A 60,948-nucleotide genomic window follows, 5' to 3' on the forward strand; every position below is an offset into this window, starting at 1 on the left:
CTCCCCCACCCGAATTTTCCTCTGTTGATAATCATGGAACGTGGAGGTGTCCTGAGGGGGCTTCAATGGCCTAGGACAAAGGATGGAAGAGGGGTGCGGGCGGAGTCATCAAGGATGACCCGAATGTGGGCAAGCTGAGGAGTCCAGAAGGAGGCACCCCAGGTCTGGGGCAGCAGAATGCCTGGGTTTGGTATAGGGCTGACAGGTGTTGCCAGGGAAGCAAAGGGCAAGTCTGGGAGGCAGCGGGGGTTGGGTAGCTGACCACACTGAACAGGAGGTTTCTGGGGTGGAGTACACACAAGGGGATGGGTCACCGTTATCCTTCCCACAGTTCGCCAGCCAGGGTCAGTCACATGGATACCATACCAGCTGCCCACAGGCAAGAAGACGTCCCATGCATATGGTCAGGGCATTCCCTGCCTCCCTAGGAGCAGGACCGCTCCTTCCCCATTACCCCTGGAGAAAGGTTTGCCCTGATGGAGTTTTCCTGGCCCTCTCCCGTGCCTTGCTCTGGCTTCTGGATCAAGAGTAGGAGAGAGCTTCCTGCTCGTGCGGTCTTTGTGACTTCCACCATGGCGTACCGCGGCCAGGGCCAGAAGGTGCAGAAAGTGATGGTGCAGCCCATCAACCTCATTTTCAGATACTTGCAAAACAGGTCTCGGATTCAGGTCTGGCTGTATGAGCAAGTGAATATGCGGATAGAAGGTTGTATTATTGGCTTTGATGAATACATGAACCTCGTATTAGATGATGCAGAAGAGATTCACTCTAAAACAAAGTCAAGGAAACAATTGGGTCGGATCATGCTGAAAGGAGATAATATTACTCTGCTCCAAAGTGTTTCCAACTAGAGACCGTCAGGCGCTTGAGAAGTTGAAGAGGAAGTGCAGTGTTTTTAAAAGTGTCTTCTGTTGGGAGCATAGTCCAAAACATTTATTCCTGTTGTTTTAGTGGTCCTTATGTTATTATCAGGTGACAATAAATGCTGTGAGATTGTTTTTATTAAAAAAAAAAAGAGTAGGAGAGAGAGGAGGGACCGTTAGCCTCTGTGTTAGTTCAGACACCCTTGAACTCACCCAGGAGTGATGGTTAAGAGCCACAGCGGCAATCTAACCCTGCAGTGTGGCTTTGTTATCAGGATGATAAGAAGGTTGGAATCATGTTGGGGAGGTCCAAGCAGTTGTTCACTGTCCCAACACGCAGTCTGTACTCAGCAAACGTAATTGCGGCCAGGCCTAGTGGCATGCGCTTTTAATTACAGCACTGGGGGCAGAGGCAGGTGGGTCTCTGTGATTTCGAGGCCAGCCTGGTCTACATAGTTTAAGGCCAGCCGGAGCTACTCGAAGAGATCCTATTTCAAAAGTCTAAATAAATAAAATATAACATGTCAGAGGATGCCAGCTCCCTTTATTTCTCTTTTTTTTAATATTTATTTATTATGTATACAATATTCTGTCTACATGTATGCCTGCAGGCCAGAAGAGGGCACCAGACCTCATTACAGATGGTTGTGAGCCACCATGTGGTTGCTGGGAATTGAACTCAGGACCTTTGGAAGAGCAGGCAATGCTCTTAACCGCTGAGCCATCTCTCCAGCCCATTTTTTTTTTTGGTTTTTTGAGACAGGGTTTCTCTGTGGCTTTGGAGCCTGTCCTGGAACTAGCTCTTGTAGACCAGGCTGGTCTCGAACTCACAGAGATCCGCCTGCCTCTGCCTCCCGAGTGCTGGGATTAAAGGCGTGCGCCACCACCGCCCGGCTATTTCTCTTTTTTAATTATTTATTTTTTACTTCATGTGCATTGGTATTCTGCGAGGGTGTCAGATGCCCTGGAGGTAGAGTTACAGGCAGTTTAAGCTGGGAATTGAACTCAGGTCCTCTGGAGTAACTTCCAGTGCTCTTAACTGAGCCACCTCTCCAACCCCTCCCAGCTTGTATTTCTTACTCTGAATGTGGGGGACACAGATGAAAGAAACCACCTCTATAATCAATAGGGAAGGGCATTTATTAGTGAAACTGTCTCTCAGCCTGAGTGACGCTGGGACACCTAAGTAAGGACATTTCTGCCTGACGACAGTTTATGACAAGTGAGAATGTTAAATATATTGTTTTTTTTTAATTTTTTAAATATTTATTTATTTATTATGTATACAACATTCCTTCCATGCCTGCTTGCATGCCAGAAGAGGGCACCAGATCTCATTATAGATGGTTGTGAGCTACCATGTGGTTGCTGGGAATTGAACTCAGGACCTTTGGAAGAGCAGACAATGCTCTTAACCTCTGAGCCATCTCTCCAGCCCCTGTTAAATATATTGTTACTGTCAGGTCCCAAAGAAACCTGGGACAAAAGGCTGTGGTGCCCAGTAGCGTAGCAAAGTGCACGCTGGCTGCCAGGCTTGCTCAACACCTGTGGCTCCTCTCTGCCGCTCTCACCCGCCTCCCACCCTACACCTTCCCAGCTCAGGGGCTTCCCTTCCCGCAGCCTCTCTTTCCTATATAACCCTGTCATTTCTGTGACACGCTCTTTCCCCTCTTGGATCTCTCTTTGATCTCTTGTCTCCCTCTCTCTTTTTCTCTCGCTCCCCCCCCCCCCCTCACCTCTCATGACCTCGTTTAGTCTACTAGCCATATTTAGTCTACTTCTTTCTCTCCCTGCTCTGGGACTCTTTCGGAAGCCTCTGACTGTACACACCCTCATATCTACAGTAAACCCTCTCCTCAGCCATCACTTGGAGCAGGTATGTCCTCATTTTCACTCAGTTACATCTTTGGATTTTCCAGAGAAGCAGGGAATTCAGATGTGAATCTTGTGAGATTCTCTCACTGTGTTGCCCATACTGATCTCAAACTTGTAGACTCAAGTGGTCATCCTGCCTCAGTTTCCTGATCTGGCTGAGACTACCTGTGCAAACACTACACCTGGCTTTTTTGTTTTGTTTTGTTTTTGTTTTTCGAGACAGGGTTTCTCTGTAGCTTTGGGGCCTGTCCCAGAACTAGCTCTGGCTGGCCTCGAACTCACGGGGATCCACCTGCCTCTGCCTCCCAAATGCTGTAATTAAAGGTGTGTGCCACCACCGCCCGGCTTACACCTGACTTTTATGTACTGATTGTTAAATACAGCAATTAACAGCAATTAACGCAGCTAAAACAGAAAGCAAACAAACAAAAGCTCCGCTGGACTAATTAAACCTCCGCACCTCCAGCAGCTGCTCTCGGGTTTCTCCTTGCCCCAGGGCTGGGCCCAGTTATCTGAGCCTGTTCAACAAATTGAGCACACGCTACAGTTGTGGGCTCTGGGGACACAGCAGTAAACACAAAGGCAAAGCCCTGCCCAAGCAGAGTTGACATCAGCATGCACGTATGAGGACAGGTAGAAAGAGAAGCAAAGTTTAAGTTTCCTGTCACAGGATATGAGGAACAAGAGTTATGGGACCAAGGTGGGCAAGGGTCTGGTTGTGTGGGAGGAGTTAAGGGGAACTATAACCAGAGAAAGCTAGGGGAGTCTCTGGTCACACATGCACACACATGCACACGCATGCACACACACATGCACACACACTCACACACAAACACAGTCTGTTATGGGTCTGGATTTTTTCAGAGATTCACCAGTCTTTTATATTTGTTGTTGTTGAGGGTTTTGTTTTGTTTTGTGACAGGGTTTCTCTGTGTAACAGCCCTACCTGCCCTGGGACTTGCTTTGTAGACCAACCTGGCCTTGGTCTCAGAGAGAGCCGCCTGCCTCTGCTGGGATCAAAGGTGTGCGCCACAACCGCCCAGATGTTTGTGTTTTAAACAAATAAAAGACTTTAATAAAAATTACTGGCCAGGACCACAGCAGAGACTGGGAATTTTCTGCTTATGGTCCAGATCAGATAGTAGCACAGAGTTTATATGGGAAAACCCACAAAGTTGCAGCATTTTTGAGGGGTGGGGTCAGGGTTAGAACATAAGCTCACATCCTGCCTTTGTGTGAGCAGTGCCTAATTTTATAACACACCCCACAGATGCCTCAGTTATCTCCAGCAAGCAAGCAGTGGTGAGTTGCCAGGACCCATTGTCTTGCAAGAACAAGAGAGGCAGTTTCTTAATATCAGCTCGGCTTTTCTGGGAAGTCATCACCTCTGGGGCAGGACTGAAGTCCAGGCCCCTTTCCCCAACTAGCAGCTTACAAGCTGAAGCGGGTCTCTCGTGGATGCTGTAAGAACGGCAGTCTTGAAATGTTGAACATGTTATTCACCCATCACAAGTCAGTATTTATTCTTTGGTGTTTTAACACTGGGATCTCACTGTGGAGCCTAGATTGGCCTTAAATTACGGTGATCCTCCTGTCTCAGCACCCCACACAGGGCTTGGAGCTTTTTATTTATTTGGTTAGTTACAGTTTGAGCTGGGCCCTACCTACCGTGCAGCCCAGGCTGACCTTGAACTCAGCTCTTTATTCCCCTACCTCAGCCTTCTAAGGGCTGGAGACCACAGGTGTGTGTCACCCAGCCTGGCGACTATTAAGCTTCTTGAGGGGGTGGAAAGTTCAACTCCTCACACCTAGGCTGACTTACAGATGCGGTCTTACACATTTTATCTCACATCTCACGTACTGATTGCCTTGTCTATAAAACCGGGACGATTCAGTCCCCCCCCCCCCCCCCCCCCCCCCCCCCCCCCCCGGGACTGTGGTGGGGAAATTGTGAGACACAAACCTGGGACCTGGGAAGCCATTGTGTCGTTTTGAAACCAGGGTCTCACTAGCCCTGACTGGCCTGGAACTATGGGGACCAGGCAGACTACGAACTTGCTGATCTTCCTGATTCTGCCTCCTGAGCAATAGAATTCCAGGCATTCGAAACTACTTCTGGCTTCCTAGGTTTTTGGAAGGTTTGCCCAGCTGTGAATTGGGTACCTTACCCCGGGATGCAGAGAATTATGCTTGCCCACGTTGGCCAGGGAACCTACACAGCAGTTTCTGCTGCCACCCAGGGCCTCGGTTTCCTCCTATAAGGAGATAGAACTGGAAGGGGGGAGGGTAAGGGGGACCGGTAGGGGTAGAGGGTAGTGGGACAGAGGGTAGTGGAGGCACGGGGAGGAGGGGGGCGTGGAACCACGTAGCACAGGCTAGTCTTGCCTGGCCTTAAATTAAGGCTAGTTAGCGTCTGCTCTTATTGCTGGACCCGGCCTGCCCACCCAACCCTTGCTCCCACCTCCTAGTCACCAACTCAGGCACAGCAGCCCCAGCCCAGGGTGAGTCCAAACAAAGGCTGGTCTCAGGGGACCCGCCGCGGCCCAATCTGAGATCAGCTTAACTGGGCGGCTGTCAGAGCCTTTGGAGAGAGAGCACGGCCAGATATCCGGAGACCCTCGCCGGCCTCTGAGCTCCCCCAAAAGCTGATCTTGCGCGATCCCACTAGACACGGGGAGAGGGGTGTCATCAGTCACCTCCTTGCTTCCGTACCCCCTCCCCATTCTTTTCCCAGACTGTGGGAGGCAAAGGGTTAAATCCCATAGAGCTGATGTTCTGACTCCAGGCTAGAGGGGCCCGGGAAGCTGGGGTCACTTCCTGCTCCGTCCCAGTCACCCTGAACTGGTCCCCGGGTCCTCAGCCTGGAATCACCCCTTGAGAAGGACCCTAGAGTGCTCGGCATCCAGCCTGTCCCCCGAGGCAGGGCACTTAAGGGGTTAAGTCCCCTGGGGCTGGACTCTGTCTTCCGGCTTTTCCCAGACCCCAGAGCCGTGAGTTGGGGCCGCCTGGGTTCCCGGGGTGGCCTGGAGGCCCGGGACAGCCGCCGGGGAACAATAGGGCCAAGGAGGCGGCGACTGGTGCGGGGCGCAGGCCGGGCCCGGGGCGGCGGGGGCGGCGGCCGGGGGATGGTGGGAACTGCGCCAGGGCCGCCGTGGGGGAGGGGAGGCGTGCGCGCCCGGAGAGGGAGTCCGGCCGGGGACGGCGAGGCGGCGGCAGCTCGCCGGGAACCGGGAAGCCTGGGCGTCCGCGGCGGGGAGGGGACGCTGGCGGCTCGGCCGGGCTTTCGGGGACGGGGAGGGGGTCGGCGCTCCGGGCCAGGAGCGCTCAAGTCCGGGTCCGCCTGGGTGCGGGGGGCGGTGTCGAGGGCGGTCCTGCTGCCTCCTTGTCAGGGTCACCCTGGGCCGCGCGCACCTCCGCGGGAAGGCGGCTGCCTCGGGCCGTCCTTCCCGCCTCGGTCCTCGGGGGGCCCTCCCGGGCCGGAGGCTGGCGCTCTCGGGCCCGGGCTGCTTCCCAGTAGTTCTCACCTCCCTGTCTTTGCCACTTCTTGCATGTGGCCTTGTCATTAACCCTTTCCCTTCTAAGGTAGGCCCCTGAGCCTAAGTTTCTCAGGCAGTCCAAGTTCATCAGCTCCTACCTGTCCTCGGTCCGCTCAGCGGAGGACCTTTCTCCCCTCCGGGGAGGCGCCTCCTGTGGTCTCCATCTTCCTTCCCTAAAGACACAGACCGGAGGAGACTGTGGAGATGAAACTTATTTTCTTTCTTTCCTCTAACTTACGCTTCTGCTGCTGCTCCTTAGCAGTGGTCAGCAAGCTGTTTCTTCCTTCAGCTGCTTCACAGAGCAACTGCTCCGGGAGAGTTTTTGTCCCTGTGCACAGACTCCCCGGCTCCACTGTCACCCCAAGTCTAGGCCGGTCCAGGGCCGTTAAATGAGTAAATGTGAGTGCCCGCCTGTACTTTGCTCCGATGGCCCTGTTCTATCTCCTGGAAATCTTCGGAGATTTTGAGAGTGACAGATGATTCCTTTCCCAGGGCTCATGCTGGAGTTGCTTTTCTTTTCTGATGTCCCTTTACAAACTGATCGTTAAAGACATTGAACCAAATAGGTTTTTGGTGAGCAAAGGGTGTCTAGGTCATTCAGTCACTCAACAAAGATTTTCCTGGGCACCTTTCCTAAGCACGTGATGAAACACTGGCAGAAAGAACAGAGAAGAGGGATGGGTCCCCCGTGGGTCTTTGTGGAGAGCATTGCCTACCGCTCACACTCCGGCCAGTAGCCCACAAGTTTGAGTCCCTTATGACTGTCAAGGTCACTCGATGTTTTCAGATCTAGGGGCAAGCCAAGCAGAACACTGCATTTGCGGTTTTAGCTCTGTTACTTCCCAGTCTGGGCCTTGGAGATGTCTCCCCCGGTGTTGCCCTACTAATCTGTAAAATGAACAGGTGACTCCCGAGTCTCCATGGCAGTGAGAGAAATAATGACACCTGGCGGACATGGCACCCTGTCCTTCTAGTGTTCTCATACTTGCCCACCTCCTTCCCTCCGCCCCACCCCCTCTTTCATCTTGTTTGAGACAAGATCTCCCGTAGCTGAGACTGACCTTGAACTTCTGATTTTCCTGTTTCTTTCCCCCAAGTATGTCACCAAGCCAGGCACCCCTTTTGCTCTCTCTTTCCCGTCCCTGACTTCAGACCCCCCCTTCCCACCCTAGGCTCAGGTGTGCTCTTTGTGTGCACCTCTTTGTGTGCTCAGGTAATGGCAAAGTGCCCTAGTCTTTGTGAGTCTCTGTCCCTTCGGGGAAACTTTTATTTTTAACCCTTTAAAAAGTGCAAGCCTTGGTTGTTCTCTGTGGGGCTCATAAAGGAAAAGTTTATTGGTCTCAATTAGCAGTCCCATAAAGGAAGAAAATTGGAGTCTTAATGAGCTTTGTCTGATTTGCAAAATAACACGGTTCCAGGCCTCTGGGCATCGGATGTGTGGGGTGAAAGCACCCCCCCCCCCATGTTGGCTAGAGCTCCAGCCTTCCATCTAGGTACAGAGGGTTATGACTGATGAGTTTTTAATTGACTCTCTTTACATTCATTGAGTTGCTTCATTGCGATCTTAAGATCTACAGTGTTTGGAACCAGGCCTCTGGGGCCACGGGGCTCAGGGAGAGAGGGTGCCAGAAACATGAGTGGCAGGTCACTGAGCGTCACAGAAGTGGGAGCACAAAGAAAAGCAGATAGCCAGGTCGCAGTGTGTGTCCATCTCTTCCACCAGAGTCCCCGGAACCTTCGCAGTCGGGAGCTCTGGGATGGAGCCTGAGACGGTGCTGTGGGGCCCAGAGCTACAGGGTCCTGAAGAGAGCCGGAACAATGCTCACGGAGGTGAGGGGCACAAGGGACTGTGACCCTGGCTCAGGGAGGGGCCCAAACTCATAGGGGAGGGAAGAGAGACCAGACCCCAAGATCTGAAAGGAGCTGGGGCTGGAGACTCCCTTTCTGTCTGTAGGTGCTGAGAGCGGCAATGAAGAAGAGGGCCCTCAGCAGGAAAGTTCTGGGGAGGAGATAATCTTGGGAGATCCGGATCAGAGTCCAGAATCCAAGGACCCACCAGAGATGCCCCTGGAGAACCCCTCCCAGGATGCCTCAGCCCCTCAGGATTCCCCAGCCCCACAGGCTTCTTCCAACCTCTTTGACCACCAGACCCCTATGGACCCATCAGCCCCTGAGGTAGTCCCTTCCCCCTCCGAGTGGACCAAGGCCTGTGAAACCAATTGGCAATGGGGAACCCTCACCACCTGGAACAGCACCCCAGTAGTCGCTGCCAGCGAACCCAGCCTACGGGAGCTGGTGCAGGGCCGCCCTTCTGGGGCCGAGAAGCCATACATCTGCAACGAGTGTGGCAAGAGCTTTAGCCAGTGGTCCAAACTGCTCCGGCACCAGCGCATCCACACGGGGGAGCGGCCCAACACGTGCTCAGAGTGTGGCAAGAGCTTCACCCAGAGCTCGCACCTGGTGCAGCACCAGCGCACGCACACGGGCGAGAAGCCCTACAAGTGCCCCGACTGTGGCAAGTGCTTCAGCTGGAGCTCCAATCTGGTCCAGCACCAGCGCACGCACACGGGCGAGAAGCCCTACAAGTGCACGGAGTGCGAGAAAGCCTTCACACAAAGCACCAACCTCATCAAGCACCAGCGGTCCCACACGGGCGAGAAGCCCTACAAGTGCGGCGAATGCCGGCGCGCTTTCTACCGCAGCTCCGACCTCATCCAGCACCAGGCCACACACACAGGCGAAAAACCCTATAAGTGCCCCGAATGTGGCAAGCGCTTCGGTCAGAACCACAACCTGCTCAAGCACCAGAAGATCCACGCAGGGGAGAAGCCATATCGCTGCACCGAGTGCGGCAAGAGCTTCATCCAGAGCTCAGAGCTGACCCAGCACCAGCGCACTCACACAGGGGAGAAGCCCTACGAGTGCCTGGAGTGTGGCAAGAGCTTTGGTCACAGCTCCACGCTCATCAAGCACCAGCGGACACACCTACGCGAGGACCCCTTCAAGTGCCCCGTCTGTGGCAAGACCTTCACGCTGAGTGCCACGCTGCTGCGCCACCAGCGCACACACACAGGTGAGCGGCCCTACAAGTGCCCTGAGTGTGGCAAGAGCTTCAGCGTCAGCTCCAACCTCATCAACCACCAGCGCATCCACCGTGGGGAGCGGCCGTACATCTGCGCCGACTGCGGCAAAAGCTTCATCATGAGCTCCACTCTCATCCGCCACCAGCGGATCCACACGGGCGAGAAACCCTATAAGTGCTCTGACTGTGGCAAGAGCTTCATTCGCAGCTCGCACCTCATCCAGCACCGCCGCACGCACACGGGCGAGAAGCCCTACAAGTGTCCCGAGTGCGGCAAGAGCTTCAGCCAGAGCTCCAACCTTATTACGCACGTCCGCACACACATGGACGAGAACCTCTTCGTATGCTCGGACTGCGGCAAAGCCTTCCTGGAGGCTCAGGAGCTGGAGCAGCACCGCGTGATCCATGAGCGAGGCAAGACACCTGCCCGGAGAGCTCAGAGTGACAGCTTGCTAGGACTTGGGGATCCTGCCCTGATGACCCCGCCACCGGGAGCCAAACCCCACAAGTGTCTGGTCTGTGGCAAGGGCTTCAATGACGAGGGCATCTTCATGCAGCACCAGCGGGTTCATATCGGAGAAAACCCCTACAAAAATGCAGACGGTCTCATAGTACACCCGACCCTCAAGCCTCCGCAGTTCCGCTCCCCTAGGCTCCCCTTTGGGGGCAATTCACATCCAGGTGCTTCGGAGGGCAGAGCTGACCCTCCAGGACAGTCCTTGAAAGTGCCTGAGGGTCAGGAGGGCTTCAGCCAAAAGCTGGGTCAGCAATCCTCTAAGTGCTATGTGTGTCCCCACTGTGGAGAAAGCTTCCTCGACAGGGCGGTGCTCCTGCAGCATCAGCTCACCCATGGCAATGAAAAGCCCTTTCTCTTTCCCGAGTGTAGGATTAGCCTTGGGGAAGGGGCAGAGTCCAGTTCCTTCCTAAGTGGGAAGCCCTTCAAATGCCCGGAATGCAAAAAAAGCTTTGGCCTGAGCTCTGAGTTGCTACAGCACCAGAAAGTCCATGCGGGCGGGAAGTCCCAGAAGAGCTCAGAGCTGGGGAAAAGCTCCTCAGTGCTGTTGGAGCATCTCAGGAGCCCCTTGGGGGCCAGACCCTACAGCTGCTCTGATTGTGGGGCCTCCTTCCTCGACCGGCTAGCTCTTACCCGCCACCAGGAAACCCACACTCAAGAAAGGGCCCCCACTCCTGAGGACCCCCCTTCAGAGTCAGTCACCTTGTCCACAAACCAGGAAGACGAGGGAGAGGCCTCTACCCCCTCAAAGAGCAGCAACCACAGGGAAGAGGACAGTCCGAAAACTCTGTCAGAGGAAAAGCGTTATCTGTGCCCTGAGTGTGGCGATGGCTTTACAGAAGTCGCAACGCTCCTCCTCCACAGGAGCTGTCACCCAGGGGTCTCCCTGTGAAGAGGTCTGGAGACCAGGGACCTCTCTCTCCTGAGAAATTTTGGGGAAAGGAAACCAACCCCATCAGATCGTAGAGAAGTGGAGGGCCAAGAACCCTGGGAAGAGATAGTGCGTTTCCGTCAGCAGTGAGAAGCCTATGAGATTGCGGGTGGGGACCACTCATAAGCCGTAGAGAAAAACTGCTGGGTTAGAAGCCCTATACATATGTAGGAAAAAAGCCCTTTAAGTCTGTAGCAGAGAAACCCTATAAACCATAGTGGGTAAAAGCCCTGTTAATTGTAGGAAGAGGTTCTAACACGTCTCTAGACAAACCCATAAAACTGTATTAAAATCCTTCTCAGAATCTTCTAGGTGGGGGAGGTGTAGGGAATACAGTCAGCACTGACTTGGGAGGTGCCCTGGATGGCGGAGGAAACACCTGGACTCTTGTAGTATTCTCTCCCGGCAGCCTTGGACAGAGGCAGTGCTCAGCGGGGAAGAGCTAGGAAGGAAGAGAAGTGGGGAGGGAATGACTTCCAGACCCACAGGTGAGACCAGACATCCATTGCACTAGAGGTTCTTTGGTGAATTGCATGTACTGGGGGAAGGAAGACTGTGGGGGTTCCTTATTAATAAGAGCCCCCCAGAAATGACAAGCCATTTTAAAGGCTGGAGTTTGGGGTGTATAACCAACCTTGAGTGTAAGACTATTGAGAAAATGTTGAGAAACCACCTCAGCTATTGGGGGAAAGTTAAGTCTGTTTGAAGGGAAGCAGAGCACGGTGGAGAAACTGCAGCTGGAAGCTAGCCAGTTCCTCCTCCTAGGAGCGTGTTAAGCTTCAAGTGCAAGCAGATCCCAGTTCAGGCCGTCAGGGTTCTCCTCAGACAGGCAGGACCAGCCTTTCCCCAGCCCAGCTGGGGATGTCTACTCTGAGAGGCCTCTGGGGTTTCAGGGGGCCTCTGCCACATTCTCAGGTCTCACAGGTTTTACCTGAAAGCTAACTGCCACAAGGTTTACTGCAGTGGCAACCCGTTTCCTCAAATTCTGTCCTCAGTGAAGAGAGCCACTCGCTGCTAGTCAACTTCCAAAGAATAAATTCCTTCAGAGGTTCAAGGCTTGTATGTGCTTGTCCTCCCTGGACTTCTACAAGTTCATGAGAGAAAGCCACTTGTGGGCTCTCTGGTGACGAGGGACGGCAAGACAACAGAACAGGCAGCTTTGACTTACCAGCAACAAGAGTCAAACCTCAGCCTTTTGTGTGAACTCTGTGTAAGGCTGCCTGCAGGGTGAGCCGGGCTGCACATGGCGGATGGACACGTGGCACAGACTGGACCAGAGTTCCCGAAGAGGCAATGGAAACTTGACCACCTTCTCAACCCCAGTACCTGGATGCCCTTGAGATGGGGTGGCAGATTTGATCCTGGCTCGGGGAAGGGACAAATTCCACCTTTGGCCTTTCTCTCCTTAGCCAGAAACCACTGGAGGGAAATTAAAGGAGGAGACATGGTCCTCTGCCAGGCCCATCTCCTCCTCAGACAGCACAGGCTAGACCATTAATCCAGCCAAGCCTGCTCACATGACTGGAGCTCCATGATGGAGCAGAGACAGTTGCCCTATAAAGTGGTTGAAGAAAACCTTTGGCGAGAAACATCTGTAACAAAGACCCTTAAGGATGGCAAGGACTCTCCCCTGTATTTTGGTTGCAAAGGGAGTGTCCTTACCCAGTGCTGGCGTTAGCGACACACTGTCCAGAGTAGGAGGTGAGACACCACATGATTGGCTCTAGGAGTCCTGTGCCCACGAGTGAGCTGGATCCCTCCAGTGCTGAGGAAGAGACATCTAATTCCATTACCTAAACTAAAAGTTCAAAAGATAGAGGCTGATCATCCTTCATCTATCCTGTGCCCAGATAGATGACCCTCAAAATTTAAAGGACCAAAATCTAGAATACTGGGAGAAAAATGCCAGTGCTCCTGGGGAGAGAGAAAGGGCAGGCCTTACACAGTTACAGAGAGCCTTGCTAGGGTCCCAAGTATCAGGTCGGGGGAAGCACCATGAGATGGGGAGGAGCCTGCCTGATAGTGACAGAAATATTGATAAAAGGGCATCCCTATAAAATGGAGTAGATACTCTCCTAAGTAGAAGCTGATTCGTCCCCCTCTAAGGTGGTAGCAGAAACTAGAGTTATCCTTTGTAAACTAGGAGCAGGCTCCCTCTGACCCAGGCCTGAGAGTCTGTCATCAGAAGACTGGGGGCAGGCGCTCAGCGTAGTCATGGCTAACTAGACTGTTGAGGACTAAGATGTAGCATGTGGGACAGGATGCTCACATGTTCTGGAGACAAGCGAGGGCTGTGATCTCCACTCCAGTACTGAACGGAGCATGTGCATAGGTGGTGCCCAGGCTTCCTAGCAGGAAAAGGGCAGAGCAGAGCCCTCATGGGCTCTGGCCACCTCCCTCTCACACCCTGCTACGCCACAGAGGAATCTGTTGCAGGGCCCGGCGTCCTTTTAGCTGGCTCAGGAAGAGGTCCGCCAGCACTGAGTATGGGAGGCATAGTGAAGCCAGCTCCATCCTGGGCCAGAGCCCTCAGAAGATCCCCTGGGAAGAGCCCAGCAGCCGTGGGCAGAGTCCAAGCATGGGAGAGGGTGGAGCTGACCTGCACTTAGGGAAAACTTAGAACTGATGATGAATGTGGGGTCAAATAAGAACTCATAAAGGAACTGGGTATGAATCACAATCGGGGAGAGGACTTGAAACCATCTGACCTCCCAGTCTGAAGTGAGCGGGTCCCAGAATCCTTTGCCCCGACAAAGGAAGCCCCGCTCCCTTGCCTTCCCCCTCTGGAGTGAGGGGAGGTCCCCATTTAGAGTGTTGTCTTTCAGTCACAGTGCTGTGTCACCAGTGGTCATGTTCAGTAGTTGGAGAGAATAAAGGGAGCAAGATTCCCCGGGTGTCTTCTCTTATTCCTTCCTACGTGTTCCGTCAACAGCAAGCTCATCAGAACTTGTCCTCTCCAGAATGAGGTCCCATGAGGACCCCATAAGTTCAGTGTTTGCTTGTGGAAGATTGACATGTTCACGGAGCTTTAAGAATCCATATCCTGAGAGGTTGAGAACACTTTGGTCAGCCGGATGGCTGCCTGGTGGCCCAGTACTGCAGCCTCCCCAGGACCTAACCTAGTCCTCAGAGCTGCCGGTTACCTCTCTGGGTTCCTTTGAATCCTGTGGCCTGTCCTCTCGGAGGTGAGTGGTCCCCTGGCTTATTGTCTGTCCCCAGGATAGCCTATAGGTTCTCCCATGGGAGAGACTGATGCTCTGGAAGTGCAGTCACCCAAGACCCACAGTATATGTCATGTGGGAAGTCAGAGTGGCCTGGAGGCCTGCAGGCCACCTCCACACCAGCCATTACTCTCCTTGGCTAAGGCAGTGGGGATGACTAAGGAAGTCCTCAGTGCCAGGTTGCCTTCAGCACTGTCTTCTGAGTCTGTTCATGGCCCCTGTGACTGCCTGTGACCAACACTAGCCACAGCCTGTCTCTGCCTCTGTTAAAGACACTTGCTGGAGACAGAAAGGCGTGGCCCTAACTTTTTTTTTAATTAAAAAGAATCTTGATGTGCATGGTGTTTTATTTGCATGTTTGAGCATCCATGCGCATGCAGTGCCTGCAAAGGCCAGAAGAGGGGGACAGATCCCCTGCAACTAGAGTTACAGATGGTTGTGAACCACCATGTGGGTGTTGGGAATTGAACCCAAGTCCTCTGAGAGAGCAGCCAGAGCTCTTACACCTGAGGCATGTCCGTAGACTTCCCTTGGGTATTATTGTGCTTCTAGCCCACATCCCAGAATAAGTTCATAAGTTTGTTCTGTCTCTCTCTCTCTCTCTCTCTCTTCCTTTCTGTTCCTGGAATTGATGGGTGGACTGGTGAGGGGGATTTGCTTTTTCATGTCCCTGGGTCCCCAGCCCTGGGAACACTAAGGAACATCAAGACTGGTCTCTGTCCTGGGAGAATCCTCAGTTGGGCAAGGGACACCAACTGATTTAAAAGCCCAAGGTCATGCCTGCCACACTTGGAGGAACTCCAGGGTACAGGGGTCTCAGGAATAGGGGATTCTCTGTATAGAAGTCAGGAGTGGAGTGGGGTTAGAGGAGTCAAACAGTTGGGGACCGACTTAGAGAAACAGTCTTAACATGTGGGTTATGACTCCTTTGGGAGTACAACAACCTATTCACAGGGGTCATTGTGACCACTGAAAAACACAGATAATTACGTCATGATTCATAACAGCAAAATTAGTTATGAAATAGCAATGAAAATAATTTTATGGTTGGGGTCACTACAGCATGAGGAAGTGTATTACAGGGTCACAGCATTAGGAAGGTGGAGAGGCAGTGCATCAGAGCATAAGGGAACGATGGAGATGCAGCCAGGGCACAGGCTAAAGCCTGAGGAAGGTCAGTGTTGCAAGAGACTGAGTCATGAGATCCCTCATGCTCTTTAAACATCGATTTTCGGGTCTGGTGCTTGGGAAAGACCTGCAGTGGTTGGGTATCAGCAGCTCACCTGTAGGCTTGGTCCTTGGTAAACACCTCACGGAAAGGCTCAGTGCCAAGGGAAGTCTGGTTATGGCTGAAGGAAGAGCTCAGAGGGCAGTGACCACGAGGCAAGCCTGGGGTAAGTTCTGGAGAGGTCCCATCACATGCTGGGGCAACCTTTACCTCCAGCTTGCCGGAAGTTGGAAGGGGGAAGAGTTCTGGCTCACCTAGCTGTGACCCCGACAACAAAGAAAGCTTATCAGCCTTTTAAGACAGATCCTGCACCCACGTGACAGACTGATAGTTCGTTTTCACTGCCCTGCTAAGGTGGAAATACTGCTCCAGGCACTGGGATCCGGGACCTTTAGCCCATTCTCTTTGAATCTGAAGTGGTTTGCTCTACTTTCTACTGTTAGAGGTTACCATCCCACGTGGAGGTTTGAGTACCTCATAGAGGACTTGCTTCTAAAGGAACGGTGTGCATGTACTTAATGAGTCCATATGGCCGCGACTTAGGATCGTGCTGGAGAGCTGGTGATGAGCTGGCGCACGGGGCTCTCGGACACTAGTTCTACTAGCTCAGGATGCTGTGGCTCTATGATGCAATACCCTGCGTTTCTCCCACCTTTCCCACCTTAACCACTGCAGTCGGGGTGGCTCTCTTGGTGGCCCAATGTCATCCCCTGCCGCGACTCGTGCTTCCGCGAGCGTTCCCATCGCTGCCACCTCCACACCAGAGGTCACCGTAGCCCGCATTTCTGTCTCCAGTCCAACTTGGTTTAGCCACTGCGACCCCACTGAAACCAGGTGGGGTCAGAAAACAGAAAGGGCCCGAAGTCCTCCCGAAGGCAAACCGGCAGAAAAGGCAGAAGAGCCGCGAGAGGGCACTACTATCGCTAAGCCTGAGGCCACTACCATGGTTATGACTGCCGCTCCCACACCCACAACCCCGCTTAGCACCGGCCACGGCGCTAGTCCCATGAAAGCTCCACCGGAGGAGCCGGCAGCGCTTTGAATCCAGAAGCAACACTCCACGTTTGGGCAAATGGGTTCCAAGGGTCCAGATAGTGGCCGGAGCAGGATACAATGAAAAATCACCGTGCAGAGGTGTCGTGGTCTGTGCGTTCACAGAGTAGGGGTGGGTAAAGACGGCAAGTAACAGACCCAAAGATTCGTTTGTCTTTGGCCAGCAAGACACCTTGCCCTGCGAGGTAAGGGACTACATCTCCCAGAATGCAACCCAAAAGCTGTTATCTGGAACGCCCAATGACCGCTAAGGGCGTGGCCAACCCTTAACCAAAGGCTTCGCCTGTGAGAGCTGGCTCGGGTTTCCCTTTGAAACAGGTCTCTGCAGATAAGCTGGCCACTGTTCTGTGGGGCCCACACAGTTGTCGGGTGGGCTGGAGCGGGTTCTCAGATGTGCCCAGCTCCCAACCCCAGATCCACATCAACCCAGGGAAATGCCAGCCAGATGTAGCACCTAGATTTACGTGTAGACCAAATGGACTGGCTACTCTGCAGCCTACGGTTGGATATTTATTCGTAACAATTAGCAGCCCATACACAACACCTCTAGAGCAGAGGCTGTGAGTCCACAAGATCCTGTAGCTCTCTGCGGCGCCGGCTCCCAGCTCTGCCGGGTCCTGTCTTCACTGTTGACTCTGTGTAGGCAGGTACCTCAGGGGGCATCTGAGTACAGGCTAGCCACAGAGCAGTAGGCCAATTCTCTACCTGGAATGACTGGAAGTGCTAGATTGTCCCTTCCCTCCTGGCCAGCTGCACCTCCACATAGGACCACCAACCAGGATGAAAGCAGGGCAAGGGCCAGGTGCTCAGGGGAGGAAGTAAGAGGGTTGGGACGTGTCTGGATGAAGAAATGGATGACCCTGAATCAGCGCTATGAGGAGGCAGTGTCCGTAACTGCGAGCGTCCCTGAATAGGGCAGGCACCCAAGGCTGCGCGTTCTTCAGCACAAAAGCTACACCAGGGTACAAGGAACTTAGCTCCACAGGAAGGCTAAAGCCCTGCCCGGGCCTGGAGCCACCTAGGTGAAGAAAGGCTCCTGGGCTCTGGGCCCCGATGCCAAGCAAAGGGTCCCTGGTCGTCACTGAGGTTGTGTAAGCAGGCAATAAGCCCTTTCCTAGTGGAGGAATAATTCCCCTTTAGGGGTAAGGATGGGTCTCTCTCCCCAGCAGAAACAGGGTTAGGCCAGCTCCCAAGGCCACAGTTGGATGTTCGGAGAGTGCCCTGGGCTGCAGATCTGATTTTCTGGAAAAGATGGCACCCCACCTCTCCTGCATGCACCAGTAGCCCCAAACCATCTAGGTATATAGGGGCTGAGCTCATGGAGTCTAGAAAGAAGGCTGGGGCCACTGCCTCTGGAGGAGCAGGGAGCTGGGGGCACAGCCCCTAGGGTATACGGGTCTTTCAAAGTCCCCTGAGTTTCAGGTTCAGCTGATGTATACACGGTGGAAGTCATGGGCACCAAAGGCCGCGTTGCACTTGGGACACTTCCTCTGGCGGGCCTCATAGCGGCCACGCACGCACTCGAAGCAGAATACGTGGAAGCACTTGGTCAGCACTGCATCCTTCTTGCGGGTGTTGCAGCAGGGGCAGGTCAAGCGTGCCTGGAGCAAACAAGAGGCAGCAGGGTTAGAGCAGCTCCGGCAGTGCCCGCGCTCCAGGCTAAGTCCACCCAGTGGCAGCTGCTTCTAATTCTGACCAGAATTCCTGAAGGTGGGAGCCGGTACAGTATGAAGGAGGAGACAGGCTCAGAGGCCAAACATTCAAAGAAGGTGGCTCACACAGCAGCCCCCGGCCTTGGGGGACCAAGGCCAGAGCAGAGCTGCAGTTTCTAGGTCAGCCTGGGCAAAACCCTGCTTCGAACACAAGACAAAACCAACCAACCAACCAAAAACATAAATCCCAAACAGAAAGCAAACCACACTAGCAATCCCCAGAGCAGCTGGCTTCCTAAGGACAGGGACCCAGGCTCAGCTCTTCCACCTCTTGCTCTATCTGCTTTTTCAGGCACAATCCCTACTGGTCTACCCTGAAGTCACTGCTGAATTTGGTAGAATATGAGAAACTACTTCTACACTCAGACCTACCCTGGAGTGACCCCCAAGATCCTGCTGTGGATGGACGTCTCTTAGCCTAACGCCTCCCAGTAACTACCATTAGGAGGCCTCGCCTTCCGCTCCAGCCAGTCACTACCTGGTGTCCGCACTGTGGGGCACGTGTCTGGTCTGTCTGGAGTCCTGGCTAGCAAGCTCCACTTCCTCAGATGACTGTTTCTCAGTCTCTCAGGACTCTACACCAGCACTAGAAAGCCTTTCAAAACTGCCATGGCTACCCTTCCCCACCCCTACCCCCAAGGCCCAACAGCTACAAAGGGGATACCTTGTTGCTAACTCTGTCACCTCCTCCACTCGGTGGCCCAGAGTTCAGGTGGTCTGACACCCTTGTTCCACCCAAGTCCACCAAGCCCTCAGGGCTGCACACGGCTCAACTCCTTTTTCTTCCTCACCTGCTCCCTCCCATGGCCACTTTCTCCCCACCCATCGACATCACTTCAGCCTGAGATTCCCAAACAGAGAAGAATGTCCCCTGCTCTTCCTCAAAGGGCAGCCAGAGGCCTGTGTGGCTTCCGACTCTGCTGCAGCTGTGGCCCCACAGAGATCACTGCTCTCCAGCCCAGCCTCTGCCTTGGGCCAAGAGGCATCGTGTTCTCAGCTGCCTGAAACCATCCCACAACCTGTTCCTAATCCACTGAAGAGTGTCTACCTAGTTTCGCTATCCGGAATTCGAGCCTCCCTGGGGTCCCTCTTCCTTCATTCTAGACACATGACCCATCCCTGAGTCCTAAGTGCTGGCTTAGCAGATCTCCATCTCTGGTGCCTTCCTTAGCTAAGTGTTAATTCCTGACCCAGTGAGCACACTGCTCCAACAACTCCCCTGCCCCACCCCCACCCCATGCAGCTGCTGTTAGCCCTACACCTGACCACTCTCTTGAATAAAGACCTTTGAGGGCGTTGAGGATGTGGCTTAATGGTGACACATGAGCTCAGCCTGTGGAAGGCCCTAGGTCTAATCCTCGGCCGCACAATGCTCCTCCACCTCTCCAGACTTGACAAACAGAACCCCTACTCTGCTTACAGGCTCCAAGCCTGCCTCTGGGCTCTGCTGCTGGTCACTGACCTCTGCTCCAACCACAAGGCTCTACTTGGGGTCTTTCCTTTCACAGAAGCTCTCTCAGCCCCATCCGAGCTTTGGGTCAACTCTGGGTGACAGTTCTCTCCCCCCCCCCCAGGGCTACTCTGGAGACTCCTCTTGGGTTCTTTTTTTTTTTTTAATATTTATTTATTTATTATGTATACAATATTCTGTCTGTACGCCTGAAGGCCAGAAGAGGGTGCCAGACCTCTTTACAGATGGTTGTGAGCCACCATGTGGTTGCTGGGAATTGAACTCAGGACCTTTGGAAGAGCAGGCAATGCTCTTAACCACTGAGCCATCTCTCCAGCCCCTCCCCTTGGGTTCTTACCTGCCTCTGACCTCCTTGTCACTGAGATGGTAGCATTACTGTCAGCTAACTGTGGGGTCAGGACATAATCCCTCCCCGTCACACTGCATACATACAACCAATGCTCGGCCAGTTGTCTGGCTCCAGTTAGCGTCTTCTCCTGTCCTACCTTATTTTCGAGCCCCAGAGACTACCCAACTCTCGCCAGCCATCACCACATCCCACCTTGTACTCCTTGATCTCCTCCTGCAGGATCTCATCAGCATCTGCATAAACCTCCACCTTCCTCTGTTTCTCTAGTTTGCGCCGCAGCCGGGAAATGTCTTCCTAGAGCAGCAGAGTGCAGGGTAAGAAACCGCATGCATGTATGCCTCCCGCACCGGGAACCCACTCGCCGTCCCTGGGCACATACCTGAGCCCTCTTGAGATTAAAGCTCTCTTTCTCGCGGGCAGCCCGGCTCTCCGCCAGGCATGGCTGGATCTCCCGCAGTCGCGTCTGCACATGCTCCAACTGCACCTTCAGGTCCTCAGCCAGCTGGGCTGCTTCTACAGCCTGAGGTGGGGGGGAGGGGAGGACTGTACGCCCTGCTTCTACAGCCTGAGGTGGGGGGAGGGGAGGACTGTACGCCCAAGCCTGCGGTCTACAGTTCATGAGTGCTTCTGTCAAACATCCCGTGGACATCTGCACTGGAGCTGACCCGCAGCTCCTTACTGCCCACAGTGGCCTCCACCAGGCTCTTCTCTCCGCTGCTATCGACGACTCTAACACACTCACCCTCCCTTGGGATGCAGCTCTAACACTGTGTCCCCAAGGAGCACTAGTATTTGTTCACACAGCCCTAGCTTCCTTCCTCAAACTGGACCGAGTGTAGTGGCATGTATTTGTTATTCCAGCAGTTCGGGGGGCTAAGGCAGGAGGATCACTGAGAGCTCAAGGCCAGCATGGAATACAGTAAGAACTTGTTTTTAAAAGGAAGAGTTTGGTATGGCGGTGCATGCCTTTAATCCCAGCACTTGGGAAGCAGAATTCTCAAAATTTAAAGGTCAACCTGGTTTATAGAGAGAGCTCAACAACAGCCAGGACTAACAACACTGAGAGATTCTGTCTCAGCATAAAGCTTAGCATGTAATTGGGACATAAAAATCCTGTTTACAGGCTGGAGAGATGGCTCAGGGGTTAAGAGCACACTGCTTATTCTTCCAGAGGTCCTAAGTTCAATTCCCAGCAACAACATGGTGGCTCACAACCATCTGTAGTGAAATCGGGTGCCCTCTGCTCCTACAGGCATACATGCAAACAGAACCCTGTATACATAATAAACGAAAAAAATCATTTTTACATGAATAGATTCACCAGAATACCAATAGTTAATCCTATTGTTAATAGTTAATACCAATGCTAATCCTTTGTCTTTTTTTATTCTCTCTTAAATAATTTATTTCTATTTTATGTGCACTGGTGTTTTGCCTGTGTGTAAGGGTGGGGGGAACCCCTGGAATTGGAGTTACAGACAGTTGTGAACTGCCACATGGGTACTGAGAATTAAACCCAGATCCTCTGAAAAAGCAGCCATCTTAACTCTGAGTTGTCTCTCTAGTTAACCCTTTATCTCAAATCCTTTTCCCTCCACCCACTTTTCAAACAAGGTCTCTAAATATTCCAGGGCACGCTGGCCTCAGAGGTGCTCCTTAGCCAAGGATGACCTTGAACTTCTCAATCCTCCTTCTGACCTTTCCAGTGCTGGGCTTATAGGCCACATTTTATAGAGCATCACGCTCAGTTTATACAGCGCTAGAAACTGAGCCCAGAGCCTGTGTGTGCGACGACCACAGTCCACTCACTGATTACAGCGTCAGCCTACTGCTCTTATGTGTAATGTAAAACCTGCACTCTCAGCACCTGGGAGCCTGAGGCAGGACAATGAGGATCAAGAGTTCAACATGGGCTCAGTGGTTAAGGACACTTGCAGTTCTGGCAGGGCACCTGGTCTCAGTTCCCAGCGCCCACACAGTGGCTCACAGCCATCTCTAACTCCAGATCAGATCGAGGATACATGATGCCCTCTTTTGGCCTCTTAAGGGCACCAGGCACAAAGACATACAAGCAGGAAAAATATTGATATGTATAAAATAAAAATAAGTAAATCTAAAAAAACTGGTCGTGGTGGTGTGTGTCTTTGTGCTCAGTACTCAGGAGGCAGAGCTCTGTGAGTCTGAGGCCAGAGGCTTGTTCTACATGAGTTCCAGGACGGCAGGGGTTAAATAGAAAGCCCTCGTCTCAAGACAAACACACATACAGAGTTCAATTCTATCATAGTCCACACAGTGAGAAAATAAAAACAAGCAAACTGTCAAGAAAGCACTACAGGGCTGGCTGAACAGATGCCTTAGTTTGGGAAGGGCTCGTAGGCAGAGGATCTGAGTTTGATTCCCAGAACCCACATTTAAAAGGAATAGAAAACGACTACATAGTAGCAACCACCATCTCTATTTGACAGTTACCCAATGACCTTTAAATTTTACTTATTTAATTATTTACTTAGTTTTTGAGATTGGGTTTCTCTGTGTAACAGCCCTGGCTGTCCTGGAACTCACTTTTGTAGACCAGGCTGGCCTTGAACACAATTGTTTTTTAATGAATTTATTGGGTATATGTGTGTGGGTATACATGGCATGCCACACCTGTGGAATTCAGAGGGCAACTTTTGAGAGTTCTCTCCTTATATCATGCAGACCCAGGGATCCAATTGGGGTCATCAGGGTTAGAGCCGTTCGCATGTCCACGAGTGGTCCTAGCCTTGCCATCGCGATCCTGACGTGGATCTCAATTCCAGTGTTGTTTTTTCCTGAACTCCCTCAGTTAGGAGACAGGGTAACGAATAATTCTGGTTGGGCTAAAGAGGATTACTGAATAAAAGAGCTTGCTGCTCTTGCAGAGGCCCCGAGTTTGGTTCCCAGCACCCACATGGCAGCTTACACCTGTCTATAACCAACTCTTATCTAGCAGATCCAACACTATCGTCTGGTCTCCTGAACACACATGCACACAGACATACACAGAAATTAAAAACAAAAACAAGCTCCCACAAAGAAAAACCACTCTGATAGGATTACTATTGAGTTTAAAACAGGACCAAAAGAAGCTGGGGAGTTGACTTAGTGGGTGAAATGCGGGCAATGGAGACATGAGGACCTGAACTCGATTCCCAGACGATCCATGTAAAAACCAAGTGCATGCCTGTAATTCCATGGAGACAGGCAGAGCCCAGGGATTCACACGCTAGCCAGCTTGCCTAGCTACAATGGAAAGCACCAAGTTCAATGAGAGACCCTGCTTCAAAACCAAGACAGAGAAGCAACTAAGAATGACATCCTGACAACAATCCCTGTCCCTCAATCCCACCCTCATGGGAGAGAGTGGTGTGTGTGTGCGCATGCGATCATGTCAAGTACTGAGTACAAGGCCCGATACAACAGTAAACATATACTTGTGAGCTATGAGCTATTCAGAAAGCAGAGCCAGGCTTCACCCTGGGTCACCTATGTCACGATTGCAAGCAGAGCTGGGGAATCACATGAACCGATCGCACAAGCTGCCAAGCCCAAAGGCCCCGTCCTACCTTCCTCTTATTAAGCTCCAGGGCCTGGCTGCGCAACGTCAGCTCCTTCTCTACACCACCAAGGCTGCCCTGCAGGGCCCGCTCCTTCTCCTCAAGCTTCTGTACCGTCAGCAGCTGGGCATCCACCTGAGACTTGAGGCCAAGAACCTGCTCGCCCAACTCATCCTTCTCCTCTCGGAGCAGCTTGTGAATTTGGTTGGCCTTGATCCGCTCTGACATGAGCTTAAAGTTGGCGTCATCCTTTTCCCGCAGCTGCTGCAGCAGTCGCCCGTTCTGCTCCTGCATGTCTTCAAAAGCCTGCCCGGTCACATCCATCTCTGACAGCAGTGCCTCCTCCTCCTGCAAGTGGGAAGGGAAGGTGGCAAGTGGCAGATTAACTCCCAAGAAAATAGTGTGTACCCAGACCATCACAATGTCATGCACTAAAGGCACATAATGGAGGGTTAAGGGAATCCCAGGATTTAGAAGAAAGGAGACCACAGGGAACGTCACCTGCTTGGTGGCACCCAGCTTGCGCTGCAGGTGTTCAATCTGCTCCTCCGCCTGCCGGATTCGCCGCAGGGCATCCTCATCTGCAATCTTCTTGCTCTCTCTTCGATCTCTTTCCTCCAGTTCTCGGATGCGGCCCCGAAGCTCATCCACCTGCACTCACAGGAGGGAAGCCCTCAAACACTGGTCCGCACAGCAACATCACTACTAGCTTGCTTTGCAAGGTGAGAATAAGAAAAGAAGCAAGCTTGTTGACCCAAGGCGCTGAAGTCCCTGGGCGAGACTCTGCGTGCCCCACCTGCCCATACCTCAGCCTTGGCCTTCCGTTCGGCTGCCATGAGCTGCACCTTATCCCGCTGCTCCTTGGGTGCTGACTTGTACATGTCCAACAGCAGCTTCATCTCCTTCTGGCTTTCTTGGGCCTTCCTAGGGAAGGGTACAGGAGAGAGCTTAGTAAGATGCGCTGAAAGCTCCGTGACGGGGAGGAGACAGCAACAGGTCCTCACTTGAGCTCTGCTCGGAGACCCTTGAGCAGTTCTGACTCTTTCCTCTTGGCTTCCTCCACCTTGGCCTTTTCTCGATCAGCCCTGGAGAGAGCTGAGGCTACAGGTGGAGGCCCCAGGCCAGGCCCTTCCCGTTCCCGAAGTTCTCGCTTGGGTCTGGCCTCGGGTTCTCGGCCCCGGGAGGGCAAGCCCTGAGTCCCAGCGGCTTGGGCCTGGGCATCATCTTCAGAGGAGACCAGCTCCTCCTTCTTCATGGAAGAAGCAACAGAGACGGTTCCAGGTACTGAAGCTGTCTCCTTTTTGCTGTCAGGAGTACCTCCGGGACCTGGCCCACCATCTTCTTTCCCTGGGGCTAGGGCATTGAGGCCAGGGTCGTCTGGGTGGCTCAGGTTGGGGATGCAATGGGAAGAGCCACTGGCCTGGGCCCTGAGCTGTAAAGACAGAGAAAAATCGTAATTTTTCTCTCAGTGAGCCAGTGCTTACTAAGGTCTAGTGAAGGCTTTTCCCAGGCAGCTCCCTCTCCTCACTTTGCCAATCTCAGCCTGTACTTCTCGAAGTTTCCGCTTGTATCTCTGGGCATCCCCCTTCAGCTGGTGATTGTGGTTCTGAAGACTGCTGATCAGGTGGCGCATCTCACGGTTGATGGGCCCTGAAAACGTCAGAAGTGGGCCTGTAGGACCCTCCAACTCTCCAGTTCCTCGAAGGGAGAGGACCTGGGCCAGAGTCACCACTCCATTGTACAGATGGGAAATCAAGCCTCAGAGAGGCTGGAGAAATAGCTCAGTGGTCAAGAGCACTGGCTGCTCTTCCAGAGGACCCAGGTTAAATTCCCAGCACCCACACAGCAGCTCACAATTGTCTGTAACTCCGGTTCCAGGTGACCTGGTGCCTCGGGCCTCTGTGAGCACCAGGCACACATGCATGAGGTGCACAGACATGCAAACAAAACACTCATACACATAAACATTAATCTTTTTAAATCTGTAAAATTTACGTGTGTGGGTAGCTTACTTACATGTATCTGTGCACCATGTATGTGCAGTGTAGTACAACCAGAGCCAGAAAAGGGTGTTGGGTCGCTGGGAATTGTGGGTACTGGAATCAAATCTGGGTCCTCTGGAACAGCAGTTCGCCCTTTTAAAAAATTTTCTGGAGACTGGGTTCTCTGTATCCCTGGTTGTCCTGGGACTCGCTCTATAGACCAGGCTGGCCTCACAGATTTGCCTGCTTCTTCTCCTGAGTGCTGGGATTAAAGGTGTGCACCGCCTGGCTACAGTCAGTGTTCTTAACCACTGAGCCATCTCTCCAGCTCAAAGAGAGAACAATACTCTTTAAAAAAATATTTTTATTTTATGTGTTTTGCCTTTGTATCCTGCCTGGCCTGGAACTCAGAGAGATCCTCCTGCCTCTGTCTCCTGAGTACTAGGATTCAAGGCGTGTGCATCATGCTGGGTTCCTGCTTCACTTTTTTTTTTGTTTGTTTGTTTTTTTTTTGTTTTGTTTTTTGAGACAGGGTTTCTCTGTGGCTTTGGAGCCTGTCCTGGAACTAGCTCTGTAGACCAGGCTGGTCTCGAACTCACAGAGATCCGCCTGCCTCTGCCTCCCGAGTGCTGGGATTAAAGGCGTGCGCCACCATCGCCCGGCCCTGCTTCACTTTTATAAGAATCTGGTTTTATTTTTCCTTCATTGTCTATCACCTCTCTGCTGGACTCATTGACAACAGCAGAGATTCTTTGTTTTGTTTATTAGCAAACCCCCAAAACCCAGAATTGAGTGTGGTTCACAGAGAGCAATCAATAAATCTGTGAGATGAATCTCTCGAATAGAGGTCAGAACCGCTCACAGTCGGGTGGCACCTGCTCAGCTACCACCCAGGCTGCTCAGGACACTGGATGACACAGTTGGTACAGTGCCTGTTGTCTGTGGGGACCGAGGCTCTGAGAAAAGCTCGAGTTATTGGATCTGGATAAGCAGCCGGAAGGCTCCCGCACCCTTCCAGGCTTACCTCTACCCACTCCCAGCACGTACCAGCCTGCTCGTTGGCCGCAAGGTTCTGTTCAAACTCAATGCGCAGCATCTCATACTCCTTGCGTACCTGGGCCAGCGTATCTTCCAACTGGATAACTTCGGTGCGCAGTTTCTTCTGCAGCCCCAGCTCATCACTCTGGTCAAGGCAGTAAAGACATACAACCCTATGAAAATCTTACCCTCATACTGGTGAAGAGACCTAATTTTTACTTATAAAGAAATAGCCGGGCGGTGGTGGCACACGCCTTTAATCCCAGCACTCGGGAGGCAGAGGCAGGCAGATCTCTGTGAGTTCGAGGCCAGCCTGGTCTACAAGAGCTAGTTCCAGGACAGGAACCAAAAAGCTACGGAGAAACCCTGTCTCGAAAATCCAAAAAAGAAAAAAAAAAAAGAAAAAGAAAGAAAGAAAGCTGCCAGACGGTGATGACACATGCTTTTAATCCCAGCGCTTGGAGGCAGAAGCAGGCAGAGTTCTGAATTTGAGGCCAACCTGGTCTACAGAACGAGTTCTAGGACAGACAGGAATACACAGAGAAACCCTGTCTCAAAAAGAAAAAAGAAATCAAGCTCGCACTGGTTATCTAATCTCATGTTTCCAGAGAAAAAGGGCTCCAGTGAATGAACGTTCAACAGATAAATACACCAAGCACCATGGTGTATATGACTCTAATCCCAGCACTCGGGAAGCAACGGCTTGTGGATGTCTCGCACTAGAGGCCAGCCTAATCTATATAGCGAGTCCCAGGCCACTCGAGACTGCATACTGACACCTTGATAGAGAGATGGCTCAGTCAGTGGTTAAAGAGGTCTTGCTACTCGTGCAGAGGACCTAACCCTCACATGTCAGCTCACAACCCTCTATAACGCTAGTCCAGGGGATGCAACACCCTCTTCTGGTTCCTGCAGGCACTAGGCAAACCGTGCTGCACATGCACATATGCAAGCACAGCTCTTATACTCAAGAATAAAACTGTGAAAAGGAGGAGGCACTGGGGAGATGGCTCAGTTGTTAAGAACACGGGCTGCTCTTACAGAGGACCTAGGTTCAATTCCCAGGACCCACATGGTGGTTTACAACCGTCTGTAACTCCAGTTCCAGAGAATCTGATGCTCTTTCTGGCCTCAGCGGCCACCAGGCACACAAATGGTGCACAGATGAACATGCAGGCAAACACTCATAAATATAAGAACTTTAAAGGATACAGACATACATATATACATACATATAGAACATGGTTGGCTTTTTTGTCTGGCTTTCTTTTTGGTTGTTTTTTTTTTTTGTTTGTTTGTTTTTTCGAGACAGGGTTTCTCTGTGGTTTTGGAGCCTGTCCTGGAACTAGCTCTCGTAGACCAGGCTGGTCTCGAACTCACAGAGATCCGCCTGCCTCTGCCTCCCGAGTGCTGGGATTAAAGGCGTGCGCCACCACTGCCCGGCTTGGTTGTTTTTTTGCATTTTCGAGACATGGTTTCTCTGTATAACAGCCCAGGCTGTCCTGGAACTTGCTTTGCAGACCAGGCTGGCCTTGAATTCATAGAGATTTGCTTGCCTCTGCCTCCTGAGTGCTGGGATTAAAGGCGTGCACCACTATCACCTGACTGTTTTTGTTTTTTAAATAAGAACTAATACGGGTATGCAATCCTTTTTCCAAGTCCTAAAATTTTTGGCACTGATATTCTTTGTGGAAATCCATGCCATTCCTTCCAAAGTTAGTGTGACTGAAAACAGAACTAGGCTGTGTTCATTCGCATCGCCATGCAGAACTGCAGCTGTGCACCTGGAGCGCGTGCAGTGGAGCCTGGACTTGGCAGCCTTCTGTGCATCTCCACCACCTCTCTTAGGGAAAATGGAAAAGTTGACTGGAGACAAATAATTGTACCATGCCATTACCAGAAAGCATCCTTCTCATTAACATTGTGGCTTCTGGAGGCAGAGGTGCTGCAGGAGCATAGAACAAGCTCTTTCCTGTGTGAGGTGATCCAATGCCCACAGCTGACTAACTGCCCAGGCTGCATACCACTTGCTACCAGAACCAGATGTGTGGAAAAAAAGAAAACAAACCCAGCTTCTTTCTACAGTCGCTAAAGCAGCGTGGTCTTAATGGGTTTGTATTTTCGTCTGTGTTAGTTCATATCTGATTATTAAAGAAACAGTAACTCAGTCAGGCAGTGGTGGCGTATGCCTTTAATCCCAAAACTCGGAGGCAGAGGCAGGTGGATCTCTGTGAGGTCAGGGTCAGCCTGGTCTATAGAGCGAGTTCCAAGACAGCCAGGGCTACACAGAGAAACCCTGTCTCAAAAACCAAAAAAAGAAAAAAGAAAGGAAGAGAAAGAGTAATGCTTCAGCAGCAAGGGCTCAAGTCCCGTTTCATCTCAGCATTCCTGTGATTTCAGTGTTGTCTCGCCTCGGTCTTACAGAACACAGGTGGTGGATAGAATGGTACTTTTAAAAATACGTTGTAAAATAATAGAGCTAATGAGCCGGGCGATGGTGGCGCACGCCTTTAATCCCAGCACTCGGGAGGCAGAGGCAGGTGGATCTCTGTGAGTTCGAGACCAGCCTGGTCTACAGAGCTAGTTCCAGGACAGGCTCCAAAGCCACAGAGAAATCCTGTCTCGAAAAACCAAAAAAAAAAAAAAAAAAAAATAGAGCTAATGATTACAATTGGAACAAAAACGAAGATATCCATTCCCCAGTCTCACCTGTGGCCAGGGAAGAATCTATGCCTGAAGGACTCTTAGCAGGTGCAAAGGAGACATGGAGCTCGGGACTATCTCGGCTCTAAAAGTCAGTTCTCACCCCCAGGCCGCTCATCCCAAGACCATACCTCCATATGCTCGATGTGTCTCAAGTGGGAGTTCTTGGAGGCCAGTAGCAGCCCCCGGGCCTCATCTAGCTGCGTCTTCACTTGCAAAGACTCATTGTAGAGGAGTGAAAACTGGGCCTGCAGCATGCGGTACTCCCCCGTCTCTCGAACTACCTCCTCGGGAAGACTCCGCAGGGCCACCTGAGAAGTCACCCAACAGGGTCGTATTAGCCCCAGCACCCGAGGCTCAGTCCACGCCCTTTCAGCCCCGACCCCAGCTTACCTTCAGACGTTCGTTGGTCCGAACAGCCCCCTGAAGCTCAGCCTGAAGCTTCTCTAGTTCTGCCATGCGGCTATTGGCCAATTCCTGATTTTCTTCCAGCTCTGCGTTCAACATCTCAAACTAAGGAGTGGAAGGGGCTGTGGTAGGCAAGACCAGGACGGGCAGTGTTCCCCAAAAGTCCACCGTGCACTCCTCCCAAGCTCCCCTGTGCACAGCACTGGCAGAAACCACCAGGCCAAGGGTTTTCCTAAGGCACTAGGGAACGGGAGAGAATCAGTTCTGCCCGGGAACATCTTTCTTGTACCTTCTCTTTATGCTTCTAATTACCTACTTATGTACTATTTATTACATGGAGGCTGTCCCGAATAGACCCTAACTCCCATGGAAGCTTTATTGCTCCCCAATACGAAACAGAGTTGAGTTTGTCAAACTGATTTGAAGCTGGGTACAGTGGTCCAAAGCCTATAATCTCAACTCTTGGGAGACAAAAGTGGAAGAGTCAGTCACCCTCAGCTAAACACCGAGTTTGAGGCCAGTTTGTCCTACATCGTGAGACTCTGCCTCAAAAGCAAAGACACGAAACCTAAAAGGATTGCAAACCCAGACTGAAGCCCAGCATCGAGGCGGGATGTGCTCAAGAGGACAGAGCACACCCAAGTATCCACATCGGCCTCTCAAGAGAAAGACAACTAAAGCTCCGGTTTTCATTCGTCCTCTTCAGTTTGCCTAGTTCCTAGCATTTAAATTCTGGAATTATTTAATAAAGAAGTATATAAATGAAAGAAAACTATGCAGCAATTTCAGGAAACAGACTCAGCTACAGATGATCGCCCTTAGTGAATATGTCAAAGGCTAGTTCTGAGGGGCTAAGAACTGGGAGGAATGCAGATGCTCACCTTCTGCATGCTAAGTGTGATCTGGCCTCCCTGAAAACCTGAGGAGCTCCCAGACACATAGTAGCCAGAGTTGAGCTGCAGAGAAAACAGACACAATGGATGTGAGGGGCAGAAGCTAGGGCCCCAGGCACTCGATTTGGCTCTACCCGCTCCTGCTCCTGCACCTGTTCCAAGGCCTCTGCCAAGTGCTTGTTGAGCTTCTGCTCCCGCTTTCGCAGCTTCTCAATGTCCCACTGCAGGTCCTCCACCGTTGTCTCCATCTCCAGGACCTTGGTCTCTGTTGATGTCACTTTATCTTGGAGCTCAGAGTACTGGGGGCAATGGAAAGTGGGTTGATTTCCTGAGATCCTTAGATGGCAAACCCAAACCCTGCCCAAAAGCCCTATTCCCACCTCCAGTGAGATGCGATGGTGCTTCTCTTGCAGCTGGGTGGCCAAGTCCTGTAGTCGACGGTTCTCTCTGCCCAGCTCCCGGGTGCGCACCCGTGCCACCTCCCCAGGGGCCTCACTGTCCCCTAGGAATGCAGAGCCCAGATGAGAGTCAAGCCCTGGATAACCAAGTGTTAAACTAATCCTGGAGTTTATGTGCGGGCATGATCACCTGCGGTCTCACCACTTGCTGAGACAAACCCAGGAGACGAAGCTAGCTCAGAGAAGGAACCGTTTCAGCCAAACGGCTGGTGCTAGGTAGGGAGAACTAAGGATGGGAGAAGCCTGTTGTCACAGAAAGCCTGGGCACGTACTCGCTTCAGTCTAGTGGGGCAATAGCTCCCTCTGAGGTTTGTACAGTGCTGCAGAGAGCCCTGTCCCTGGAGGGGTGTGACCCCCCACAAAACCAGCAGTTCCTGCAGTCATCTCTCTGGAGCCCCACTTCAGGAATCAAAGTTCGAGTCCTAACCTGGAACTAAGTTGTTCCAACAAGAACAAGGCTGACTATTCACTGGAAACTCTGACCTCCTGGAATTACTGAGATTAGGGAGGGGGCCTCCTCGAGATGCAGGTGGGGAGTGGCCTTCTCTAGGAAGGTGTCTGAAGAACTCACCCCGGCTGTATACTCGCTGGCAGAGTTCTTCCACCTGACGCTGTAGGCGGTCAGAGGCCTCTACCACCCGAGACACGGCAGCCTTGGAGAACTCCATGCGTCCCTGCAGCTGCAGCTCCACCTCTTCACTACTGCTGGCACCCAGCGCCACCACAAAAGCCAAGGCTGGCTCACTGAGAGGGGTTCGAAACTGCATTGGCAGGGGTTCTGGAAGGGACAGACAACCCCCATAGGAATAAAGGCAGCAGTGACCAGCAAAGTGCACCAAGTCCCAGATGAGCTCTTTACTCCCAGGGGCTAACCTAGTTAGTACAACCTGCAGTGTACTCTAGTCCCACCTTGACAGGGAGATACCGAAAATTTATTTATTTTCTTGTTGTTTATTTATTTGTTCGAGATAGGATTTCTCTGTAGCTTTGGAGCCTGTCTTGTAACTAGCTCTTGTAGACCAGGCTGGCCTCGAACTCACAGAGATCCACCCGCCTCTGCTTTCTAAGTGCTGGGATTAAATGCATGCGCCACCACCACCCGAGATACCTAAAATTTAAATAACAAATTTTCTTTTTTTTCTCTTTTTTTTGAGAGAGAACAAAATCTTATATAGCTCTGGCCTCACTCAAACACACAGAGATCCAGCTGCCTCTGAGCCCAGCCGCTGGGTTTAAAGGTGGGCACCATGCCTAACAATAGCTAATTTTCCTAAAGATCACCAGGATCACATCCTCAGAGAAATCCCCTTTCCCTTCCCAACCTAAAGTAGAACCCAGCCTTCCACAACATTTATTTCTTTCCAGCAGTCCAAATACTTTTTATTTGGAAAAAAAAAAAAAAAAAGAATGACATCTATGCCCTGGCAATGCTGAAGCATGGGCAGCCTTGACGGCTGTTCTGCTAAACTTGTCCATACTGGGCTTCATGGTCTAAGTTGATGACCAGGTCTCTTCCTCAAGAGGGCACCAGAATTCATTACAGATGGTTGGCTGGGAATTGAATTCAGGACCTTTGGAAGAGCATGCAGTACTCTTAACCGCTGGGCCATTTCTCCAGCCTAATATGTTTTACTTACTATAGTTTATGTAGTTCCCTTTATGGCAAGAATATACTTCTTTCTGCTTACTTCTGATCCCTCTAAACCCATAATTACTACAGAGTACTTATTTTTATTTTATATTTTAATTTTTATACCTGTGATGTGTTTAAGATTGCTAAGGACAAGTGCCCAGTTCAGTTTTTTTTTTTTTTAAACAGAGTGGTGGTGCACGCTTTTAATAATTGCACTCAGGAAGCAGAGGCAAGAGGATCTCTGAGTTTGAGGCCAGCCTGGTCTACAGATGGAGTGACAAGACAGCCAGGGTGACATAGACTCTGCCTCAAAAGACCATAAATAAATAAATAATAAATTAGAAAAACAAACAATAGAGAGCCCCTGACTCTATGTCTAGAGTGCTTGGACTATGAAAATTCAGGTAGATTCCAAAATTTTGTTCTCATTCACCATAATGTTTTTGAGACAGAGTCTCACTATGTAGCTATATGGCCACGACTGGCCTGGAACTCTAGAAGAGAGCCACCAGCTTCTTCCTCCCAAGTGCTGGGATTAAAGGTGTGCACCACTTGGCTAGGTGCTATGCCTTTAATCCCAGCACACAGGAGGCAGAGGTAGGCAGATCTCTGTGAGTTCAAGGCCAGCCTAGTCTAAAAGAGCTAGTTCCAGGACAGCTAAGGCTCTTACACGTAGAAACCCTGTCTCGAAAAACAAAACACAACAAACAAAAAAAGGTGTGTACCATCACATCTGGTATGAATTCAACTTTTAAACAGTTGTGGGGGTGGGGGTAGGCATTTCAGGACCAACGTCAAAGCCACCTCCTCCTCGAGACTTTTCTTAGAAATTAAGGTCCCCAGGGCTCTGATCTTACCCCTCAGATCTGATGTCCCTGGGTCTGTTCGAGGGCTCACATCACGGGTTAGCCCCTCCTGGCACCCAGGCGCCTCTGATCCTAAAGACAGCTCCCTCTGGCGCTCGTGGCACCTGAGAAGAGCTTCTACAGTTTCATCCAGCTGAAAGAAGAAAGCAACGAAGAGGTTATGAACGCTTCGGTGCCTTTCCCAACAGGGCGGTTTTCGGGTACCCACCTGGGCCCAGTAGCGGTTGACGATGAGGAGCGTGGCGTCATCAGTGGCCTGCCTCTTTTCCAGTTTCTCAATCCTCTCCCGGAGCTCGTCCTCACAGGCTTGCCGCTGCTCCAGCCGCTCTGCCAGCTTCTTGTTCTTAAACTGCAGTACCTTGGAATCCATCTCCTCCTACCGCGGAGGAAGAGGAGTGTCAGACAGGGTCTTGAACCATCACAGAGACAAGGGAAGATAAGTAGATTGAAAAGGAGGTATATACGAGGTCTAGCTACCAGTGAAATTTATAAAGACTCAGGCACATACGGAAAAAATATTTTGGTCATGAGTGCTTCTCATTCTGTTCTACCACTATCTTTTTCTAACTGAAGTTTCTGATAAATCGCAGGACTGATGGGAACACATTTAAGCATTGAGTGGAAGGAAAGAACGACTCTATAAAGCTGTCCTCTGCTCACAAGCGCGCCATGGCACGCCCACCTCCCACCCCCACCCCCCGTTTTGTGTATACACACACACGTGCACACACAAGATTCTGAACGCTTTGGATTGACGCCAAACGTGACCTTAGCCAAAGCCCACCAACCGTGGAAGAGATGCCCCCAAGACGAATGGGCTCGATTAGAGTAGTCGTGGTCTTCTCCTCGCGGTTCAGCTTCTTCTCTGGGGGTCCTGAGCCCCCGTCGCCGGCGGCGCGCTTGTTGCTGAGGCCAGACATAGCGGCGGTGGCGGCGGGGCAGCTCAGGGCTCTCCGGGGCCGACAGGCGGGCGGAGGCAGCACTTCCGTCACCTGCAGAAAACAGAGCGCAGAGCTACGGAGGCGCCCGGAGCCCCGGAGCCCCGAGCGTCCCGCTGGACACACCTGCCGGACCCCGCCCCCGCTGGCCCAGTGTCCGCACTCACGGTAGGGTCAGCCGAGCGCCACCATCTTGGACTTCACCGGACGTCACCGGCCGCCAGACGCACAGCGCAGGCGTCAGAGCAGCTCCGGATGTGGCGAAACTTATTTCCTGTTTCTATTGGAGGCTCTTGGTTCCGCCTCTTGAGTCTTTTAGGTTTTTTTCGCGATCGATTGTATATCTCTCAATGATTGGCCAGTAGACTGTTCCCATAGTTACTGACACCGCAATTGCACTTTGCAGCCCAGGAGATGGAGAGGTGGACCTGCAATTGGAGCCTTTACAGAAATCCAGGAGCCCGGGATCTGTAACTCCAGATCCAGGTAATCCGTCGCCCTCTTCTGGCCTCCGTGGACATCCGCGAAAGTCCTGCGCACGCGCACCCGCACAGGAACACACGCACGCGAACACGCGCGCGCGCACACACACACACAAATTTCTTTTTAATTCAATATTTAAAAACAGCGATCCCCCATCCCATAAGCAACTTTGAAGAGGCACGTGCAACTTGTTACGCATGCGCTCTATCTTCTCAATGATTGGCGTGTGCTTGTACTTTCTACTTTCCTTAACAACGGTCACCGGGGAGACTAGATTGGGAAGACGCCCACTGCGGATTGGCTGCCTCTGCCTTCATCGCCGGCGGAGAACCACTAGAAGGGACAGGTCCTGGCATTGCAGTGGTAGAGCTGGCTGTCCAGAGCCCGGACGGGAGAGCGCTTGACAAGTGGCTCAGAAGGACAAAGAGATGATCAGCCCCCAATCCAGCCAGAACCTGGAAATTAAGATGCAGCCGGAATCTGAACAGCTCCCCCAAATGCAGCAGGAACTGGAGAGGTGTCCCAGCTCGGTGGGTGAACTGGCCATGAGGACTGAAACAGACGTGATGTCTGAGTCTGACGCAGCGGCCACCACCTCTGTGGAAGTGGCTGAAGATCCCGGAGCCAACTTGTTCCCGGTGAGGGCCGGACAGAGTTGTCCACTAGTGAATATTTATAAAAGAGTTTCCGGTAAGGCGCCGCCAGTCATTACATTTACCAACGTTCGAGACATTTCTGGAGTTGCCTTGTTAATAGGCTACTAAATAGTATTTAGAGCCCTCCAAAACCCAGTCTCGCCCCCTTTACTGTACATAAAATTATAGCGTCCTCAGATCTGCTAGGCATTCACGACGGACCAGGACGAGGAGCCACATACTGTAATAGCTCTTCTTCCCGTTATCTGTTTTCTCTCCACAGCCACCACTACCCCAGCCCCGGATCTGTATGTGGTGAGTGTGGGGAGCCCTGGGGGAAAATGACAGTTCTCATTTGTATTATTCCTTTAAGGTCTCCCCAACAGTCTTGTCCAGCAGCCAGGGCACCCCAATTTTACAGATGAAGAGACAGAGCTGAGCGATGCTCAAGGTGACCAAGTCACCGGTGTTCCGGGCTCCTCAGTCCAAAGTGGCGGTGTGAGAAGACAGGATGGTGCATGCAAACAGGATAGAGCACTGTGCAGATTGATGCCAAGACCCTGGGGGACTTCATCATGGTCACACACAGCAAGACAAGAATTCACACTTTCTTTTTCTTCTTTCTTTCTTTTCCTTCCTTCTTTCCTTTTTTTTTTTTTCCTTCGGGACAGAGTTACTCTGTAGCTTTGGAGCTTGTCCTGGACCTTGCTCTGTAGACCAGGCTGATCTCAAACTCAGAGATCCACCTGTCTCTGCCTTCTGAGTGCTGGAATTAAAGGCATGCACCCCCACCGCCCAGCAAACTCAAGTTTTCTGATTATTAGATTTATAAATAAAAGGTCTCCTGAGGGTTCATCTAGAGTCTAGATCCTAGACCATGATAGTCCTCGTTTACAGTGGAAGTGAGGCCCACAAAAATGCCTTGCCAAAGGGTAGTTAGTACATTAGTTAAGCCTCAAGTCCTGATGCCCCATCAGGAAGTTACACGAGCCATCAATGATTTGTCTCATCTTTTCCTGACAGGAAATACCTGGACCTCCATTCTATGCACAGACTGGAGAAGGCAGCCACTGTGGAAGAGATGAGAGAGTATGGGTTTGTGTTGGGAGAGACAGGACCCTTGGGAGGGAAGACACAGAGTGAGCGTCAGGTGACGGAGACGGAGAGGAGGCTGTGTCTAGAGCTGCAGAGGCAGCTCAGTGGTTAAGAGCACTGGCCATTCTTGTAAAGGACCCAGGTTTGGTTCCCAGCACCCACATGGTCTGTAATTCCAGTTCCCAAGGATCGAACATCCTCTGCTGGGCTCCCTGACACCAAACAAACATGTGGTACACAATACACACATGCAGACAAAATACCCATCCCCATATAATAGAAATAAACCCTAAGGGGAGGGTGGGGAGAGCTCACAGCCTTACTCATTCCTTCCTCTCCACCCCAAGAGTGCTAGCTGAGCTCCTGGAGCTTGGCTATCCTGAACAGAACCTACGGGATGCTATTATCTTGGACCTCTTTTCCTATGCACTCATCTTCTGCCGCCAGCAGGGCTTTTCACTAGAGCAGACATCAGCAGCTTGTGCCTTGCTCCAAGATCTTCACAAGGCCTGTATTGGTGAGAGGGAGGCAGCCACCAAGCTTTGAGCCCCAGGAGAGGAGGCTGGGCTAGCACAAGTGACTGTGGGAAGCAGAAGCAGGGAGACCGCAATCTGGGATTTTTGTCTCACCATAACTAGTATCGAGGCACCAATTTTCATCACCTTTGAGATTTGTTTCCTTATCAGTAGATGAAACATGTGGTACTGATGACATGGGTCTGTTCTAAGAAAGAGATGAATAGGGGGCTGGGGATTTAGCCCAGTTAGGAGAACCCTTATCTCGTATACACAAAACCCTGGGTCCAATTCCAGCACTGTCGAAGTCAGGATTACACACCTCTCATCCCAGCACTTGGGAAGTAGAGGCAGGAAAATCAGAAGTTCAAGGTCATCCTCAGTTCAAGGCTATCCTGGGCAACAGGAGACCCTATTTCAAGAACAGAGTAGCCTTCCTGCTGGTAGTATGGTGGACCCAAGCCTGAAACCCCTGTGCTCAGAGGCTGAGGCAGGAGTAATGTCATTAGTTTGAGGCTAGCATGAGTTACACAGTGCATTTGAGTCTAGTCTAAATGAATGAAATGCTGTCCCAGAAACTAAACCTCGGGAGGGAGGGAAGGACCTTGTCTGTCTTGTTCAGTGTCTAGGGAAGTGTACAGTGAGAACAAGCCAGGCCTTACTGGGGTAGGAAGGGCCTGACTGCCACTCCTGGTTTCCTTCCAGCCACCCCTTTGGGCAATGTGGAGGAATGTTACCGCTACTTTACCAGCGTTCTCTTTTGCCATGGAGTCAGGGTAAGATCTAGCCCAAATTCCTGTTCTCTCCCACCACCGTCCTCCTCTCCTCTGAAGGCCCCCTGAGGTCTGTCCTGATTCTAGAGAGCTGAGCTTCTGGAGGCTGCCAGGGTGCTAACTCCTAATTGCCGTCACAGCGGCCCCCGTTCAGCATCGACCTCTTTAAGGAGGAACAGCTGCTGGCACTGGCAGACTATGTGGTCAACACCTACTTCCGCCACTTCAAGCTCTACAAATATGTCTTTACACCCCAGGTACTGTGTACGGGCAGTGAGGCCACCTGTCTCCACCTTCCTCTTACGGTAGGTGCTGTCTTCTCAGCCTCCTCCTTCCTGTGTCTCCCCAGGTTCGGCTGGACCTATCTTTGACTTACATGGGACTACAGCTACCTAAGCCAGAGGGTAAGATGGGCACAGATGAGCCAGGCTGGGACTAGGCCAGGGCTGGGACTAAGGCCTCTTCCCGCTTCTGGTTTGCAGAGAAAGAAGGCCAGGAGGCAGTGGAACAAGCAGCTACTCCACAGGAGCAAGAACCAGAGACTGAGATCCAGCCAGAGCAACAGCCAAGTGAGCACTGTCAGGGGTTGAGGTGCCCTGGGAGCCCCGGGACTCCATCAAGATTGAATGAAGGGTTTGGATCTATTTGAGTCTTCGTGCCCCCCCCCCTTCCCCCTGCTGATTTGTTTTGTTTTGTAATACTGGGGAACAAAATGAGCGGCATTTGCATTCACTTTCACCACTAACTGTTTCCTCAGCCCACGCCCCACCCTTTTTTGAGACAGGGTCTATTAGTCCTGCCTGTTCTGGAACTTATGTAGACCATGCTGGCCTCAGACTCCTGGAGATCCTCCTGCCTCTCAACTGCTGAGCCATCTCTCCAGTTCCTTGTTTTATTTGAGACAGAATGAGAGTGTGTGGAACCCAGAGAATTTGGGAGTCAGTTCTTCCACCTTCATGTGGGTTCTGAGGCTCAAACCCAGGTTGGCAGGCTTGCACAGTAAGCTCTTTCACCCACTGAACCATCCACCAACGCTTGTTTTATTTTATTTTATTTTTTTGAAACAAGGTCTTGCTGTGTAGCCCAGGCTGGCTGTGAACTAATGATCCCTCTGTCCAGCTTGAGTGATGGGGTTGTAGAGGGCTCCACCATATGCAGCTCAGGACTTAGTTTTAGTTCTAGTGTTCCCTAAAATTTTTTCAGATTTATTTATTTTATTTGTTTGGGACTTTTGCTTACATGTTTATCTGTGCACCACATGTGTGCAGTACCCAGAGGTCAGAAGAGGTCTGAATGCCCTGGTTGTGAGCACCATGTGGGTGCTGAGAACTGAACCCAGATTCTGTGGAAGAGCAGTTAGTCCCTTTAACCACTGAGCCATTTCTCCGGCCCCATGTCTCCAATTCTTATACAAAATCATTATACAAAAGTCCAGACAACAGTGGGGTGTTGCTATGCATAGGAAAAGTGGCCCCTGAAAGAGAGCGATGGGGGAGTGGTTGACAAAGGCAAGTACAGCTCTGGTAGTACTAGGTCCCAGGAGCCCCCGTTTTAAACACGCTGCTGTGCCTATCAACTCAATCCTATAGTCACGAAATTGCTACCATCCATGTTTTTCATGAAGAAGCTCATGGATGGGCTGCCTGATGTCAGACGAAAGTAGTCAGAATCTGAATCCAGAAAGTGTAGTTTGGCCACTCTGCCCAGCCGTCTGTCTTAGAGTGACGGCTGACAGTTCCTAAGTTAGTGCCACTCTGCACAGCTCATCCCAGATTCCCACCTCTCCTGTCCTTCCTCTCTCCCCGTAGGCGAGGTGTGCATCCTTCAAACCTACATCAAGACGCAGCTGAGCAAGGAGCTGAGGCAGCTGCAGCAGCTGGTGGAGGAGCGGCTCAAGGAGAGCGAGGAAAGACTGAGCAGCAAACTGGCTGCCCTGGAGCGGCCCTACCAGCCACCTCCCAGCAAAGGCAAGACCAAGACCAAGTGATCCCCAGCATCTTCTCCAATAAAGACCTGGGCCAGAGCATCCCATCCCCCACCTTCATAAGCACCTTCTGTGCTCCCCGATGCAACCAGACAGTGGACACAGGCACCAGCTCTCCCAGGCTTGTAGCAGTTTTATTTCAGATGCAGCACAGACAGCGATGACCCTTCCATCTCAGTCAGCCCCGATCTCCAAGTCCAGGATGAGTAGTAGTGGTAGCAGTCCAGTAATAGCAGTGGTAGGCTTGGCAAGGCAGGGCTAAGGTCTGAGTCCCCAGTCTGGAATGATAAAAAAAAAATCTCCTCCTGGAGAGTCCTGCTTTCTGGCTTGCCAGGAATGAGGTTCTAGCCCAGCACCAGTGCAGCCTCGTCCTCTGTGATAGTGTTGGAGTCCCCTTCTTCTTCAGTGGCCAAGGCGGGGAACGGCCTAGGAGGCTGGTGCTGGAAGAGGGCTGCGCGGTTCTGCTGCTCCCCCTTCTTCACCCAGTGCCCGTAGAGCCGGAAGGCACAGTTGTCGATGAGGCGCCGCACTGGCCTCAGTGCGTAGGGGTCTCCCAACAGTGCATTCTTGGTCAGTGGCCGTAAGCGGTTGGTGCTCAGTGCCACTCGTCCAGCAGCCAGGATTGTCCACACTGCCACCTGGGAAAAGGGACAGTATTCACCTCAATGGAGCATCCGGCACAGGGCAAAGCTCAGGTGCAGACCTTGGCTTACCCGGAACTTCTGGCGAGGTGTGAGGTTCCAGGGTTGGCTGCCTTCACAGCGCTCAAAGAAGGGGTGCTGCAGGGCTTGCTCGGCTGTCAGGCGCTCCTCAGGATTAACCTGTAGCAGCTTTGAGATCTAGAGAAACCTCACAGCATGAGAGACAGCTCTTGGGTCTTCCCTAGGGGCTCTCTCTCATGGCCGCTACTCACCAGGTCCTTGACGGTGTCGGAGCGGTCATCCCACTCGGGAGAACTAAATTGGTATTGCCCTTCCATGATCATACGTAGCATCAGGATTTGGCGCCGGTGCCAGAATGGTGGCGAGCCAGCCAGAAGTGTGAACAAGATCACCCCACAGGCCCAGCTGAGAATGAGACCATAGTTAGACTGGCCTAGGTAACAAGCAAGAATGACACACAGATGGGGAAGGGAGGACAGAACTCACAGGTCGACTTCTTTGCCATAGCCTGGGTGGGTTTCATCCATGGAGCATTTAAGGATCTCTGGTGCTAGATACCCAGGGGTCCCACACAGCTCTAGGGAGAGAGGGAGAGAATGCCGCTAGACCCCTCTGCAGCCCTGCATACCCGGGGGTCCCACACAGCTCTGGGGAGAGAGGGAGAGAATGCCGCTAGACCCCTCTGCAGCCCTGCATACCCGGGGGTTCCACACAGCTCTGGGGAGAGAGGGAATGGTGTTAGACCCCTCCGGAGCCCTGCATACCAGAGCCTTCTCACACGTGCTTCCTATCTGCTCCTGTTCCCTGCGGAGCCGCAGAGCAAGACCACGACCCTAGCTAACCAGCTCACATTCCCACCAAAGCTCACAGTGGCCGTCCCAGGAATGCCCAGTTTGGGAACGACAACCACATCATTTACCTCCTGAAGCCAAGCCAAGTTACCCATTCGTCAGGACAACTCGTGCCATGTTATTAGATACATAATACACGTGAAAAGTAAAAGTCAAAGTTTTGCTGCATGACTTTCTGCCAAGCCTATTCTCCCTTTCCCAGGGTGCATTCTGGTGAGTAGTACCACCATTCAGCCAAAGGAGAACAAATAAAAATTTGGGGTTCTTTTTGGGTCTCTTCAATTTGAAAAGATTTTTTTCTTCTAGTGCCTGGGTTTTCACACATACTAATCAAGTATTCTACCACTGAGCTCCATCTCGGCCTGGAATTTTTCTTTCCTTCAGACAGGATCTCACTATGTAGCCTTGACTGGCTGGGAACTAAGTCAGACTCAGATCTGTCTGCCTTTGCTCCCTGAGTGCTTGCGTTGAAGGAGTGCACCACCATGTCCAGCACATGCCGGAGTTTCTTTTCATTCATTCATTCATTCATTCATTTATTATGTATGCAATATTCTGTCTGTGTGTATGCCTGCAGGCCAGAAGAGGGCACCAGACCCCATTACAGATGGTTGTGAGCCACCATGTGGTTGCTGGGAATTGAACTCAGGACCTTTAGAAGAGCAGGCAATGCTCTTAACCTCTGAGCCATCTCTCCATCCCAAGCCAGAATTTCTTAAAGCATATACTGGGGTGGTCCCTGTTTAAAGTTTATCCATCAGTTGGGTACGGTCCACATGTGCTATGCTGATCTACAGAGCTAGTTCCAGGACAGACAGGGCTACAGAGAGAGTCCCTGTCTCAAAACAAAGATCGCACAAAAACCCTTCCTTGGTTTTCTATCATGGAATGAGGACCAAGGCTCGGTTCCTCTATCACTTGACACAAATCTGTATTTTTAGTTTCTTTTTACCACTCAAGGGTGCCAATTCTTTGATTTCAGAAATTCCAAACTATTTCATGTTGTACTTCCAAGAAAACTTAATAAGCCTAAATTGAAAAAAACTGGGAATGCAAGTATTTGACTATCTAGCATCTACTAAGAGAGCTCTCTTAGACGGTCAAGAGGTGGATGTACCTTTCCCAAGCTCACTATCTTCCAGGAAGCAAGGAAGAAGTAACAGGGTAAGTCATGTGATCAGGAAAATACAAAAAGCAGGGGAGCCTCCCCGAGTGGAGGCTGAAAGTGAGTCCTGCATCACTCAGGCCAAGAAAGGGGGTGAGGCAGGCAGGGCAAAGGGTTCCAAAGACGCGTGTGTGGAAGCCCAAAGGGAAATGGAGCACAGCACCTCAAGGTAAAGTCGGGCTGCCCAGGTGCAAAATGGGGGAGCAGTGTGGGCAAGGCATTCCATGTCTCCACGCCTAGTTCTAAGGCACTCCTACACTACTCATCTCTGGTCACTGCTGAGAAGACTTATGGAAATAAACCACAGCATAGAGGTTTGGTGTGGCACCTGCCCATGGTAAATGCCCATTTTTTTTGTTTGTTTAAAGATTTATTTACTACATATACAGTGTTCTGCATGCCAGAAGAGGGCACCAGAGGTCATTACAGATGGTGTGAGCCACCATGTGGTTGCCTGGGAATTGAATTCAAGACTTCTGGAAGAGCAGCCGGTGTTCTTAACCTCTGAACCATCTCCCCAGCCCCTAATGCCCATTACTTGATAGCTATTAGTATGTGCAGCATAAAACCATAAAGGACAAGATAGGTTATGAATAGCTCTTGGAATTCTTAGATTTGAATTTGCTTAAAGTTTTCCATCTGTATTAGAAATGCTTGGGCAAGACTCTCAGCTGAGCCCAAAGCGTCACTGGGATCGCCTAGTTAGCCAGTTTACCCCAAGGATCCCTGCTCCCTGCCTCCTGCATGCTGCTATCCCGTCTCCCTGCCTCCTACGTGCTGGTATCGCATGGTTGCTCCCTGCCTCCTACATGCTGGTATCACATGGTTGCTCCCTGCCTCCTACATGCTGGTATCACATGGTTGTTCCCTGCCTCCTACATGCTGCTATCCCATGGTTGCTGGCATCCAAACTCTGGTCCTCAGACGCGAACAGCAAACGCTGTCTCCACTGGACCCTCTTTCCAGCCCCAGATACATTCTTATCACAGTGAGTGAATGCACAGCATCAAGGGCCCCAGGGGAGATGTCACCCAAGGCTGGCTGAATACACCAGGCTCCGCACAGCACTGAAGCACCACACAGAGCTCTTGTTTTATCCACGTTTCAAACAAACTGCTGGGCCCTTCTAGCCCTACTCTTTCCTCCTAGGACAAAGGCCAGCTCTGGAGCCCCTCCCTCTGTGTATCCCTCAGACTGAACAGTGTTCCTTTCTTCTAGCTTCCTTGGCATAGTCCTCTGCTTATCCGTCTCCAATCTCCAAGGTAAAGAAGTCCACTGAGTTGCCCAAAGCCTTGGCATCTGGGACTCCATTCCCAAGCTGGCCAGCCAACCTCAAGCATGGGTCTCCTTCCCCACCGAGTCTAAGGCACCTGGTCCCCTCACCTCGAAGCTTTTCGCCAGGTTCCAAATGGCAGGAGAATCCAAAGTCGGAAAGGCGGATCTGCATGTTGTCATCTAGGAGAATATTCTCGGGCTTCAGGTCTCGGTGGACAATGTTGTTGGCATGAAGAAAGTTCACCGCCTCCAGCAGAGACCTCATGATGGACCTGGCGAGGAACAGACCCCTGTCTCTCCTTGTGCCATTCCCCTGTCCATCCCAGGGGCATTAGGCTCTACCAGTACCTGCTTTCCTTTTCTGAGAGGGCCACCTTCTCCGTGAGATAGTCGAACAGCTCTCCTTTCCGCATCCTAGGGGTTGGGGGAGGGGAGAAGAGGCAGATGCACCCGACCGAGAAGAGGACAGGGCTAGTGAGGAGCGCTAGCCACCTCTGTGGCCATCAGGAGCCTGGGAGACAACATCCCAGGAGTGAGCTGGATTCCAGGGCAGTTTTTGACACAGTGGGCTGGTGGTTGAAATATTCTCAATGTGCCATGAAGGGACACTTTTAGAAAGAATTGTGACAGTAATTTCCAGGAGTTCCTCCTTATCTGAGAGCAAATACAGCTGCAAGAGACCTCTTAAGGCCATCTAGAAAATTGGCCAAAAGCTCAGCTAACAGTTACCAAAGGTAGAATGAGACTATTTGAGTTTGTTTATTTTCATTTCCTTTAAATTGAGGCTACAGCCAGGTGTGGTGACTGCACACCTTTAATCCCAGCACTTGGGAGGCAAAGGCAATAGAATCTTTGTGAGTTAAAGATTAGACTAGTTGCCGGGAGGTGGTGGCGCACACCTTTAATCCCAGCACTTGGGAGGCAGAGGCAGGCGGATCTCTGTGAGTTCAAGACCAGCCTGGTCTACTACAAGAGCTAGTTCCAGACAGGCTCCAAAACCACAGAGAAACCCTGTCTCGAAAAACCAAAAAAAAAAGACTAGACTAGTCAGGGCTACAAAAAACAAAAACAAAACAACAACAAAAAAATCCCAAAAAGCAAAATAAATACATACAAAAATAAACAAATAATAAAACTGAGGTTATAATTACAATTCTGATCAATGCTCAAAGCAGACTGTCTTTGTCCTGCAACTCTGCAGGACAGTTAACAGACATTTCCTACTTCCCCTTAGATTTTTGCAGAGGGCAATTTAATAGCGTCATGCATTTTTTTTTTCCTGAAGGTCTCTGTTAATCTTTGGTTTATTATTCCCTCTTCTCCCAGATATAGGGTCTTGGTACATAGACCAGGCTAGCCTTGAATTTACAATCGTCTTGCAATTCTCGGCCTCTGGAGTCGTGGGATTACAGGCGTGATGCCGGCTGGAGTAGTACTCTTGAAATACTTTGGCCATTAGTTTGCATATAAGATAAGATTCAGATAAACCAAAGAAGAACCCACAGACAGAGCAGCCAGCAGTGCAGTGTGTTAAATGAGGAAAGACGGCTGAGTGAGGAAACTTTATAAGGAATTAGTTCATGGTTGAGGGATTGGGACAGGGACCCATTGGGTCATTAGAACTCTTGGCATTTTGATTGTTCAGTATTACTCTTGAAATAATTTGCCTCAATCATGGCACCTAAGACAAAGGCCTGTGCCTTGGGCTTTCAGGGAGGCAGAGCAAGATGTAAACAGAGTGGTTTGCCCACGGACGGAGCTGTACTTCTCGGGCTGTGCATGGAGGCGAGGAACAGGCTTCTCAGTCGGGCAGGGTGATACTCACAGGTCAAACACCAGGAACATGAAGCTAGAAGACTCGTAGGAATCGATGAGAGTGACTGGGGAAAGAGGCAGAAAGGCAGAGAGAGATGGGAAGGAGCAGATACACATCACAGGCGCTTTTCCACCCAAAGGCAGCGCTAGACTACTCTAGGGGGAAGGAAGGAGTAACGAGGAGGACACAGGGACCCAAAGACTGGCCACTCTTGGAGGTAGAGAGTGAGGAGGAAGAGCAGAGAGACCTAGAGGCAATTCTAGGGTGTGGGTTAGGAACAGGGCTGTCAGCCAGCAGGACCAGGGAATGCAGCCTCACTGATATGGGGGTGGCCAGCGACCTGGCGAAGAATGTGCATCTCTCGCTGGGTGGCTTCCCGCACCTCCTGCAGCTGTTCGGGACTCAGCCGCTCAGCCGTCACCTCCATGATCTTCACGGCGAACTCATCACCAGTAGCTCGATGAACGCAGCGGCGAACCACGGAGCTCACCCCTCTGGCGGAGTCAGACGACAGTCACGTCAGGCCTCCCTACTCTCGCCAGCGTCCTTATCCTTTCCTCCCTCTTCCATTTTTTTCTCCGCGAGGCGGGGTCTCAATGTACAGCTCTGGCTCTCCTGGACATCACTACATAGACCACGGTGGCCTCAAACTCAGAGATCAGACTGCCTTTGCCTTCCAAGTGCTAGGATTAAAGATGGGTACCACTATACCCACAAGACTGAGTCTTGCTATGTAGCCCAGGCTGGCCCTGAGCTCAATCCTCTTAAATTCTGAGATTACAGGCATGCCCCACCATCTGGCTTCTTCCATATGGAGCCTTTGGACCATTATGCTTGCTATCCCCGACTCTGAAGACCCATGACACCAGGACAAGTGCCAGAGGAACATACCCTGGCCTTCAGTGTCCACAGGCCAACCAGCCTGAGTACCAACCAGCAAGGTGGCACACAGAGCCCACAGGAATCCCGGCAGAAGACCTAGTAACATCCAGGCTCTATCCTTCCTACCGTGTGTAAGCCCTGAGCAAGGCTTCTGACAGGATCCCAGAGTTTGTCCCTGGCAGGACTGCTAAGAAACTATCTCAGTCTCCATCCAAATCCCAGACCTCCCTGTGACACTCTGCGTGTAGGAGCTGCTGAGACTAAGACCTCAGTGTAGGTCACAAATCTGCCACCAACAGATCCAGAAATGACCCAATATTACTCATCTGGACTTCATCTTGTACATCTCAAATATCTCAAAGGGATGTTGGAAATGTAGCAAGATAGAGGCAGGAAAGCCCATATGACTTTTGTAAGAGGCTCATGGACTTCCATGCGTGGGTTTGGCCATCAAAACATGATGTGGGAGTATCATATATCAATCTGTTGATTTCATTGGTTAAGCAATAAAGAAACTGCTTGGCCCTGATAGGTTAAAACATAGGTGGGAGGAGTAAACAGAACAGAATGCTGGGAGGAAGAGGAAGTGAGCTCAGAGACGCCATGCTCCCCTCTCTCTGAGGCAGACGCATGAAGCTCAGACCAAGGATGGACATAGGCTAGAATCTTCCTGGTAAGCGCACCTCGTGGTGCTACATAGATTATTAGAAATGGGTTAAGAGGTTAAAACTAATGGGCCAGGCAGTGTTTAACAGAATACAGTTTGTGTGTTGTTATTTCGGGGCATAAGCTAGCCAGGCGGCCGGGGTGCTGGGGACACAACCCCGCCGCTCCTGATACTACAAAATGGCGCCCAGACGCATGGACAACTGAATCAACTGAAAGCCTGAGAAAGCTTGGGAAAGAGTAAAGCATGTTTTCTTGGTAGCAACGATTTCTCGGGTCTGCTCTGCTTGCTAGAAGCAAGCAAGCGCTCTCATCTAAGAGAGGCTTCCTGACTCAGCTTCAGCTGCAAAACCCTGCAGCTCTTAAGAGGTCCTGCCATGAAACATTTAAATGGTGTTGATAAAAGCCGAATGAATGCTTGTTTGTTTTCAGCAGTAGCAGGAAAAAAACCTGTGTTGTTTTAAAATGCTGGCTTTCTGGGCCGTCCTGCCAGGGCAAACTCTGACTGTTTGAGGCAGGAGGGCCAGCTACTGAGAGAGGACTTGAGTGTTGTCTGTTGCAGCTTGTTTGATGGCAAGGACGTTGAAACACTGTAGATTTGTGGCACTGAATGCAGCTACAGCCAGTACCTCAGCCATGAGGCTGTAAAGCTAAGGAATGGACTGGATCTAGCTGGCAAAGCCACAGCTTTAATCCTACTGATATTGCTTGCTAAATTAAGGACTCGTGTGGTCAAAAAAGAGACATATACAGTAAAAGAAAGATTCAAAGTCAAAGAAAATGTTTAAATGGTTTACAGTGTGTTAAAAATATATGCATGCTAAACATTAAAGTTCTTAAAGTAAAAAACAAAAAAAGGGAAGAAAGAGAATAGTTGGGTGTGGTAGTACACACCTTTAATCCCAACACTTGGGAGGCAGAGGGAGATTGACCTCTGTGACTTCAAGGTGTGGTAGCACACGCCTTTAATCCCAAATACCTGGGAGGCAGAGAAAGGCAGATCTCTGAGAGTTCAAGGACAGCCTGGTCTACACAGTTATTCCAGGTCAAAGATATACAGAGAACCTGACTCAAAGCAAAAAGTTAAAAGTAAAAATAAAATAGAGTTAAAATAAAGCCGTACAAAGATGGAAAATAAACAGAGAATTTTGATACTGTACGCTATTATGCTCTCTTTGAATTGTTTGAATGCTGAGGAAGGAGCAACAGCTGCTAAAAGATATTTTTTTATAAATGCTGCTAAACTAATCCAACATAGATATTTTGAAAATGCCTTGACTTTGAAATTTGGATCTAAGGACATGATGCTTTGGAAAGGAGTTTCTTATTTTGTTTTCACAGAGGGTGAGAGTCTGTGGATTGCTTCCATCCCAATGTGGTATGATAGACCACGTCCTCCTGAAAGGTTGCTGTGAACACCCTCAAAAAATTACTTCATTCAACTGCCGACTGAGATGAACCTAGCAGACAGGTTATACCCTGAAATACCTAAATAACAGCGCCCCCATTCAGCAGGAAGCAGTTTGGAGAGAAATAACTGCACCCATATTCCCAAAAATTGTTTATAAATGTTCTTTTACATTTAAAGGGGATATGATATAGGTATGAATAATTTGCATTAGTATAGATTTTGCTTTATTGATAGAGATTTAAGGTCAATTTTGTTATATGTATGTATTTCTGATAGTGATTAAGGTATTGTGATTATGTAGTTCACTTAAAAATGTAATGTATATAGATTGTTAATAGATAATCATAATCAAGTTTGTAGTCATGTTAATTAAGATTTTCTAGATGTACATAGATGTATTTTAGATAGACATTCTTCATATTTTTCAAAGATTATAGAATATGGCATTTTAAATGTTTTAATAACTTAGGGCTTTTCATGACAATGAGACGCTCTGCTCCTGGCAGCACCAATCTACTTCAAGAGGAAGATGGGCATCGAAGAGGATCCTTATGGAGTTTGATAGCTATTTGGGCAAGAAACTGCTCTTGCCTGGACTGATGCATGAACTGGACACAAAGAACCAGGAGAAAGAGGACTGATAAACTTGCCTAAAGGTGAGATGGTCTTTCGGGGTTCCTGATTCATGACAGAGTCTGCAAGACATTCTTCAGGACAAGCAGATAGTGACTGCCTTTGAAATTTCCTGCTTTGTGGAAATGTCTGCTGGAAACTATGGGCCTGTAGGCTGAAGATGGATGCCCCAACAGTACAGAGGAACTTTGGGTGTCTGTACAGGCAGCGAGATGTCTCTGTCATTTCTAGAGTTTTAAAAATTGCTTACTTTTTGCTTGCTTAGGTAATATTGTACTCTTCTGGAGTCTTTGATGGAGTTGAAGAATAGATAGATAGTTATAGTTCTAGTTTTCCATTTTTATGATAAAAGATAAAATAGATATAAATATTGTAACTGTAATTCTTGCTTGATAACTGTTTTGTTATATGTAATTTTGCTATGTTAAAGTTAAAGCCTTCCTTTTTTTGTTTAAACAGAAAAAGGGGAAGTGATGTGGGAGTGTCATATATCAATCTGTTGATTTCATTGGTTAAGCAATAAAGAAACTGCTTGGCCCTGATAGGTTAAAACATAGGTGGGAGGAGTAAACAGAACAGAATGCTGGGAGGAAGAGGAAGTGAGCTCAGAGACGCCATGCTCCCCTCTCTCTGAGGCAGACGCATGAAGCTCAGACCAAGGATGGACATAGGCTAGAATCTTCCTGGTAAGCGCACCTCGTGGTGCTACATAGATTATTAGAAATGGGTAAAGAGGCTGGGCGGTGGTGGCACACGCCTGTAATCCCAGCACTTGGGAGGCAGAGACAGGTGGATCTCTGTGAGTTCAAGGCCAGCCTGGTCTACCAAGGGAGTTCCAGGACAGGCTCCAAAGCTACAGAGAAACCCTGTCTCGAAAAAAAAAAATAAAAAAAGAAATGGGTAAAGAGGTTGAAACTAATGGGCCAGGCAGTGTTTAAAAGAATACAGTTTGTGTGTTGTTATTTTGGGGCATAAGCTAGCCAGGCGGCCAGGGTGCTGGGGACGCAGCCCTGCCACTCCTATTACAACAAAAACACACTTCTGCTGGTTCCTGAGTTGTCCCTTACATGGCCTCACCTCTGTGCTCTCTTATTCACCTTTAGTGTCATACACAGAAGTTCAGAATTCTGTCATCCATACCACCAGTAAATCACAAAATACAAATTTTCTGATGTCAAGTCAAATGTAGCGTGGCCAATGGTGTGTTACCTTTTGGCCACGTCTTAACTGGACCATTACACGCACCTCCTCCTACGGTCTTATTCTTGGTTACTTTATAATTTCGTTTTCCTGTCCATCTGAGCCTCAAGCTAATGGTCAAATCTGTATGCATGCATGCATGTACATATGTACGTATGTATGTATGTAGTGGAACTCAGGGTCTACACATGCTAGGGAAGTATTCTACCATGAAGCCACATTTCCAGTCTCTAGTCAACTCATCTTTAATAAACTTCATTTGAGAATCTTGTAAAGCCGGGTGGTGGTGGCGCACGCCTTTAATCCCAGCACTTGGGAGGCAGAGGCAGGTGAATCTCTGTGAGTTCTAGGCCAGCCTAGTCTACAAGGGCTAGTTCCAGGACAGGCTCCAAAGCTACAGAGAAACCCTGTCTTGAAAAACCAAAAAAGAATCTTGTAGTTTAGCGGTAGTGATGCACGCCTTTAATCCCAGCACTTGGGATGTAGGGGCAGGCGGATTTCTTTGAGGCCAGCGTGGTCTACAAGAGCTAGATTCCATTACAGGTTCCAAAGCTATAGAGAAACCCTGTCTTGGAAACCAAAAAAACTCTTGTAATTTTTTGGAAGTTCAAAGGGCTCAAGTCACTAAGTCATCTAGTTCAGACACTAAATGCCACCTCCACAAACTCCATGTTTGTTCTCTAGCAGAAAGGAACAACTCTTCAAGCATTCCATAAGCTTTTATTTTAATGGCACTTACTCTTTAGTAAGTAAGCCTTTGGAGTAAGATTCTAGATCATTTCTGGGGGAATCCAAGTCTTTTTTTTAATATTTATTTCTTATGTATACAATATTCTGTCTGTGTTTATGCCTGCAGGCCAGAAGAGGGCACCAGACCCCATTACAGATGGTTGTGAGCCACCATGTGGTTGCTGGGAATTGAACTCAGGACCTTTAGAAGAGCAGGCAATGCTCTTAACCTCTGAGCCATCTCTCCAGCCCCGGAAGCCAAGTCTTAAGACTCAAAGTCCAATCTTTTTTCTGCTAATAGACTCAGTGCCTTGTTCTCTGCCCGTTCCTTAGAGGTCAGCCTTGGGCTGGGAGCATAGTTTAGGGTGGTGTGCTTTCTGAGCCTGGATTAACAATGCCCAAATACAGGGCTGGGCTGGAGCTCAACAGGAGAGGGAGAGTAGGGAGAGTACTTGTTTAACGTGTGAAAGTGTCTGGGCTCAAATCCAGCCACCCAGTCCCCCTACCAAAAAAAAACAGTCCGCCAAAACAAATCAACAGAGCGAAGTTTGTTGGCTCATGCCTGTAATAATAGCACTCAGAAGGCTGAGACTGTAGAATTGAGTTCCAGGCCAACCGTGGTTACACAGAGATATTCTCAAAAATAACAAATATAAATAAGCTGAGCTTGCCCAAGGCTCCATCCTTAGTCCTGAACACCCGCACCTCTGTGACCTCAGTCTCTAAGCCCAGCCGTCTCCCCCGTAGGTCCTGTCGGCCTGGACATCCTTCCTAGTCCACATCTCTCATAATCAACACACACTGCATTTCCCCAAAACTAACTTCTCTCTCTGAGCTAATTATAATTTTCCTATTGTTAACACTGGTGCTGCTCACACTCCCAGGTAAACCGGCCCCCTCTCTCCCTCCCATCCAGCCACTCTCTCTCATCCACACCCTAGGGCTTCGCCCCCAGCACATTCACTGCCATGGGTCAGGCCTTCATCTTCCTTATTTGGATGACTGTAACAGCCGCCTCAGTCTCTTCCCGGCTGCCGAGGTTCTCATAACTTATCCAACACGCTGCTTCTCCAACAGCTTCATAAACAGAGGTTCAATCACATTACTCATTGTCTGAAAACTTCCCAGCTTATCAGTTAACAAGGGTAATAGCCTCTTCTCTCCTCCTCCCCCTAAAGTTCTGGGGACTGAACCCAGGGCTTCATACATGCCAAGCAAGAGCTCTCTCTACCTACCACCTGTCTGTCCCCTGAGGGGGACACTTAGCCCCGCCCCCTGCATAGTTCCACTGTAAAGTCTGGCTGGCCGGAAACTCCAAAGAGTTTCATCCGCCTCTACCTCCCTCTCCCTGAGCACTAGCATTAAAACCATGTACCATGCCGGGCGGTGGTGGCGCACACCTTTAATCCTAGCACTCGAGAGGCAGAGGCAGGTGGATATCTCTGAGTTCTAGACCAGCCTGGTCTACAGAGCTAGTTCCAGGACAGGCTCCAAAGCCACAGAGAAACCCTGTCTTGAAAAAGCAAAAAAAAAAGAAAAAAGAAAAAGCAAAAAAAAAGAAAAAAAACAATAAAATAAAAAATAATAATAATAAAAAAAGGAGCCGGGGAGCAGTTGCGCACGCCTTTAATCCTGGCACTCAGGAGGCAGAGACAGGCAGATCTGTGAGTTTGAGGCCAGCCTGATCTACAGAGCGAGCTCAAGGACAGCCAGGACTGTTCCACAGAGGAGAAAGATAAGTGATAATGCCCAACACTGGTCATCCGGGACTTCACCTCTGATCTGCCTCCTCCAAAACAATTTTGTTTCCCTTGGAAGTGGAGTCCAGGTTTGGTTCTTCCCCACAGGTCTCAGCTTTCTGCATCCTCCTCCCATCGTCCCGAATCCTGTAACGCCTCAGGATTTGGAGGTGGGCTCTTTTCCTTAACACACTCAGTAGTGGTTTGAACGAGGATACCCCCACAGGCACACGTGTTTGAAGGCAGGCTCCCTAGTAATTGGAGCTGTTTGGGAAGGATTAGGAGCTGTGTCCCTGGGGATGAGTGTGCTCTTCCCGCCTGCTGTGTGTGGAAAAGATGTGAACTCTCAGGTACTGCTCCAGTGCCATGGCCCCCTGCCATCATGCTCCCTGCCAAGATAATGGACTGACCCTTTGAACTGAAAGCAAGGCCGCAATTCAGTGCTTTCTCTTATAAGTTGCCTTGTTCTAGTGTTTCCTCACAACAACAGAACAGTAACTAAGACACAGTCTGTCGACCTTCTTCAAGTTCTAGAAGCTTTAAATATCTATGGGCAATTCACACACTATATTGTCTTTGATCCTTAATTTCCCACCAGAATCGTGGTTCCAACTGCGAACTGACATCTCCATGTGATATCTAAATGTGTCTGTCCCAGGCCTCTGAAGTACTTCACACAGCAGATCCTGCCAGGCTTCTAAGAGGAAATTCTTGTTTTCTCTCTAGCTCACAGCTACCTCCCCAGGTCTCTTGGTAGCTCTTCTTTCTAAGTGATCGCTAAATGATGACATGACCCAGGACCAGAGCCTTGGCCCCCTTCAGCCCTCTGTATTCTCCCTGCTCACAGCTATTTTCTGCATGTTGATGTCTCCCAAATTTGTGGTTATCATCTAGATTTCCTTGACTCCCAGAGGCAAACCCACTGGGGCTTCTCAAACTGCGTATTTCCAAAATGAAACTCCTGATTTGTTCACCCCATTCCCCAATCCGATCCTGTCTCAGTCTTTGTCATTCCCGTAAACAGGACTCAAGTGCTCGAATAAAACCCTAAAAGTTGGGCTGGGCGGTGGTGGTGCACGCCTTTAATCCCAGCACTCCGGAGGCAGAGGCAGGTGGATCTCTGTGAGTTCGAGGCCAGCCTGGTCTACAAGAGCTAGTTCCAGGACAGGCTCCAAATCTACAGAGAAACCCTGTCTCAAAAAACAAAACAAAAAAACAAAACCCTAGGGGCTGGAGAGATGGCTCAGAGGTTAAGAGCATTGCCTGCTCTTTCAAAGGTCCTGAGTTCAATTCCCAGCAACCACATGGTGGCTCACAACCATCTGTAATGGAGTCTGGTGCCCTCTTCTGGCCTGCAGGCATATACACAGACACAATACATAATAAATAAATAAATATTTAAAAAAAAAAAAAAAAAAAAAAAAAAAACAAAACCCTAAAAGTTACCCGTTTGCTCTCCTTCCTTCATGACCTGTAGCCAGTCTCCTTTGAAATCATGGCCTGAACCCCCCCCATCTCTGTAATCACCACTAATCTAAACAACCACCATCATTAGCCCCTTTCCTATCCAATCTCTACATAAAAGCCAAAAAGATCTTTTTGAAAATTCTTAAGTGTTTTAAGTACTACTATATGCTAAAACTGCCCGAACATGATCATCCAACTCACGCCAAACTCAACAGCAAAACAGAAGGTGGAGTCTGCTTTTATTCTCAGTTAACTGAGGTGCAGGAAGAATTCGGGCCCTGCTCACAAGCACCCTCATGTCATGTCACCAGTGTGAAAGCATGCAGGGCACCCCATGAAATTTATCATGGCCTAGAGCCCTAGGGTGCCCTAGGGTACCCACTTCTCCAGCTCCATTTCTTCTGTCTGTCTTTCCCAATTCTTGTTTCTTTTCTCAGTAGCTATGGAGCCAGTCCTGGAACTCGCTCTGTAGACCAGTGGTGGGAGAAAAGACATGTGCCGCCACTCCCGGCTTCCTTTCCCAACTCTTACCACAGCCTAGCCACCGCCTTGAGCATTGCACTAACCCCCTCCTCTAAATGAGACAATCACCCACTTCTTTCATGACTTACCTTTTCTCACACTCAGCTTTCAGCTCAAAACTCAGTTCCTTGGAGCTGAGAGAGCAGTTCTGTGGGATGCGCTTGTCTGCCACGAACGAGACACTAACTTTGATCCGCAGCACCCAAACCCCAACCCTCCTGTCTGGGGAGGCTTCTCTGCTTGAATCCTACTGCCTCCTTTCCCCCAACACTCGCATCAACCTTTATCTTGCTTTATCTCTCTACTGTTGGAATGTAAACTCCAAGACAGAGGCTTTATGGGTTCCTGTTACTCCCTCACCTGGTATCATTAGCGTCTAACACAACGTAACCAACATACTATGCTTCCGCAACTAAGACCCAGAGCGCCCCCGGGGTGGTGGCACCACAGTACAGACCCCTAGCTGGACACCTTCGAAAAGCACCCACGTGTGAAAAGCACCCACGTGCTTCTCTCTGTCACTTTAACTGAAATACAGAGGACAGGCATCTTCTACCCTCCCAGTGTCCAGCGTGTCTAGCACACAATCAAGTTTGATGCTTCAATCAATCCTGTTGACTATATAAATGAATAGGTTAGAGAAAGTGACAAAAAAAAGAGGGTTAACTCAGAATACTAGTTTAGTCACTGTTTTCCACTGACCCCTTCCCAGCAAGCCGGCTTCAGAATGAATCCTTTATCCTTGGCTAGGATCCCACTCCTGTGTACCTCTGTATTCCTGGCCAAGGCTCACCTGCCAATGACATCCTTAGGGTCGTACTTCTGGTAAAACTCTTTGGCCGCAGCCCAGTCGGGCAGCTCATCCTCCGGCCCCACGTCCAACGTCATTCTGAGGGATGTGGGGGCCTGCGTGGAGGAAACGGAGGACAGTGAGGGCAGGGAGACCCACAGATTCTGAGACGAAGCACATCGTGGCTCCCGGGGGCGCAACACCTGCGGCTGGGGCGCCAGGGTCCTGGGGGGTGGGGGTGGGGTAGGGGAAGGATCAGGACGGGGAGACCACACCGAAGGGCCAAGGGGGAAGGGAGGGTAGCAGGGCAGGGAAGGGGACAGGGAAGGGAGGGGGGAAAAGGTGGCTCGGAACAAGGGGGGGAGGAGAAGGCACAAGTGCGGGTGGCTGTTACCGCGCAAGCGCACTTGGCAACCACTGGGAGGAGGAGAGGGGTCTCGAGCAGAGTGACTCGTGAGGATGGGGCAAAGACAGTCTCACCTGGGCAAAGACTCTTCAGCCGCCTGGCTCGCGTTTATTCCTTTGCTTTTAACCCGCCCACAAAGCCTTAAGGCTCCAATGCCGTCATTGCAGCCACTGACCCCCAGCTGCTTGAGGACTAAGACTCAGAAACCTTGCTGATTGGAAAGTGGCAGTCCAATAGGAAGCCGGGAATCCAGGGCAGGCGAGGACGTTAGAGCTAGAAGTTCCCTAAAGGTCCCCACCATAAGGAGGAGCCTCAAAAACAGCCAATCAATGTATGGCATTTGCTTTTATCTAGTGGTGCTGCAGGTCTGGAAAGGGACGCGGAAGTTAGGTTACCGGAAGTATGACATCTCCACTGTAGTTCACGGACTTCTGCAGTTTCCTCCAGGAATCCTCATCATTTGTTTGTCTGCCACCATCGCCCGACTAGAATCCTCATCTTAATTCGGCTCTTTATTATAATAACAGCCTGTTTCAAAATTCTTTTATTGTGGAAACCTTAAAATGCATGTAACCAAGTGTGATCACTCACGATTTTAATCCTAGCACTCAGGAGGCAGTGGCAAGCAGATCTCTTGAGTTCCAGGCCAGCCTGGTCTACACAGCGAGTTCCTGGACAGTCAAGACTGTTATACAGAGAATCAATCCCTGTCTCGAAAAGCTAAAGAAAACAAACAATATACTTATACATTCCAGCAAGAGACGATAATCTTTTTCTTTTCTTTTTTTCTTTCTTTTTTTTTTTTAAGACAGTGTCTCACGTAGCCCTGATTACACTAGAATTTTCTGTGCAAATCAGACCTCCATCACTACCGCCTGAGTGTTGGGATTAAATGTGTGCAAGACTCCTAGTCTTCAGAATGATGGCTCAACAGATTCTTCTGTAATGAAAACAAGTACCTTATAGAGTACTTTGGCTTTCTACCACTCGAAATTACTGATCTGGCATCAGGTTTAGCTTTAACAACTTGTGCCAAAAATGAGAACTTTCCTAAGTAGGTTTGTTGTTGGTAAATAGTAGATAATTAACCTAAAATTAGTCAAATTAAAAATATTCATATAATTAAGAACCAAGATTCTTCCTGTGAGAATATGGAGTCTGAACTAGAGGAAGAGCCCTACAGGGAGAAATTAGAGCCACGATGAAAAAATAGATTAAAAATATTTCATTCTGTGCGGAGACACAAAAAATTGTGAGCTTGTTCCTCCACCTGTCTGAAGGTCAGACCTAGGGTGTGGTTACTTGGTGTTTGGGACATTAAAATAGCCCATAGAGGTAGATCCACTCCACCCTGACCAGAGGTTAGGATGTTGTATTTTGTTTTTTTGTCTTTTGTTTTCCCCGAGTTAGGGTTTCTCTGTGGCTTTGGAGCCTGTCCTGGAACTAGCTCTTGTAGACCAGACTGGCCTTGAACTCACAGAGATCCGCCTGCCTCTGCCTCCCAAGTGCTGGAATTAAAGGCGTGTGCCACCACCACCCGGTTTGGTTAGGATATTCAAACACACTTCTGCCACTTCTTTTGAAATAGGAGGTTTGATCTTGAGAGTGGCTGCCGTCAGGATACTTGGTCTAGGATACCACCTAAATAACGGAATGCTTTTTTTCATGAATTAACAACTTGATGACTCAAAATATCAAAACAATTAGGTGTTCTAGTTGTCCTTTGTGTCCAGTTAAATCAGCCTTTTGTCTTCTTCTCCCCTGTGGTACTGGGGTATAAGAAGGTATTTATTGCAAGGCGGCAAAGACAAGCACCTGGTTCCTTCCACACTAGCTTCTGACTTGACAAAGTGAGAATGGATAGGAAGATTAATTATTTATTATTATTTCATATAGTGGCTTATTTCTCACAGCTAGCAAGATGGAAAGCAAGAAGTACAAGTTATTTTTTTATTGTTGTAGTGAGAAACACTGGAATATTTTATATATATTTATTTATTGATATTTATTGAGCTCTACATTTTTCTCTGCTCTCCTCCCTGCTTCCCCCCTACCCCTTTCAATCCAACCCCAAGATCCCCATGCTCCCAATTTACTCAGGAGATCTTATCTTTTTCTACTTTTTTTTTTAAATATTTATTTATTATGCATACAATATTCTGTCTGTGTGCATGCCTGCAGGCCAGAAGAGGGCAGCAGACCTCTTTACAGATGGTTGTGAGCCACCATGTGGTTGCTGGGAATTGAACTCAGGACCTTTGGAAGATCAGGCAATGCTCTTAACCACTGAGCCATCTCTCCAGCCCCTTTTTCTACTTTTTAAAAACACATTTATTGGGGGCTGGAGAGATGGCTCAGTGGTTAAGAGCATTGGCTGCTCTTCCAAAGGTCCTGAGTTCAATTCCCAGCAACCACATGGTGGCTCACAACCATCTGTAATGAGGTCTGGTGCCCTCTTCTGGCCTGTAGACATACACACAGACAGAATATTGTATACATAATAAATAAATAAATATTAAAAAAAAACACATTTATTATGTGTGTATGCCTGCAGGCCAGAAGAGGGCACCAGACCTCATTACAGATGGTTGTGAGCCACCATGTGGTTGCTGGGAATTGAACTCAGGACCTTTGGTTTTTGTTTTTGTTTTTTTTTTTTTGGTTTTTCGAGACAGGGTTTCTCTGTGGTTTTGGAGCCTGTCCTGGAACTAGCTCTTTTAGACCAGGCTGGTCTCGAACTCACAGAGATCCGCCTGCCTCTGCCTCCCGAGTGCTGGGATTAAAGGCGTGCGCCACCACCGCCCGGCTACTCAGGACCTTTGGAAGAGCAGGCAATGCTCTTAACTCCTGAGCCATCTCTCCAGCCCTCTTTTCCTACTTTCTTTTTTCTTTCTTTCTTTTTTTTCTTTCTTTTTTCCTACTTTCTACTTCCCATGTAGATTATATCTATGTAAGTCTCTTAGTGTTCGCATGTCTAAGTTCTCTGGGGTTGTGGTTTGTAGGCTGGCTTTCTTTGTTTTATGTTTAAAAACTACCTATGAGTGAGTATATGTGATAATTGTCTGTGTCTGGGTTACCTCACTCAAAATAATGTTTTCTTTTTGTTATTTTTTTTAATTTTATTTATTTTCCATATTTATTGAGCTCTACATTCATCTTTGCTCCCCTCCCTGCCCCTCCCCTCCGCGCGTCAACCTTCCCCCAAGGTCCCCATGCTCCCACTTTACTCAGGAGATCTTGTCTTCTTCTACTTCCTACTTCCCGTGTAGATTAGATCTAAGTCTCTCTTAGTGTCCGCATTGTTGTCTAAGTTCTCTGGTCTAGCTCCATCCATTTTCCTGCAAAATTCAAGCTGTCGCTATTTTTTTCTGCTGTGTAGTACTCCATTGTGTAAATGTACCACATTTTTCTCATCCATTCTTCAGTCGAGGGGCTACAAGTTAGTTTTTTATATTCTTCTTGAGTTCCAAACTCCTGGAACCCATAGGACTAACTAGAAAGTAAAGATAGAGAGAAGCAGAAGTTACAGAAGATACTTCCTGGATCTGATCTTTAATACAGAGAAAGGGAAAAACTCATTAATTCAGTAAGCAGATGGGGGCACTTAGTAACAGTCCAGACAGGCAGCCATGATAACCAAAGAAAACAATATCTGATGTTTGAACTGGAAAGGACTATTTTATTTTATTTTGGTTTTTCAATACAGGGTTTCTCTGTGGTTTTGGAGCCTGTCCTGGAACTAGCTCTTTTAGATCAGGCTGGTCTCGAACTCACAAAGATCTGCCTGCCTCTGCCTCCCAAGTGCTGGGATTAAAGGCGTGCGCCACCACTGCCTGGCTAGAAAGGACTATTTTAAATTAAATTTTATGTGTTTGTGTGTACTGTGTGTGGGCATGCACATGCCACAGAGTGTGTGTGGTCAACAGCCATGTCCACAGGAGGTGGTTTTCCCCTTCCACAATGTGGGTCCCAAGGATCAAACTTGGGCTGTCAGGTTTGGTGACTGGAATATTTACTCCCTGGCTATCTTGTTGGCCTTGAAAAAGATTTTTAAACAAGAAATGGAAGAGATGGAGCTGGAGAGGTAGCTCAGAGGTTAAGATCACTGGCTGCTCTTCCAGAGGTCTTGAATTCAGTTCCCAGCATCCACATGGTAGGCTCACAACCAACCATAATGAGATCTGGTGCTAACTTCTGGCCTGAAGGCATACAACCAGGCAGACCATACATAATAAATAAATCTTTTAAAGAAATGAGATTCCCCTAATGGCCTGTTTCATAATACTGTGAGACATGGGACTAGATGGCGCAATGGTGACACCCACTCCCTCCCCTGTACACCCAGGCATGCACATCTTCAGCTTCTAGCCTGAGTCCCTTCCTTTTTGTTTCTCTCTTGAAGAGGCAGCTTCTGTCTCTCCCTTCTCCCCACTTCTTTCCTTCCCCCAGTTTTTCTCTCTCTCTGCTCTTTCCCCTTCTCCCCTTCCCTTCAATAACCCACCAAATAAATATCCAACTTCACTCTGCATGGCATGCCTAATCTACCTCGGTGGTCTCTCACCCGCCATGTGGCTTCCTACCTAGGACCCAGCTGCCTTTGTGGCCTGCTGTGGTCTCCAAACCCGCTAGGGGACCTGCGGTGGCATGGTCTCATGGCCCGCTGCCCCATGTTGCCACTCAGGGACCTGCAGCATTTTACTGTTACTATTACAGATGGAATCTGAGTGTGTGGGAGCAAAGAAATTAATAATGTAAATTTGCATAATCTGATGTAATAAAGAAAAAAGAATTCCTGGTAGGAGCTGGGCAGTGGTGGTGCACACCTTTAATTCCAGCACTCCAGAGGCAGAGGCAGGCAGATCTCTGTGAGTTTGAGGCCAGCCTGGTCTACAAGAGCTAGTTCTAGGACAGGCTCCA

At 50.0% G+C, this 60,948-nt stretch overlaps 5 protein-coding genes across 6 annotated transcripts; 3 read left to right on the plus strand and 2 right to left on the minus strand.

Annotated features, from left to right (window-relative positions):
- The first annotated feature begins 572 nt into the window (after positions 1-572).
- Positions 573-941, plus strand: LOC121458022 (small nuclear ribonucleoprotein E). The gene has a single exon (XM_041667133.1). It carries the CDS (start codon positions 573-575, stop codon positions 849-851), a length of 279 nt encoding a protein of 92 aa, XP_041523067.1. The 3' UTR covers positions 852-941.
- Positions 942-5,574: 4,633 nt separating this feature from the next.
- On the plus strand, positions 5,575-14,298 carry Znf629 (zinc finger protein 629). The gene is made up of 3 exons (XM_041666386.1): positions 5,575-5,728; positions 7,998-8,104; positions 8,229-14,298. The coding sequence occupies exons 2-3, from the start codon at positions 8,032-8,034 to the stop codon at positions 10,760-10,762; spliced, it is 2,607 nt and encodes an 868-aa protein (XP_041522320.1). The 5' UTR covers positions 5,575-5,728; positions 7,998-8,031; the 3' UTR covers positions 10,763-14,298.
- A 2,491-nt stretch (positions 14,299-16,789) lies between these two features.
- Rnf40 (ring finger protein 40) lies at positions 16,790-34,824 on the minus strand. Its single transcript, XM_041666636.1, has 19 exons — positions 34,500-34,824; positions 34,183-34,386; positions 33,603-33,770; positions 33,386-33,527; positions 31,467-31,673; positions 30,818-30,939; positions 30,590-30,736; positions 30,426-30,500; positions 29,530-29,649; positions 29,268-29,447; positions 26,443-26,578; positions 24,942-25,063; positions 24,418-24,845; positions 24,220-24,337; positions 23,915-24,064; positions 23,423-23,761; positions 20,215-20,355; positions 20,028-20,129; positions 16,790-17,904 (listed from the first exon to the last, which is right to left on the minus strand). The coding sequence occupies exons 2-19, from the start codon at positions 34,312-34,314 to the stop codon at positions 17,728-17,730; spliced, it is 3,006 nt and encodes a 1,001-aa protein (XP_041522570.1). The 5' UTR covers positions 34,315-34,386; positions 34,500-34,824; the 3' UTR covers positions 16,790-17,727.
- A 279-nt stretch (positions 34,825-35,103) lies between these two features.
- On the plus strand, positions 35,104-39,988 carry Ccdc189 (coiled-coil domain containing 189). Its single transcript, XM_041667151.1, has 9 exons — positions 35,104-35,453; positions 35,734-35,765; positions 36,474-36,539; positions 36,893-37,062; positions 37,766-37,836; positions 37,974-38,090; positions 38,183-38,237; positions 38,316-38,402; positions 39,642-39,988. Exons 1-9 carry the CDS (start codon positions 35,244-35,246, stop codon positions 39,818-39,820), a joined length of 987 nt encoding a protein of 328 aa, XP_041523085.1. The 5' UTR covers positions 35,104-35,243; the 3' UTR covers positions 39,821-39,988.
- Positions 39,933-56,260, minus strand: Phkg2 (phosphorylase kinase catalytic subunit gamma 2). Of its 2 annotated transcripts, XM_041667149.1 has the most exons (10): positions 56,106-56,260; positions 55,629-55,741; positions 45,905-46,080; positions 45,596-45,650; positions 44,119-44,184; positions 43,879-44,042; positions 40,966-41,056; positions 40,731-40,884; positions 40,531-40,656; positions 39,933-40,455 (listed from the first exon to the last, which is right to left on the minus strand). In XM_041667149.1, exons 2-10 carry the CDS (start codon positions 55,721-55,723, stop codon positions 40,162-40,164), a joined length of 1,221 nt encoding a protein of 406 aa, XP_041523083.1. In that variant the 5' UTR covers positions 55,724-55,741; positions 56,106-56,260; the 3' UTR covers positions 39,933-40,161. The 2 variants fall into 2 exon arrangements, with proteins under 2 accessions (XP_041523083.1, XP_041523084.1); XM_041667150.1 differs by lacking the exons at positions 55,629-55,741; positions 56,106-56,260 and having other exon boundaries at positions 45,969-46,065.
- Positions 56,261-60,948: the final 4,688 nt, after the last annotated feature.

Source organism: Microtus oregoni, unplaced genomic scaffold (assembly GCF_018167655.1).
Source record: "Microtus oregoni isolate MIOR12 unplaced genomic scaffold, Mior012 000016F_ref0000370, whole genome shotgun sequence".
Classification (NCBI taxonomy): Eukaryota; Metazoa; Chordata; class Mammalia; order Rodentia; family Cricetidae; genus Microtus; species Microtus oregoni.

What these genes read in the sequence shown, in the direction of transcription:
- LOC121458022 (XM_041667133.1), top strand. Translation starts at nt 573, where the DNA reads ATGGCGTACCGCGGCCAGGGCCAGAAGGTGCAGAAAGTGATGGTGCAG.
- Znf629 (XM_041666386.1), top strand. Translation starts at nt 8,032, where the DNA reads ATGGAGCCTGAGACGGTGCTGTGGGGCCCAGAGCTACAGGGTCCTGAA. An exon ending in CCGGAACAATGCTCACGGAG is followed by an intron (nt 8,105 to 8,228) that starts GTGAGGGGCACA and finishes TTCTGTCTGTAG; the next exon opens with GTGCTGAGAGCGGCAATGAA.
- Rnf40 (XM_041666636.1), bottom strand. Translation starts at nt 34,314, where the DNA reads ATGTCTGGCCTCAGCAACAAGCGCGCCGCCGGCGACGGGGGCTCAGGA. An exon ending in CCAGCGAGTATACAGCCGGG is followed by an intron (nt 30,940 to 31,466) that starts GTGAGTTCTTCA and finishes CTGCATTCCTAG; the next exon opens with GGGACAGTGAGGCCCCTGGG. An exon ending in GACACATCGAGCATATGGAG is followed by an intron (nt 26,579 to 29,267) that starts GTATGGTCTTGG and finishes TGCCTTGACCAG; the next exon opens with AGTGATGAGCTGGGGCTGCA.
- Ccdc189 (XM_041667151.1), top strand. Translation starts at nt 35,244, where the DNA reads ATGATCAGCCCCCAATCCAGCCAGAACCTGGAAATTAAGATGCAGCCG. An exon ending in CAGCCCCGGATCTGTATGTG is followed by an intron (nt 35,766 to 36,473) that starts GTGAGTGTGGGG and finishes TTTTCCTGACAG; the next exon opens with GAAATACCTGGACCTCCATT. An exon ending in ACTGTGGAAGAGATGAGAGA is followed by an intron (nt 36,540 to 36,892) that starts GTATGGGTTTGT and finishes CTCCACCCCAAG; the next exon opens with AGTGCTAGCTGAGCTCCTGG.
- Phkg2 (XM_041667149.1), bottom strand. Translation starts at nt 55,723, where the DNA reads ATGACGTTGGACGTGGGGCCGGAGGATGAGCTGCCCGACTGGGCTGCG. An exon ending in CCGACACCGTCAAGGACCTG is followed by an intron (nt 40,657 to 40,730) that starts GTGAGTAGCGGC and finishes AGGTTTCTCTAG; the next exon opens with ATCTCAAAGCTGCTACAGGT. An exon ending in CACCTCGCCAGAAGTTCCGG is followed by an intron (nt 40,456 to 40,530) that starts GTAAGCCAAGGT and finishes CCCTTTTCCCAG; the next exon opens with GTGGCAGTGTGGACAATCCT.